A 72,089-nucleotide genomic window follows, 5' to 3' on the forward strand; every position below is an offset into this window, starting at 1 on the left:
TAAATTAAACCACAGAATGCTTACTCTGTATGCTAGCTGTTGAAGTATTTATCAGCATTCTAATTAGAGTCCTGTTTATGAGGCTGAAAGAGCTCAGGGCCAATTTCTCATGTAGCTCCTGTTGGTGGGCATAGTTTCCAGAAAAGCATGGCTACATCTGGCGTGTACCTTGTAGCGCAGGATTGATATTTTATTCATTTTATAGCTAGCAGCAATTTTGCAGGCAATATCTTTCTGAAACAGTGGATTCAGTACAAATAGCAATGTAGCTATGATATGGTTGCTCTGTTTTATCAAGTGGAAAACTTTAAAAGGAAAACCTGTGTGATTTGAATATCCCTGTAAACTGTGTTTAATGCACCTTTAAATGAAAGGAGAGGAGTTGGTCACAGAAACAAAAGCACTCAGTACATCTCTCTCCCCAATCTGATGCAAAGCAAGACTCATGTGATATCAGGAGAATGAAAGTCATCATCATAGGGCCATTTCAGGAACCACGGAACCCAGAAGAACATTTTGACAAATGGGAAAAAAAAGGCAATGCCTTCTCCACTCTGATTTAGTTTGTCAGTCAGGCAGTCTGCCAACAACAAACTTATTTGTTTTGCCCAGCATAATTGCTAATTTGAGGATGAGTGTATTTTCTTTTTCCTTCAGTCCATCTATTCTTATATTTAAGCTGGGATTTAAAACAGGGGTTATTAAGATCATACATTCCTCACAATAAAAGATGACTAGTTTTTATTGTCCATAAGGCGAGATGCAACTGTAGCTGATGACCAATTTCATTCATGTATTTAGAAAGATGAATGGCTCTGGCTGGATTTTAAAATCCTTAAAGGGACAATGCTATTTATCCAGATAATTACTCTATGAAAGGTACAACGGAAACTTATAACAGTATCTTGCCCACAGCTATCAATACTGTGGTCCCCAAATGACCCTTCCCATTACATCTTCTGCAGAGTTCACAGTGATTTACATGAAGGATGAAAGAAGATTTGAGAAGCCTGAAGCGATCCTCTCAATGTTGCCTAATTGGTAGATGTGGTAAACACTGATAATCCTGCACGTTGGTGGTGTTGAAGGCCAAAAAAGTATTTTCTAACTGCATCTTTCAATCTTCTCACAAACGTCTCGCACGAAAACGCAGTTTGGGGCTAAACAGAACCACAAAATATTGGGGTAGAGATAGGATGCACAAAATGAGGAGAATGGCCATTGATAAAATGCTGTGTTGTTCTGTGATGAATTTTCACCTTACTCTGAACACCAAACTGACCAGGTCAGGCTAATACAAGTCATCATCAAATGGCAAAAAAAAATTCAGAGTTATAGAGGTGCTTTTTGTTGTTGCTATATGATGGTGAGGATGGTCATAGGTCTTAGTAAAACACTTCCGAACAAAGACTCAGTCCACAGTTGAACTTTGGTTTTGGGAGAAACTTTGTTCTCCCTCCATCTTTCATCCATGACCTTCACCCACCATTTTTATCCTAGTGAATTTCAGTTAAAATAAATATCAAAAGAATGTACAGCCTAAGAGGAGTACATGGAAAAAGAGAAGGAAGCATCAAAGCCAATCTCTCTATCCGCTGCGGGTTTGGGGGATTTTTTTTAAATTCAGCTGCTGCTCTATCTTTTGTTACTCTATTCCTTTACTACAACTTAGTATTAGCAAATACATCTATAGAGAAAAAGACAATACTTTTTCTCCTGATTTAGCACCTTCCCTGTGAAAGATGTTCCACAAGGCATTGTGGAGGGTTGAGGGAAAATAGCAACCCAGTCCTTGCCCTCCAGACTTCTCAGATTAAGTTGTAAATGGCAAACTAAGATAAAAGGGTGAACATGAATACAGTCTAGAAAATGGAGAACAGGTTAGGGAGAGGTTGATTCCCACCTGGGAGATCCAAGAAAGCTAAATTAAAAAAACAACAACAACAAATTTTAAGTAGAGCCTCAGAGGACAGGAATTTAAGTAGTCAAAAGAGTAACAGACCATTCAATACAGAGAGAAAGTATGCAAACATTTTTTAACCAATATTTATCCAATTAAAGAATTAACTAGTATGTATATAATGGAATGTAAATTGGTGCAGCCACTATGGAAAACAGCATGGAGGTTCCTTAAAAAATTTTAAATGTAATTACCATATGATCCAGCTATTCCACTTCTGGGTATTTATTGAAAGAAAATGGAAACACTAACTCAAAAAGATATATGCACCCCCATGTTCACTGAAGCATTATTTACAATAGCCAAGATATGGAAACAACCTAAGTATTCACCAATGAATATAATGTTATATCTCAATTATACCTCAATAAATGTAAATCTTTAAAAATAATTAACTTAATAAAAGTTAACTATTCACATAAGGCAATGTTGGAACAAATTTAGAGGAGGACATCTTCTGAAGTGCTGGAGAGCAGAGTATTAGTAGCATTTTAGGGGAAATGTCTGAAGACAAGGTTATAAAGAGAGACAATGACCCACTTTGGTAGATTGTTGTCCATCACGCCTACGGGTGATAGAAAGTATTTGAGGAAGGGAGTGATCTAAAAAGAAATGCTTTAAAATGTACCTACAGCAGCACTGTTAAGAATGGATTAGAATGTGTAGTGAATTATACCAGTTAATAAATTACTTTAGTTCTGGTAAGTTTCAGTAAAATATTAAAAATAACCAATAATTCTTTAGTGTGTTAGAATTTACAAAGTTCTTTCACTCTCGCATACATTCTCGTTTGAATACAGGCTGATATAGGGCAGAAAGGTAGGACTAAAAATAAAGCACAGATACAAGACAGAGGTTGAACTGAAGGATCTGACTGCTGCCTGAATATGGACAATGGGAAAACTATCAAAGGACTTCGGTCTGAGTTGAGAGCTATTCACCACCATCACCACCAACAATGTATTGAGGACATCCTAAGTCTTAGATCCTGTGCTAAAAATTTATATTAGATGATCTCATTTAATTCTCACAGCTATATGTGGTCACCCCATTTCATAGATGAGAAAGCTGAGGTTTAGGGAATATTAAGAAGTTTGTCCATCACATAGCTGGCAAGTGGCAGAGCCAAGACTTGTCTGAATCCAAAGCTGTCAACCACTTTAGCTTGTAGTAACTTCCATAATACTGGTCAGTGACAGGCAAAGAAGCAAACTGTTTATATCCGTATAACCTATGTAAGATATGCAGATCTTATAAAGAACTTAATTTGACTTTTTTTAGGTTATTCATTATTTGATTCAAGAATAAACAGTACTTTCTTTTAAAAATGAGCTGGGAGCCTTGTCAGAATCGATTATAATGGCAACAGATCCCATTTAAAGAAATTGGCAATCTCTTGCCACACTAGATTTTAATTAAAAGGGTGTACAAAAAGTGGGAAGCTTTCTGCCAAAATGCTGTAGCATCATAATAGAGTCACCTTCACTTCTGGACGTTGTTACATGGAAAATCCTCAAGTGTCAAGGAAAGAAAACTATTTTCCTTTAACCACCTATTCACATATGACAGTATCTGTATTCCCAAAGTTATTATATGCAGTCACAAAGTAATTTCCAACATGCTCGACTTTCAGCACTCTTGTACAAACTATTGTGGGGGTTTCTTCTGGAGCCTAACCTAAATCTTTCTGGCCAGTGGGACAACTCAGAAGGTTACTGCTTTAATCCACTAAGTGGCCCTTGATGGCATGAAGCAATTAATGACTTGTCCAGAAGTACCTGGTGATAGCATCAAAAATAAGAATGAAACTTTCTATTGTTACATCTTTTACAATGTGATTTTTATATAAGTGTACATGTGTACACTTCAGATGGATTCTCTATGATTTTATTCTATGCTGTGCTTGAAATCATAGGCCAGTAAGTAAGGATTTATTCTTCTCTATGTATTTCATTTAATTACACAATTACATTCTCTAGAGAGAGGCTGTATTTGAAATGACCTAGGCAAAGGAAGGTTTAAAGGTGGAGAGTCATATTATTATGAGCGCTTACAGTTCCTAGTTAAAATGACAAATCCACTCAGTTACATATATTAAAGAAATGATGAGCATCTTTTTTCACAAAGTAAATATTATCATGTTTCTCATCTTGTCTTTCCTTTGTATGGCGTGTTACTTATTTTATACATAAATTTGTCCTGGAGTAAGAGAGGAAATAAACAACAGTATGCGTTAAAACGCTTTCTTTCCACAGAAAGAAAGCACTAGCAGCAGGGAAAAGCCTCTTTAAAGAGTATTGTCATTTTGGTTGAGCAGGAAATGAATCTGCCACAAAGGGTTGGAACCCACTCTGATAGAATTGAAGGTAATTAAAATCTAATGGTAGAATCTAACCATTTAAATTGCAATTTAAATTGATCAAATAGGATTGAAATCAGAATACTTGACAACCTTAAAATGGGACTAAAAGAGATTCACTGTGTGCATGTGAAATGTTTGCTTACTCTGGATTGAAATGAACATAGCATGGATGAAATGAAATAGTCTCTAAATTTATAAGACTTTTCAATAGTAGAAAAAGATGGTTGTGAGGATTTGCATCTTACAATATATAATGACGACAACTGGCATAAAATTAAAAGCTTTCAATTACAAACAAAAGATGATTAGGTATTTGCTATTTATGAGATCTTATTATTCTAGCATGTATATGTTATTCCATAAAGTCTGAAGATGGGAGTTTTAAAATACCAAATTACATTTATTGCTGGCTTAACCTAAGTCTTCATGGTTAGGCTTAACAGTTGCTCTCTCCAAGCACAGACAACTTAAAGTTGCAATGCATATGTTTCCACATGTAATTATACTATTTTTATTAAAATGTTAATATATTAAAGTAGTTTGATGCATGAAGCAGAAAAAATGCCAGTTGCATTTCTTACAGGAAATTAATAAAGCACAGTACGGAATCTAATAGAAGTTTAGAGAGATTATGATTTGCCAAAGTGAATGTCAGTCTCCCAGCTTCTTGTTCAACTTTCTTTCTAACATAAAACCAATTCTTACTGCTTTGCATATTACCTGAGACCCTGGGTACAACTTACTTTGTTATCGACCACCAGATGTTCAGTGTTGTTGAGGATATTATGCACTGCAGCTGCATCTGTCAGATTCCATCTTGTTCCAGATGACCAGGAAGAGGGTTTTCAGGCCTCACTGGCCATATAAAATCTAGGTCTCTGAACAAGGCTGTGAATTAAAATACACTGAGAGAATAAGTACTAACAATAAAAGACAGATATGGGTTAAATCAACTTTTATTTTCTATTTCAAAAGCCTTCTTTTAAATTGAAATTGTTTTCTAATTAAGGATTCTTTTCTTGGTTGTATTACATTTATATGTACAGCCCCCCCCACCCCCACCCCCACACACTTACATGCATTTTTAAGAACTTTAGTTTCCTGAGAATTTTGTGACTCAAGGAAATGAATGCTTCACTCATAGTAAAAGGCTCAACCACCACATAGCATAATCACATGACCTGAAGGGAAATCATTGTACCAAAGGAAAAAAAGTTCCAACAGAAAGAAGAAAACCTAGGTCTCTGTGCATTAGGTTTACTGAAATTACAGACAAGCAAATGTTCATGAAAGACAGTGTATTTATGTATTTTTCCCAGAGAAATAATGTTGAAATTGAGAGCTGTGTTCTTGGAAAGAGACTTGGCATAAAAGCAAGGCTAGCTTAGGCCAATGATATCATAAAAAAAAGCATAAAATTCTTCCATATATTTAATACTAAAATTCTGCTGAGAGTCCAATAAAATGAGCATAAATATCCTATACACACTGATTATACAAGAGGGCACTCTACTCTATAAAGGCTACATGCTGCACATAAATAAAATTGTGCTATAATACAAATTAAAACTACTTAAAATTAATATGCTAGTTATAATAAAGATTAAACATTTAATTAACAATATTTTTGCTTGCCTTCTTAGAAATTTTATGATTTGAATGGACTGGGTCACTTAAATTGCTGTCTAGGGAAGTTTGAAATGACTCTTTTTCTCCTCAATAGATTCCCTGTCTTGACGCACATGATCCCGGCTGTAAGATTCTGAGACTGCTCAGCAGACTATAGCGTAAGAGAAGTAAGCACGGTTAAGAATCCACATGCACTGGCTCCCCTGGAGGAGGTCAACCATCTAAAATTAAAAATCAAACCTGGGTCAGACTTAGACGTGATCTGGGCTGGTGTAAAATTCCATGGGGGAGAAGAGACCCCAAAGAGGAATCTTCCAATACTGGTGACATCTTTGGTCAGGAGCACTGCAGCTCACAATTCTAGTTTATAGCAGGACAGGACCTGGTAGCAACTGATAGGAGTAGAGGCAGAGAAAAGCGCTGTGCAGGCTGTCAGGAAAGTGACGAACAAGTCAGGGATTAGAACTGAAGTCCAGTCATGAGAGGTGACAAATAACAGGAGAGAGTGCAGCCTGATGGACACACAGATGTCCAGGGAGTTCCCAGAGGTCCAGAGGCAATGAGTCTGAGAAGTAGCAAGACAAACTTAAGACCCTATCATCACAACCCTGATGGAGAAGGGGCCCCTATTACTGCCAGGTTCCTTGGCTCCAAAATGGATCTGTAGTAACCTGCAGTTCAGCAGCCTGAACCTCTAATATCATTCAGTGCTCAAAAATCGAGTTCTTGTTTTCAGAGTGTAATCTTGGTGGTAGATAAACATTCTTTCCAACAAATAAATTTGGTAATATACAACACATTTACAGTAGTGTCTAGAGCTTTAAGTTTTTGAAAAAGAGGAAAACCTTCTGAACTTGGTCCTTCTACTTATTTATTTCATACTTGTTAAATAGTTTGTTCTTCTCACTCATCTCATCCTACTAAGAGCATGAAGGCTGCTAAAGAAAATACAAATAAGAAGCTGGGGGATGTGTTTGGAAAGGAGGAGCAGTAGTTGTACTCCTCTACCTTGACTCTATGCTATTTGGGAAGGTGTTTATGGTTTGATTATATGTGTAAGGTCTTGAGGCTTCTCATTTCAGTTTTTAGAATCTCATTTACTATCTCATTTTATTTACAACACTCTAACATGGATACAGAAAGAATTATTATTATCCCTGTTTTACAGATTAGGAAACTAACTTGGAGTAGAAGTGGTAAATGAAATGTCTTCAAAAACCTGAGGCAGAGATCTACCCATGCTCAAGTCCTTTCACATAGTAGATCTTCAAAAATATTTGCTGAATGAATGGGTGAGTAGATGATTTTTTTCCACTAAAGTACTATTTTTAGGGCACAAGTAGGATAAGGAAGAAAAGTGAAGTTACAACAGGGCTGAGGAATGAGGTTAACAGTAACAGCTAACATTAATGGCATGCTTACTCTCTGTCAGTCATTTGAGAAGCACCTTATACTCATTTATTCCTTAGAACAACTTGTGAAGGTAAGTAGTAGTATTTTTCACATTGAACACATGAGGAAAACACAAAATATATTTCAGAGCTGGGATTCAAACCCAGGTATGCTGACCCACAGTCCATGCTCTTAACCTCCCACCACACTATGTAGAAACAAAATTAAGTCAGAAATCACAATAACGGCCAAGAACAGGTGCAACAGTGAGGAAATCAGGATAAGTGGAAGCTCTAATATCTACCAAGTGCCAGGCCTTTCCACAGATTATCCCTAGTCCTCAAATTAACCCCAAAAGTTGGTATGAGAATCTTCACTTCATAGATAAGGAAGCTGAAGTTCAAAGAAGCTAAATGACTTCCTCAAGGTCATACACCTAACAAGTGACAACTGATTCAAATCAAGTCTTTTTGATTCCAAAAGCACAGGGTTTTTCTATATAGAATATTTCTAGAGACCAAATCTACACAATCTAGACCACAGAAATCTTCCATGTCCTGGAGCATTCTCTGTCTTTAAGGAATATAGTACAGAGGAATTCAGGGATGTTCATGTCTTTGACCAAAGAACCATCTTTCTTGATCTGGAACGTTCATCCCTTCACTAAGCATATAAAATACTAAACATAGATAATAAACAAGGAGAAATGAGGGAGAAAGTACACCACTGCCCAGCCAGGTCTGGTGAATCAGCCCTGGTGATCATAAATGATGGGTAAGTGTAACCATTTGGGTCAAAATGCTATACATAATAGAGGATTTCATAATAGAGGTGTATTTCCAGCTCTAGACACTAGGTAGTATGGCTCCTTCTTTCTGTTTGGGGATATACAGATACTTCCATATATCTATGGTGATCTCTTTTCAGCTTTCTGGAATTGCCTTCAGTCTTATTCCAGAGCAGTGGTTCTCAAACTTTAGCATGCAGCAGAATCAACTGGAGGGCCTGCTAAACAGAAAAAAGGGGACTCCACCCCCACAGTTTCTGATTGAGTAGATCTGGACTGGGTTCTGAGAAACTGCATTTCTAACAAGTTACTGGGTAAGACTGATGGTGAGGGTCAGGGGATCATACATCCAGGACTAGGGTTCTAGAGTTATTGTAAGTTTCCAATTTATTTCTCTTTACTCCAAACCAACGCCGGCCATAATATATCAGCTCGCAGGAATGAGCAACCTGTTTTACAAGCAATGTGCTCAAATTCCTTGACTTCAAGGCCCCCAGGAAGCTCTAGGTACTGATTTGCAGAGCTTCTGCATTTCATAGTCAGTTCCACATTTTCCCAGAGCATAGAAAGCACAAATAAAGATGATATCTAAGATAAAAGTTAAAAACAATAATGCCTATACCTTTGCAATTTATGCACAGGTCCTCAAAACTCAATTTCGTCCTACGTGGTTTAGATTCCCTGGGCTAGCCCTGCATAATCAATATAATCTAGAAAGCGTCACCTAATCAATACTGTAGAACTTGTTCATTTATCTGCCAATATCAGATAGAAATAAGGTTTTGCTCATGTTTTGCAAATGAGTTTTTTAAAAAATTATTTTCATAACTTCACTGTGAGCCTTAGACTTTTCTAGTTGTCAGAGCTCAGCTAGGGAAAGCTATAACTGACTGTTTCATTTGACAGTTCCTTTGGAACAATTATTTAATGTGAGCATTATTTAAATGTGAGAGGAGAATGCATATATCTTGGTGTGGTTTTAAAATTTACCCTCAACATCTTATCTTCCATTTACATTTAAAACAGCACATTATTCTTTGCTTCTTGGCTTCCATTTAGAGTTAGCACAGAGTTCAGATATTGGGAGAAGTCATTTAAACTGAAGAGCGAAACATGATAACACATTTTTCTTTCTTCAGATGGGATTAAGAGAATAACCTCTCTTTTTTTTCTTTTTTGGACACCCAAATATCTTTTAAGGGGGGGGAAAGGGCAGTGGGGGGAGGGTCTCTCACTGCACATCTTGTTCATTGGGGCTGCTTCCTGAGTCCTGCGGCTTCATCACATGCAGCAGCTCGGGTGGGTTGGAGAAGGGCTCGATGCGCAGGGCCTCAAATGCTTCATCTGCTCGGAAGGCTAGTCCCACAGTGGCTGGGGCCTGAGGCCCTGCTGTCTGGCTGGTGAAGCCACACTCGCCCAATGTCTTACCGTCGTCCAGAAGCTTGTCGTCCTTGTACAGCCGCTCGCTGCTCGTCCAGCGACCGCCCGAGGATGTCCTCGACGATGCGCTTCAGCTCCAACACGGTGCTTGACTCCTTGGCGTCCGTGAACATGGCATTCTCGTGAGGAACCCGTCCCTCAAGGCTGCTACTTCTCCCTCTAGACGCTCCAGAACAGCCGCGCTCCGCCCCCTTCCCAGCAACCCGGGCGCTGGTCCCAGCATGCCCCACGCCAGGGCGGCCCCACCCTGCGCCCGCAGGGCTCAGTGATTCTCTTAATCCTATTTAAAGAAAGAAAAGTGTTGGTCTTAAGCTGAGGCAAAATGTGATCCCTTTGAACTCTATAGTTGACAATTTAGGAAAAACCACACAGTCCTCAAGGCATTATTTCAAACCCTCTGGGTATATACAAAGTTACTTACACTGGTTGCCATTTTGAGGAAAGATCCCTTTTTGAGGAAAAAATGTAACTCGAAAGAGTTCATGGGGGTTTCCCTGGTGGCGCAGTGGTTGAGAATCTGCCTGCTAATGCAGGGCACACGGGTTCAAGCCCTGGTCTGGGAAGATCCCACATGCCGCCGAGCAACTAGGCCCGTGAGCCACAACTACTGAGCCTGCGCGTCTGGAGCTTGTGCTCCGCAACAAGAGAGGCCTCGATAGTGAGAGGCCCGCGCATCGCGATGAAGAGTGACCCCCGCTCACCGCAACTAGAGAAAGCCCTCGCACAGAAACGAAGACCCAACACAGCCAAAAAAAAAAAAAAAAAAAAAAAAGTTCATGAATTAGCGCAGGAAAGCTGCTACAACCTTTCTCCTCAAACCTGGAGGAATTCGGACCTTATAGCTGTATTTCCAATGGAGTCCTGACCACCCTTTCCAAGGGATACTGAGTAGGGCATGGAGGGAATACCAAGAGTCTCCAAAGCAATTATCACTGTTCTGATGAGGTGATGGGGTGAGGCGAAAATGCACAGGAAGTGGTTATTTGTTTACTTCAAAATATGAGTAGTGTTCAACTAAAGGGGCTGATCTGGAGAATTTCTGTATCTGTTTCATATGCCAGGCAGTGACATTATACTTATTCTGGAGATTGCCTTTATGTACAAATAGCATTCATTACATGCAGCTTTTGTCAACTCTAAAGGGCAAAGGAAAAACAGATTATTAGTAAAATAAAAAAAAAAATAACACTGGTATGTATTTTTTTTCCTCAGGGTGAGAGGGAAAATGCCTAGATGTTGTTTTCAAACATTCCAGCCATCAACTCCAGAGAGCATGGACGAACATAATTTTCCCCGATGACAATAATGAAGATGATAATGCTTTTCAGCATTTCCCAGAGCATAAACTCGGTTTGAGTGTGAGCCTGGCTGTGTGACTATAACGAATGCTAGTGATATGGGAAAAACAAATGCACAAATGAAAAACAGTGAGTCAGATAGCTCATTCGTTGCTGTCAATAGAATCCAGAGTTCCCCAAATCTGCTTAGTGTCTGCCATTGTATAATCTTAAGTGCATTGCAGACCATTTGCATGTTGAATAAAATGTTAGAATTGCTTTGGAATAAATAAAGCAGTTGCATTTCCACTGTCTCTCAGAAAGGTTTGGATTTTTGTTTTCTTCCTACATGCTCATTAGATTAAGTGCAAAGAATTTTTTTTTCAGTAGATGAAATAAAGTTGAGAATTGATGCAATTATGTCAATAATATAGACAAAACACTTTCCTCAACTTCCAAATTACCAGACCACTAAAATTACTTTCTCATTTAAATTATCTGGATACTTTCTCAAAACAAAAAAAAAAAGGAAAAGAAAAAAGAAAAGAAAACATTCTAGAGAGTAGTAGTATAAGAAGATTAATATCAAAACCAATTATTCTTCCTAACTGACCATAGTTAACTTTTCTATCAGTTTCCTTCGTGTCTTTTTTCTGTGTGAGCTCATATTATATATACAGTTCTGTATTCTGCTTTTTTCTTTTCATGTTATAGCATAAGCATTTTCCATTTGGGTAAAGGCTTTTTATAACTCACTTTAGTGTTTACATATCATTATAGCACAGCAAAGGACCATAATACATCTAAGAATTCTGTATTTGGAAACATTTAAGTGGCATCTAATATTTTTTATTAAAAATAATAGTGATAAACATCCTTGTACAGAAATCAATGTATCTCATGTTTCAAAGCTGTGAGTAAATGATGACATGACTTGAGTAACATAGGTTTGTCAGATCCTCTGATGATAGCTGGGCATATGGACACCCACAGTACATTTCTGAGACACCTGTGCTGGTAGTGTGATGATGTGACTAAGTTCTGGCAAGTTAAAAATGAGAGAAAGTCTCCTGTGGCAGCTTCCAGGAAATTTCCTTAAACTATTGACGATGTGTGTATGTCCTTTGCCTCTGTTTTTGGACCTTTCTCCATTTTGGATCACAAGACAAGGGCTACAGACCAGGGATGGTGAAGTGTGAAATAAGAGAAATTCTCATTATGGATCCATTGACAAACTGGAAAGAAAGCATTAAAGTTTTGATAAATCTTTTAATGAGATAATGAATCACCCGTGTTCCATATTGCATTTTTGAGAGTGAGGGTGATGCAAAGACTAATTGTGATTTATCTTTATAGAATTTAAGAGAAATAACTGGGTTCAATTCTCTCTCAGTGGGCATTCTGCCATCTCATTTTATGAACAACAAAATATATGTTAGCAAAACAATAGCCTTTAAAATAAAATCAGTTCCAATCCCCAAGTGGTAAATAATTTCTAAAGTTAGAAAACTACAGACAAAGGGAGAAATGGCTTCAGGACCTGTATAACTTTGAGCCAGAGTTGCGTGAAATTGTCAAACCCAAACTCTCCCGGGATCTTCCAGTGTTAGTTGATTAGCCAAAGGAGCAGGATTATTCAGTAATAGATTGTGCTTTGGGCATTGCTAATACAGCTATGCTCCTGATGAAAACTAACCTCAACATTTGATCCAAGTTCCCTTTGACTAAACCTCCATATAATGATGTCACTTCTCTTTTCAACATAGAAAATGAAAGGGAAAATTGAGATAATTATGTTGGCAATTTAAGTAAAACAAAAAATATACAGATACTTGAGGCAAAAGGGAATTAGAGGTTTGAACTATGCAGATAACAATCTGAGTTCTCAATTTCACTTCACCAAGAATACAAAGCATTTTTAAATGTAGTTTATTGAACAGAGATTTCCAAATATTGTGTCTAATACCCAAACCAATTCTCTCCTTGCTATCTCAGCAAAAAGTGGTATTAATCAAGGCAATTTTAGTTCTCCTGTATTATTCAAATTTGTAAAGATCAGGCAAGATATTCTCACAAACATGAAAGTATAACTTATATTTATCCAGTTCCCACTTCCTTTGAGTCTCTGGAGGAGACAAGTCACCATCATGAGAAACATGGGTAACAGCTACCAGAGATTTGTTTTTGTCTTCTACCAGTGAACTCATGCCCTCTGAGAAGCTGCCTCTCCTCCCAGGGTTCAACACTTGCCTTGTTTCATTTGCCCCCTATTATCTCTGCTTTGCTGTTTTATGCTTTTCACTGCTTCTGGCCTGTTGTCACTGCTGATGACATCACTCACTCCGCTCCTTGGCCACCCGCCCCCTCAATACCAACCCTGCAGGATGTAGGTCCAGTCAGTACTTTGATGCCAGGCCTCCTTCTGCCCTGTTTCTCATGATAAGGAGAGATAATTCAGCATAATTTCCAAGCACATCACTGCCCACCCACTCATAGCCCTGTCTTTTCTCTGTTTGATCCATATTTTTAGCTAATATAAAAGAGGACCCTCTGCTCACAAGCCCTTACCTCCAGACATTAAATATTTCAAAGTAATTTCAAGAGGAGATTATCAAATTTTGTAATATTTTTATTTATTCATTCCCTTAATGTGGCTGGGTTCATTAGGACATTTTATATTTTAGTAGTGTGACACATAATAATGGTGTGTTTGCAAGTTTACCAGCTGTGATGGTTCATTTTGTGTCAACTTGACTGGGCCACGGGTTGCCCAGACATTTGTTCAAACATTATTCTGGGTGTGTCTGTAGGATGTTTCTGGATGAGACCTAACATTTGAATACATGAGTAAAGCAGATTGCCCTCTCTAATGTGAGTGGACCCTATTTATTCAGTTGAAAATCAGAATAGAACAAAAAGTCTAACTCTCCCATGACTACGAGAAATTCCTCCTGCCTGACTGCCTTTCCAACTGGGACACTGGTTTAGTCCTTCCTTTGGACTAGAACTGAAATAAGAGCTCTTCTGGGGCTTGCGCCTGCTGGCTCTCCGTCTGGAAACACATCACCAGCTCTCCTGTGTCTCCAGCTTGCCCACTGCAGATCTTGGGACTTGTCAGCCTCCATAATAATGAAAGCTAATTCCTTAAAATAAATCTCTTTATATGCATACATCCTATTAGTTCTTTTTCTCTGGGGAACCCTAAGACGCCAGCCAATCCTGGTACTTATTTTGTTTACTACCCAAGTATATACTTTTCTAAACTACAAATTTGGATTGTTTTGTATTAAATGTCTCCCTGCTTGTAAATAATTGAGGAACTTCATTTTCAAAAGCAATTGATCTATGGTCAGCTTGCTGTTTTCCTTATAAATATAAAATGAAAGCAAATGTGTGCTAGCCTAATAGCCTCTATCATCTTGACAGAAGGTTCTCCATCCTGTTACAGTTCTCTCCTGCCAAGTGCTCTGAGAATCCTTCAAACTACACCTTGTGTGTGTTCACAAACGTCTCCCATATACTTCTTCTCCTGCTCTTTTCTCACTTCTAGAAGTTCACTGCCTTACATTTTCCACAGCTAACAACACCCCTTCGTGGATCATCATGTCTGTCATGCTCCCAAAGCTAAGTGCCAATACTTGAGGACCCAGACTAGTACTCAGTTCTGGAAGATTGGATTCTCCCTGAGTGAGGAAAAGGATTTTTCCTCAACTCTTTGTCATATTCCAAAACAAGGGGTGGCAGCCAGATCCTGACGGAACTGTCATGAGAGACTATGCAACTCTGGGCAGAAGCTGAGCTCCTGTCTTTCCAGTTTTTACTTTCCCCTCAAAGTTTTAAAAATTGTAGGCTCAGTTTTAGTCAGAGCTCAGATGCAAGGTAAAGTACTTCTTTACCCTCAGCCGATCTCATGAATATGCTCCCAACACAGGGCTGCGGAAGTTCAGCGTGGAGAGGGCAGTCTTCATCTAGCCTAGAGCTACTGCCCTTCCCTGTTGCATTAGGCAGCTTATTTTAAGTTTAACCTTTCTTAATGTTTGTGAAAGTAGGAACAGAATGGTGAGAGAAGGATGGAGATATATCTTAAAAACAAAAAAAATAAAAAACAAACAAAAAAATCACTGTTTTAAAGATATCACTTAATTATTTTATTGAACAATCATCTTTTACATGTCATCAGACCTTACCCCTGAAGTGCAAAAAACAGTTTGAGGTATTAAAACTGAAGGAACATTTGCACATATTTTGTAAGGTTTTCACACTATAGTAACTGGAATATTCAGTATAACTAAACACTACATATAACTGCAGGTTTACAAGAACAACGCTATTTAAAGCAAACCTGGTTTGTCTCATTATAGCTTTGGACATCCCACTTATGTTATAAAGGTGGCAAAAAATAATATGAGATTTAAGTTGCTTGCAAACTGATATGTGCATTATTCAGTTTTAGAAAATGGTGTATAGAATTTAACGGGTTAATAGCTGAAACAGTAACTATCCCCAAAGCACAAAAATCAAACTGACAAACCAGTTTCAATGATATAATGTCCTATTCACAGGATTTAATCCTTGGATCAATGGCAATTCACTTAAAGTATCTGAAATAGATTTACCAGAATATTTCAATACTATCCCTGTACATGGAGGGTCACATAAGTAGCATGGTCCATATTTTTTTCTGTAAGATTTCCCCCTTTAAATTAGTAAATAAATTGCTAACACTGATAAAGTTCAGAATGGTCACTTCAAAGTTATTTTGAAGTAACATGAGGAAGAGGAGATTGGCTTTTTAAGTATTTGTTAGACTCTGTTATATTGAAGAAATTATCAGGAGACTTTTCAGATCCCATTTCCCTCTGACTGTGTCTATACCTTGAAAGAGAAAGTTGAAGCAATTATATAGCTAATTAGAGTAATATAAATACTTTCTTCTGAACTATTCAGGCAAATTAGAGAAAAGGTATTTTTTTGATTTGATGATTGATTTAATTATTAACATCAGAGCATAGACACTTCATTTGAAACAAATCTAAGCTTGCATAGTGATTTGCATGTAGTGTAGTAAAATTAAGTCCTGAATAATAGGTCACAAATGTTGAATAACAATTAGTCTCTACAGCAATTTCTACAGTTATAAACAGCACTTCTAGTAGCTGCACATGCTAGGTTCTGGTGTTTGTCATTGAATTGTTTTATTTGTTCCATTGTGTAGATAGATTGAACAAAGGGAAGCTTGATTTTTTGGTAAGAATATAGGCTTAAAACTTGGCTTTTTAAAATTTTTTGCAAAACTGATAAAAAATAAAATGCTTCTTGCAGTTTACTATTAGAGGAAAATACTGTTTCTTCCATGGCATTCATGACGCCTTAAAGGAGACACCTGCAAAAGTAGGCCTCCTCCAGACTATATGTTTTGTCTACATCAGAAATTTGTAAGGAAAGCGACATTTTTTTTCGTGGAGACTCCAGCAAAATTCTGCAAAAACATTTAACCTGTTTCCTCTTTGTTCTAGGAAAAAAAACGGAACTTAGGTTTTTAAAAAACCCCATAGGAATGCTATGCTTGTGTGTGGGGACAATGTCCTCTCCCACAACTACTGTTTGTTTTCTCACGTATTTGTTCCTGAATTAAGAATAATCTTTGCAGTCTGGAAGCACAGCTGCAACAGCAGCTGAGTGGTTTACTTGGGGGCAGAGGGAACACGAGTTGATGTTCTCACTTGAATCAGGAGAAAACGCATCACAGATTCTTCTGTCAAATGAATAACGACCTAGTGTCAGTATCCTTTAGAGGTTAACGACTATTTTTAGTGTTTGCTACACAAATGGATGCTCCCTCCAGGTTAGGATACAATACCCAAGAGTTGTATTTTTTTTTTTTCAAATGAATGTTTTCAGACACGGAAATCAGCCAAAAACACAGGAGGTCATAGAATGAGAAATTAAATCTCAGGTGTCCAAATTGGCTGGTCCAATTAAAACCTATCCCCAAGCTGCAATTATCTGGAACAAAACAAAAAGCAACTTTCATTTCAGGACCACATATGCAAATCTAAGGGCCATCACAATGGCTTTTAATGCTTAGGGGATAAAATGCAACAAATTTATTTTTTTTCCTATGGTCACCTTTTATCTATAAAACCAATAACCAAAAGAAAATTGAAATGAAATGAAATAATGACAGATCCTATAAGATCTAAGACCTGAATATTGTTTGCTTATTCTCAGTATACCCATGGGTGTCATACAAACAGGGCTGACCACAAACGTAAGTGACAAGAGCAATATTATCAAAATTCTCTCACTAATGTCATGCTAACAAGCTACACTGAAATCTATCAAACCTACAAATATCAAATGCTGGCTGGCATTCAATTCAGATAGAACACTGACTGCAGTCACACACTGCAGAGTCAGTGAAGCCTTCTCCCGAGAGCAGGAGCCTGTGACAGTCAGTCAAAGACTGGGTTTCGTATGCCATTCAATACCAGACTGCTGGGTGCCTTCCTGTGTAGAAGGGCCAGTGAGCACAGGAGGAGGGAAAAGCTCACGACTCCCAGAATGACCGTTCCTGATATCAGTGCGCTGGTGATGGCGTTCAGCTGGAAATGAGGTTCGTTTGGAGAACCTGAAAGTAATAAACACGCACAGTGGGAAGGTCCAGCATCAGATTTAACTCACCTTATCCCAATTTAAACCTGCAAAGCATCTGTCATCAGTATCTTGTAGAATAACAGCATGAGACAATTATGCTACAATTTATTTGACTATAATTCAATTCAATACCCAAAGGATTGTATGGTTTAGAGGACTGGTATCCCCCCGGCAGCCAAAAACAGTCACCTATAAAATGCTCTAAAAATTGACCAACAGGTTGCATATGAGTTCAGAAATCCTCAGTGAACTGTTATTTAAAATATAACAAGCTTGTTAAACCAGAGCTCATTATTTTTAGTTGATTACAGTCTTGTAACTAATCACCAAAAAATACTTACCATTTAAAAAAATTATACTTTAATTTTCAATATATGTTAATTATCTTACCAAGCTGTGAATTGTTGGTTGGAGTCTCATCTGGGGGGAAGAAAAGAAAAAGAAAAGCAATATTGTGTCTCCAAATATTTATCTATGTCTGTTATAGTTCTATAATTACTTTTTACCTATATGTCCCCTCACCTTCACCCACAGGCTCCCTGGGAAAGGCAATAACGAAAGTCCCGCTAAACCGTCTGCTTTCTCATTTCCTGTTCCATGTGTCCAAGATTTCATCATCTATCTATTCCTCCAAGCCCACACCCCGCCACTGCCCTGGGCATACAAATAAAATCGTAAAACATACTGCTCTGTATTCTTTCCTGCTGACTTTGCTTCATCATTATCTCTCCAGTCAGGTTAGTGGGGGCAGTAATTGTTAACAGCTATTACATTTTTTAAAGCCCTATAACCTGCCATTTATTATTCTTTTATAGAGAAACATTCATTATTTAGTGCCACTCTATTTTAAGTGATGCCAATTTGTCCATTATAATCTGCAAAAGACATCAAGTTCCAAGAAAATAAATTCGTACTTAATAACTAAATGAAAAGAAAAATCATTCCTGAACTTGAGTTGCAGTTTTATTTGCATCTGTTAAGTAAAAGACTGAAGCCATTGATTTTTCACTTTTCCCTGACAAACATAATAGATGCAATGAACACATTCACTTGGTTTCCCAGTTTTTGTTACCCATTTTGTAATCATATAGCAATTAACCCTTGAACATGCACAATGAGTGGATTTTATATTTGTGTTTAAATACATGGGTGTATATGTGCCTGTGAGTGTTTGTTATTTGAACCATAAAATGTGTGCAGTTGGCTGTTTGATTCTGGAGTATAAATACTATTACAATTAATATGTGTGTAATTTCATACAGTTTACAAAGTGCTATCTCATATGTTATCACATTTAATTCTCATAATTGCCATATGGTTTAGATATTATTGCTGCTCCCATTTTACAGATGAAGAAACTTTCATCTGTCACAGCCTCCATGATAAAGTAAACATAAGCTTAAATAAAAGATCAGTTTCAGAGTCCCTTTTCTAAAATAATATAAACTAGCAAGTGTGGAAATATTTTTAGTAAAAGAGATAAATATCTCAAACTATAAAACTCCAGGATTAGTATTTGAAATAATTGATGGGAGAACCTGGTGAGATATTTATAAAACACCTGATGCCATTTCTTTTCAGACATATGAGTCTTGGCAGAAATGATGGTTCTGCTGTTTGATCCTGAAGTACAATGTCCAAAATAAATAGAGCACTCATTCATAGGATTCTTTAGAATGGTGCAATGCATTGCTATAGGACAAAAAGAAAAAAAAATACAAATTTTCATTATAAGACGCCCTTAGGAAAATCCTAACCTCCAACCAGTATCATCCTACAAGGACAATAGCTTCTCATGGAAATAGACAGGATGTATGCACTGTGATTAATTCATCCAAAAGATCTGAGTGCCCCTTTCCCAAAACAAGCTGCCTCACTGGAACATGGAAGAGAATATATAATGCTATAAAATTCCTTTTTAAAAGTTATTCTTTGTTTAGGAATTACATTTATTTGCTCTTAAAAAAAAAGGCTTCTATTAAAGAATAGAAAGTTTCCTCCTATGTATCCCAAATTAAGCAAAAGTTCTATGATTGTATGCCCCCACTATTTTCTGCAATTTCAGGTTAACAAAAGAAGTCAGAATATCCACTCCTCTCTTACATTACCAAAGCACTTTTGTAAGAACAGCATCCCAGCTGTCATCTACAAGGACTTGGCTGTGGACAAAATCTCTGTGTGGGGACAAAGATGCCAAATGGGCCACATCAGCTGCAGGCTCCAGGACTCTGAAAAACTGAAAGCATCCTACCTTTGGTAGATGGCTGAAATCAGAGTGTGTAATATTTGAATATTGTTTGGAATTGTACTCGATACTGAATAAGCTTAGCGAGAATAAATTTATCTGTTATCTTCTGTTTCTGGTGTCCTGCAATGTTAGGATCATTGCAATTAAAAGAAAATCAAAGAACTGTCTAGAAAAGGGAGGTAGAGATTTTTCAGGAGCTTTTTGTCACCACACACTTCTATTTTTCTCTCGCACCAATTTGGTCTTATACACATGTACACTAAAAGAAACCGTATGGAATTCAGACAGATTGGAATTCTAAACTTGGTGAGCTCTTCAAAAAACATATAGCTAGTTGAGGACCCACAGGAGGAAAGTGATAGCAGCAATACCACAGCTGTTTAAAAGCCAGAAGTGGAAGATAAATTGTCATTCTCTGCTTTTCTCTCAGATAAGTAGCTGAAATAAATGGAAAAAGTGAACATCAGTGCAAAGATATATGCAGAATGAATATTTTTCCTTTCTAAGCACAAACTATTTTTTTAAGTCTTCAATTTACCTATGTGGTAAAATGAACCACATATTTCAGGTTGAGAGCTTCAAAACTTTTTACTCTCCACTGGGTCATGTTCGTTAATAGTCTATCTCTACATTTGAATTCTAAGATTCCCCAAGGGCAAAGACTATGGCCTGTTCTCTATTTTATTCCCAGTTCCTAGCAGAGTGGCTGTCCCTGTAGGGGCTAAATAAATATGCTAGAATGAATTATTCAATGAAACTCAATGACACTAGTTGGACAAGAGTTTGGCTTGAACTCCTCCATATGAATTTTTGTAAAAAAAAAAAAAAATCAGGTACTACTATTTTCCAGTGATTATACCTTTAAATTTCCAGGATTGTACCCCATGATAAGCATTTCCCTACCGAATAGTTTTAGCATTTCAGAGCTTAAAATAAGAACATTTCATGAATTTTGAGGATTTTGAATTCTGAGGATATGAATATTTTCCTAAGTCAACTAAAAAAAGGATTAACAATGTTGGGTAAAAATAACCACAACGGATTTGACTTCATTAAAGTAAAACAAAACAAAACAGGAGTTCTGAGGTTTAACAACTTATTAAACCTGATCCAAGACAGATGTCTAGGGGAAGGCGTGGTTCAGTGAGTAAACAGAGCAAAAATTCCAAGTATCAGAGAGCTTTGAAGAGAACAAATCAAGCCTGAAACTGGACTTGTCTATGAAAATCAGCCACAGGATCTGCAGAGATAAATTCTAGCTGAATTAAGGTAAAAAATAAAGTAAAACTAAGAGAAGAAGGTAGACCTGGTCATTAAGCTGGACATTAAATTTACATAGAATTTGCCTGTGAATGGCTATAGCTTGATTTCTGAGTTGTATTTGTATGGAATTTAAAATTAAAAAATTTTAAGGATATTATAGTATTATAATGAAATCATTGTTACACATGGTCCTCTAGGCAGTGAGGCCACCATGATATCCAAAAATAAGGACCATCCTACTGCTATTTATCAAAGTTACAAAAAAAAAAAAATCCACAGAGAGAGAGAGAAATGAAGGAAGGTTAACCATTATCCTTTGGGGGCTTTACCGGTGGAGAGACCAAGATGACTAGGTGACTAGTGCATTGGGAAATAAATGTCATCTTTGAGGTGGAAACAAGTCGAAATTGGAAAGGAAGAAATCCAGGCATGACATCAGAGGTATTGTTATCAAAGGCATTAGCTCTTTGAGGTTTTAACATAGATATTTCGGATGACTAGACGTGATGTGGAAGAAACCTATAAACCTGGATAGCTGGTGAGCTACAGTAGGATTAGAAACTGCTGCTTGGTAATCTTTACTGGGATTTGGAGATCTTAATAATTTTGGTCTGTTTTAAAATTATATTACAGTAGTAAATTATTTAAAATTTGTAATATTTAAATTTGATTTCGTCCAGGTAAGAAGGAAGCAAAGAAGTTAATAAGGAGGAAGAGTCATCTACTCAACATGGACAGAGAAATGTCACTTTCAAGGTTCTTTTCTTATGGCAAACTGACTCCAGATACGCTCCATAGAAATAAGAATATTTTTTATTGTGCCTACCCAAAAGCATTCCTAATTATTGGCAGCAAGAGCTGAGTTTCCATGCAGTGTAATTCTATGAGCTATTTCCGACAGCTAGATAGAGATAAGGATTGGGCCTCTGACAAACCACAAACCAGTCATTTTCAAACCATTCAAAACATACCAAACCCTCAGGGAGTACAGACTAAGTTTGAAATTTTATATTTAATAAATTTCTGCATTATTTAAAGGGCCTCTTAGGCTTTTAAAAAAAATACTAATATGTGTACACAAACACGAAGGAGTGACTAATTAAAGCAATTGTCTGGATTTTTCAGGCCCAAATGACTTTTGCTTAATTACCTCTTTCAGACAAAACTTTCTTTTCATTGTGGGACAGGAGGCCCACAATTGAAACATAATAATAGCCTATGGCTATTATAAAATAGAGAAAAATTATTAGCATATAGTCCAAATCAGGATTCTGCTTTCCCTTTTTAGACAAATTTAGAACCATAGAGTTAGAAAGAATCTGAAAGCCTACTTTTTCAAACCCTTTATTTTAAAAAGAAAGAAAGAAATGTTTGCCCAGAGAAGTGGAGGAAAATCCCAAGTTCCACAGCTTATTAGGACAGAAGCTGGAACTAGAACCAGCTTTTCAGACTTCAGTGTGTGTTGTTTACAATGCATATCTGTTTTATCCAACTGATTCTGGATATCTCCAGGTTCACGCTTGTAAAGCAGTATCCCTTTGGAGAGTGTGTGTGTATGTGTATATGTATGTGTATGCACATGCATATACAAATATTTGTATACATGAAAATGTATTGTATAAACAATTGTGTCCATTAGAGTCATGAGCACAAATGAGTGCACTGGTGGGCGTATTTACATACTATTACAATTCAGGATCCTGGGAGGAAGCAAATGGTATTCAAACTAGCAATTTAAGGAGATTTAATAGGACTATTTTTAAAGATGGAGGGAATTCACAAGAGAAAGTCAAGTTACCTGGGCTATGGGTTAAAGGGAGAGTTTCCAGAACTCTGAGAGTAGTTGAATGGAGAGAGTTGTCTGGTGGGAGCTGTGTGGACTTCACACCCAACCTCTGACAGCGCCACCTATTGGCCAAGTCCAACCAGAAACTACTTGGCAAGGCAGCCAGAGAGGGGCTGGGAAGGGCAGAGTGGATCCGGATGGGCAAATGAAACATGTCCAGCACCGTATACTTTGTGTGTGTGTGTGTGTGTGTGTGTGTGTGTGTGTGTGTGTGTGTGAAGGGAAATGTGGTAAAGACAATATTTCCCTTAGTAAGTTGAATAAACAGGAAACTACCATGAAATTAAAGTTGTCTAGCAGTTTATCTTGTCTCACAGTTAATTAGTGCTCTTTAAGAATCACTTTGAGTTCTCCTTAGAAGCCAAGGAACAAGCCATTTTGGAACCGTCTATTACTACACACAGAAGGAGGAGCGCTCTTACCACTCCGAGTAATGATGGGCCCTGCAGAAAGGACAGCATTTCCAGAAGTGCTCTGGGGGCTCCAGGTGGTCCTCCTCCCCGCATCTCGCCTTTCTCTGTGGTCGCAAATCTAAGGAGTTAAGAAAACAAATGAAATTCCACACCGGCACAAAATTGTTTCTTTATGACCATTTGGAAAGCAGATTCTTTTAGAAGAGATACCACATGTTTAATTTTATTCATTTACTTCTGTGCATTTATTTAATTACTTTGCATATAACTGCTACAGTATTTCTTATCCTGGCTTGGGCCGCATTTCTTATTTCCTCCCGTTGTAATTGTGCATTGCCTCATTAATTTACATAGCTCAATGGCTCCCCTGAAAAAGGGCTGTGTTTATCAAACTTTTCTACTTTCATTTCTCTCAAGGCTTTAATAAATCTTTCCCTGAAATGTTGGTCAGCACAGAGCCAAGGAAATGTGCACAGAGCCAAGGAAATGTGGAATCTCCATTTAACCCCAACTGATATAGCTACTTAGGACTAAAGCAATTAATGATTGTGAAGAAATGCATGAATTAGAGCACACATATAAACACATTAAAGCTATCTCAAATCAAAAAACATGACTGCATTTTTCTCAGGTTAATATTGCTGTAACACTAGGGGGCCTACTGTCTAGATATTCTACTCTGCTCCATAGCCCTACTGAAGGATTGGAAGTTCCCTGGTTACTCTGTTTCATGTGTCTGTGACTTTGACCATCCTTTGGCATGGAGTGTCTCTTATACTCTTGATTTTGCCTCTTTGGGGTTCATCTGTCTTCAAAGTCATATCTCTTCCACTGAGCCTCCCAGCCTCTCCTGTTTCATCTCTCTCACAATGATGAATAATGCCTTTTACTACAGCCCATATATATGTCTGCCTTTGCACCATAACATTTTGTCATATTTTATTCCATGATTATCTCATGATCCTAAAGGATAAGCTAACTGAATTCAGAACTCATTCATGCATCTCTGTATTCCCAGTATAATGCTTGGCACAAAGCGGCATTCAATAGATCTTTCCTGGATGAATGAAAAAATTGTACTTCAAACTATTTGACCTGATGCATATCCACTTTCTATGTAGAAATTAGTTCCTAACACTTGATAACTTTCAGCTTAGATCAATTCAACAGTTCAGAATAAAGTTGCTAAAAACATACTGGCATAAGGAAGGGGCAGTCATCAGCTCTGCAGAGCTTGGTAACACAGTGCAGGAAGACAGTGGACATTTTCTGATTCTTGTGTTTCACAAATCGGAACACTTCAAAGGAAAAGCGGCCCTGCTGGCTCCTGCCGTTTTCAATGACGGTTGTTTGAGGATCTTTGTCACAGCTACACGTTAAAGAATGTGAAAACGATATTACTGGAAAGTACCAACCCACCGTGACTTGTAAATTAATTTCTGCAGTATTAAGAGTACCCCATTACATTAAGAGATAACAAAATTATGTCATGTTATAGATACTTAATAGGAGAATAAACTAACTCAACAGATATGTAAGTGACCTAGATCACAATATTTAAGCAGATCAGTTTCTGATTATAATATTATTATCAAATTTTAGAGGAATTATACTTTCATATGGTTCAAAAATCCAAGCAGTATAAAATATATATAGTAAAAAGTCTCTCCCCACATCTCTGCCCTTGTCCATGCTCTCCCATGTCCATACACAAACCTGCCCGTGGTGACCTCACATGTTACTGCAACCTCACAGGGCATATGCAAATAGAAGCAGAAGCAATATATTCTCAATGTTCCCCCCTTCTTAAACAAATGATAGCACACTCTCTATATTGTTTTGTACCTTGCCTTTTTTTAAATTTAACAATGTATCTTAGAGGTCTTTCCATATCAATATTTAGAGAGCCTCCTTCATCTTTTTCCACAGTTGTACACTATTTCATCATGCACACGTCACAGTTTATTTAACCTGTGCCCTATTTATGTACACTTGCATTGTTTTGAATCTTTTGCATTTTTACAAAGTAATAATGGTCTTACAATACATCATTTTGAACATGTGCAGGGTTATCTATATATCTGTAGGATCATTCATCAGATTTTGCCACATCGCCCTCTATAAATATTGTTGCATTTTGTACTGCCCCAGTAATGTATAAAAAATACTTATTTCCCTCAGAGCTACATCAACAAAGTATATGTATGAAATTTTGGATTATTCCCTATTTGGTAGGAACAATAAACCGTCACCATATAATATCAATTCACCTTTATCTTAGTGTGAATGGATGTGTGCATTTTTCATATATATTAGAGCCATTTGTGTTTCTTTATCTGAAAATTTTTTATGTTCCTTGCTCAAATTTTTATTGTACTGTTGGCCTTTTCCTTAAGATTCCTATAAATTCTTGGTTTTTAGGAAGAGTGGTTCCTTGTTTGTTACGTAAGTTGTAAATTGTTTTAACTTTGTTGTTTGGCTTTGGACATTCCTCCCAGTGTGTGTGTGTGTGTGTGTGTGTGTTTGAGCACAGAAATTTTATTTTTACATAATTTAATTTTAAATATTTTATTTTATGGCTTCTAGTATGTGGGTTAAACAGGATTTTCCTTACTCCAAATTTCTAAAGATATTTTGCATGTTTTCTTCCATCACTTTTAAAGCTCTGTTCTTGTAGGTATGCATTTCTCCTGACTGTTTCTGGGATCTATGGCACTGGGACCCCTCAGCAATCACTTTTCTTCCCTGCTTCTCCTGCCACTTCTTCCCACTCTGCTTCCTGCCAGCCTTTTCCTGCTCTGTTTTGTCTTGATCTTAACTGTTTTTATCAACACTAACACATATTTTGGAATTTCTAGGTTTTCTTTTCCTCCTAATCTCACTGAAAATGGCATTTAGGGGACTTTTTTTAGTTATCCATTTCAGTCTCTATAGTTTCCAAGAAGAAAACTGAAAGAATTAAGCTGAAGCCATAGTCATACCAGAAGTCTGATGATCTTATTCTAGATTATCAATACGTAATCATTATAGAAATTTTGGAAAATAAGAAAAATGTCAAAACAAAATGATCCACAATCTCACTGTGCATAAATAACAAAGGTGAACCTTTTGATGTATTTCCTTATAGTCTTTTCTATCATGTATTATATAAATGAGGTCAATTGTACAATCGTGTATGCCAATTCTTTCACTTCATATTTTAATACATTTAAATTTTAAAGAACCACATATTTCTAAAGATAGAAATATCAAGAAGACAGAAGGGGAAGAGATAAAATAGAACCAACTATTTTTTTCTATTTTATAAATAATTTTATATGATTATTGTGTCTGTGTGAGCTCTCAACTTACTGGTTCTCCATAATTCACCTACCCATTTCCTTACTGCTGAACATGCAGTCGATTCTCATGTTTTACTATTTTAAATAGCACTGATAGACAAGAAAGTCATAAATATTTTAGAATATGCTTCCCAGTTCACAAAAGTAGAATCAAAGGATATGAAATCTTTTAAGGTTTTTTGATACATACTGATATTTTTTCCCAAAAATGTTAACCAAATTAACACTTCCAGCAATAGAATATGAGTGTCAGTTTGATCATACCCTCTGAGTATCATCTTAACATTGATTAGCCAGTAAAACTTATTCTTTTGGTTTCCCATCATATTACTCCCATCATGTGTCAATAAGTGGCAGTGATCAGAGCCAACTGCATTTTATAAGCATAATTAGAAGCCATTGCTTGACTCTCAAGTCTGTTCTCCTGTCAGATAAAGATGCTGAAAAGGAACTGAGATGATTGAATGTTTTTATGATCAATGTCCCCTTTCCCCAAATGTAGATTACATTCACTCTATCACTGTCTATTGGGGAATGAAGTTGAAGTTATTGGCTCTGATAAAAAAGGAGTGGTAGACTGTATTACACTTTCATATTAAATACTGATAAATGAAGAAAAGCATTTTGAGGTCTAAATTATCTAGCCCATTACTTTAATTTTATTCTCCTTTTGATATACCATGAGACAGTCTAGTTTTGGAAAAATAGTACCCTCTCACTGCCTTTCTCATATTGTCCATAGTACCCTAGCCATGCTTTTCCTAAGACAGTGAAATATTCCCACATGACCTAAACATGAATAAAACATCTTTGATGGAGCAAACTTACTTGTAACTGTCATTCAACAACAGCCTTATCAGCATTTCATGTTGAAAATTTTTCTCCACTTTTATAGTTCCAACTATATAAGGACTAAAAGTTCAAAATGTAAAACTTTAAATTTAAAAGCTATAAAAGTACCCTATAATTTGTTTATCTGACTTAGCTTTTCTATTTTAATTATCTACAGTAGGATTATTGCTATCAATACAAGACTTAGACACTTACCTAAGGAAGAGATCATATCGAATATCATCATTTGGGTTCCCTGATGGGGTCGTGTAGCAATAATCCATTAAGACATTCCATCTGCAGGAAGAGGTAAGAATAATCTAGAGTCAGAATCTCCTTTTGGATGTTAGTTACTAATCCAAGGGAAGTAGATATTGACAAACATCTTATCCCAGGGAACATAGTTTTATATTATTTGCAGAGACTTCTTGTTTATTAAAATTTTCTCCTAAACTCAAACTATTTAAAAGTCTGCAACAAATTGCTGTCACACATCAAGAATCACATACAACCAAGAATAAAAATGCCAAGAAGACAAAAAGGGAGAAGGTAAAGTAGAACCAGATTTCTAGAGTGTGCTAATCTCTTCAGGATGCAATGTTTAAATAATAATATATGAGAAACCCGAAATAAACTATTTACATGCTACAATTTTTTTACTAGGGCAGAAATGGATCTTTACTTTTGAATTTCCTTTCAATTCTGATCATTCTGGATTTTCTAAGTGTCAGATGAAACTTGATTGATTTTGTTATTTTGCAGAGATGTTTCTAGAGATAGTTTTATATAATTTTGGCCCAGATTCTTACGGGGAGAGTTCTTTTGTTTTTTAATAAACTTTTATTGAATAGTAACACACATAGAAAATACATGAATCATAAGTGTTCACAAAATGACTGCATCTGATTAATCACCTTTCAGATGACAAACATAGAACATTCTGGTATCCCAAAAGCTCTCCCCATGCCCTCTTCCAGTCACTACCCCTCCTTCTTTATGGGAAGAATTGCTATTTTCCAATTAATGACATAAAGTGGGTGTCACCCTTTAATCCTTGTAATTTGGTTTTTTTTAAAGATAAATTTATGTATTTATTTATTTTTGGCTGCATTGGGTCTTCATTGCTGCACATGGACTTTCTTTAGTTCTGGGAATCGGGGGCTCCTCTTCGTTGTGGTGCACGGGCTTCTCATTGCGGTGGCTTCTCTTGCTGAGGAGCACGGGATCTAGGCGCACGGGCTTCAGTAGTTGTGACACGTGGGCTCCAGAGTGCCGGATCAGTAATTGTGGAGCACGGGCCCATTTGCTCCACGGCATGTGGGATCTTCCTGGACCAGTGCTCGAACCCACGACCCCTGCACCAGCAGGTGGATTCTTAACCACTGCTCCACCAGGGAAGCCCCCTTGTAATATGTTATTTCTACTTATTAGCATTTCTTTTTTGTTTTAATTTAGGCAAATATGTAAAATATATGTATTTTTACATATAGGCAAACTAAAAAATATAGGCATTACCTTCTAAACCAAAAATTGGGGTACATGATTTGATATACAGTTTGACAGGAGGCAGAATATTTGAAATCATCCCTCTCTTGGAGAATCTGAGGTCTATGGCTTCAGAAGGTGTGGCGATTGTGGGTGGGCGGCCATTCAGGTGGGAAGAGTAATGTGAACAAAGGTGTGAAAGAACAGAAGGAGGGCTTCCCTGGTGGTGCAGTGGTTAAGAATCCGCCTGCCAATGCAGGGGGCACGGGTTCATGCCCTGGTCCGGGAAGATCCCACATGCGGCAGAGCAACTAAGCCCGTGTGCCGCAACTACTGAGCCTGCTCTCTAGAGCCCACGAGCCACAACTACTGAGCCCACATGCCTAGAGCCCGTGCTCCACAACAAGAGAAGCTACCACAATGAGAAGCCCGCGCACCGCAGCTAGAGAAAGCCCGCGCACAGCAAAAAAGACCCAACGCAGCCAAAAATAAATAAATAAATATTTTAAATAAAAAGAAAAAAAAAACCAGAAGGGACTAGGAAGGTCCTGGGGTTCATGGGGAGCATCAGGTGGGAGGGCTGAGATGCGAGCAGCACGGAGACACTGGAAAATCTGGAAAGGGGTCTTAGGTGCTGACATTTTTTAGAGAGAAGCAGCAGGATGAAGGAAGGTCACAATCCCCATTCTGGCAGGGATGTTTTGGGGTGCTAGAGAGTGCAGGAGGTGTTTTGAGATGCTGACAGCTGGACCAGAGGGTGGCTGCATGGGTGGAAGAATAATAGACATAATAGGAGAGGCACGTGGGAAGGAAAACTGAAGAATAAGATGGGGTGAATTCCTGAGAAGTTTTTTGGACATTTAAGGTGAGGTTATGTCACCTTAATGTAGGGTCGAGTTTCCCATTTTGGAAACTGGGAGAACAGTGGTTCCACTGATATTCTTCTGTTCCTTTAAATACGTGTCTTTTCCCTTGATTAATCTCACCCCATTCTGACTGCTCTCTTGTTTGGAGTGATAAGGATAGATATCAGACAGAGATGACACTAGATCAGGGCCAGGAACACTGGGTAGGATTTGAGCTGGCAGAAATAAAATGGAAGGGTGTGTGTGAGGGAAGAAGTTGGTGGTGGAGATAGAATCTGGTCAGAGGCAATGGCATAAGCCTTGCTATGTTTGGCAAAAATGTGTAGCCATGGATGGCGAGAGCAAAATGTCTGTACCTGGTTAGGGCAGGAGCTGTATTAAAATCCCTAGGGGAGTGGCCTCAGGCCTATGCCCCTAACTACTTTTTTTTTCTTTTAATTAATTTATTTTGGCTGCTTTGGGTCTTCATTGCTGTGCGTGGGCTTTCTCTAGTTGCGGCAAGCTGGGCTACTCTTCGTTGCTGTGCGCAGGCTTCTCACTGTGGTGGCTTCTCTTGTTGCAGAGCACGGGCTCTAGGCGTGTGGGCTTCAGTAATTGTGGCTCACGGGCTCTAGAGCACAGGCTCTGTAGTTGTGGCACACGGGCTTAGTTGCTCCGTGCCACATGGGATCTTCCCAGACCAGGGCTCGAACCCATGTCCCTGCACTGGTGGGCGGATTCACAACCACTGCGCCACCAGGGAAGTCCCCCTTGACTACTTCTTTAAGAGCCATTGTTTAGCATTTCTAAATGGAATGGCAATGGCAATATTTTTTTTAAAGTGAATGAGCTAACTTTATGATTCATGAGGCTTTAGGCAGCCAAAATGTTTTAACCAACAAAAGATAAGGATTTGAAAATACCTGCCATCCAGATTAGTGGCTTGTACAGCTGCAAATACTTTGGTTTTCAAAGGTAATCCTATACTCGGGATAATTAACTGCTGACTGTAGGTTGAATCCTAATGATGAAAAAAATAAGCAATTAATCTATCATTGCCTTCCCAACAGCACATCTACTTAAGACAATAATGTCCTATAAAAGAAAAGGGATCGAATCAACATCAATTTACAGAACTAACTCCAAAAAGGACCTAATTAATCCTCTAGTTTTTGGCAGAACTGTTCTTAAATCATATCCAAGTAACAAATTCATGCATAAATCTTTTTGTGTCCATAGTTTACCATTTATGATGATTAATGTTCAGTGTATTTAAATTATATGCAATGGTTACTAGTCAGAGGTTAGTATTTATTTTGTCTAATATTCAACTATCAATATTCAGTTTATTTAAATTCATATTCCAGTATTTAAATTATATTAGTGGCTAATATTCAGTTTATTTAAATTATATCTGCTTCAGTTTAAGCCCTTTGCCATTGGAGTTGTAAGTCTTTACACTTTAAATAATGTCTCATTTACCCAGAGTCACTTATCTGGCAATTTGAAATTACCAAAACTTAATAAAAAACCTAAAAAGAGACCAGTATGGTCTCTGAGTTGCCAAAATGCATGCCCTGGAATTCCTGTACTAGATTACATGGTAAAGACTTATAGAAGGGTGTCTTAGGACTTCATTTCTACCTTTTACCCTAAGTTTAGACCAATTCTGGAGAGTTTATTTATATCACTTCCCAATCTACAGTAGATTAAAGCAGCAAATTAGAAATTGAGAAGTGACAGCTTTAATTTGATAGTAAAGAAGAACAGAAAAAAATGTAGACTAAAGAAAAAACTTCTCAAAATCTAAGCTGTCAAATCATTTAGCATGGAGGCAAATTGTTTCCCCCAAATTCAGTAACTCTGAAGATAATGCTATTTTGCAGCAAAGGGGAATTTTTAATGTTCATTATGAAATCTCAACATCATCAAGCAAAGGCAAAATACAGAGCATACTCTATTTAAGAAGGTTGGGAAGAAAACAACAGATATTGAATTTTTAAAATTAAAACAATAATAATTCGGATGCTTCACTTTTGAAAAAGTTGCATTCATGTGGAATATTTCATTCTCAAATAAAGCCTGATAAATGAGGGATTATATGCTGTATTTATTTTCTATATTTCTGTGATAAATGATAATAGCTCCTCTAACCATTTCTGATAGGTAGTATTTTTATTTCATTATCTTTCTGGCTCCCTTTTCCAACTTCTCCAAGTTATCCACATGTCATTAACTATAGTTCTTTCATCTTGTATTTGCATCAATATTCTCCAGAAGAATGTTTACTGTTTTTTACAAGTATTATACTATAAAGTCATTTGCAAGTGATATGACTCAGCTGTGGTTTAATCATGACTTATCAAATTTATTCTTCTAAAAGGTGATCTTTTGATTTTATTTTGTTTAGTTGCCTTTACTCCTGTTAGCACAATATTGTCCCTAAAACCAATTATATTTATTTTAAATTTTTTCTTCAACTTAAAAAATAATTCACAATTAACATAACCCAGTTTTAGATTTACTCTGTTTCTTTATCTGCTCAGAAGACACTATTACTTAGGTACAATTCAAATTCACAAGGTCATCCTCACTTTCAGTTTCCACAGAGGAGAAAACTGATCTATTTATACCATGCAAAAATAAGGTCATAGTTCAACTTGAAGTAAACTCCATATATTAAAATCACACAGTCAATAAATGTCATTATTTATTATAAGTAAAATTTTCCTAAGTACATTCACTGAATCCCAGAACACATAGAAATAAAGAATTGCACTTTTCCCCAAGTAACTAACCATAGAATAAGAGCAGTAGGTATGTAATATAATTTTCATCATTCCTAAGGGTTAGAAATCATAAACTTTGCATGTAAAATAGGAAAATATGGCCCCCAATGGTTGTAAAATAATACGTAGTTTGAAATACTGCAATGAAATTACATTTGGGTAGCTAAATGTTAGTGTTCCAAACAAATAATAAATATGGTTTTGGATCAATTCGTCAAAGTATACAAAAATTTTTTCAGTATAAATTACAATTTTTTTAATGTCCTGTAAGATGGCAAACTACTACAATGGTGCCATGTTAAGAACCTAGTTTGGGGCAGTGAAGCTCTCCTGTATGATACAGTAATAATGGATGCATGTCATATATATTTGTCAAAACTCATAGAATATATAACGTGAAGTATTAACCTAAATGTAAACTATGGACCTTACTTAATAATATGTCAGTATTGGTTCATCAATTGTAACAAATATGCCATATGACCCATAATACAAGGTGCAGATAATAGAGGAAGTTGTATGCAGGCACTGGAGGTCTATAGGAACTCTCTGTACATTTTAGGTCAATTTTTCTGTAAATCTAAAACTGCTCTAAAAAAATTGTCTGTTAATTTTTAAAACACTAGTTTGTAGGGAAGTGGTTGAATTTTATTAAATAACTGGTTAGTAAATAACTTTTAAATTTTAATGTATTAATTCAACCATTAGTAATACTTTCATTGCAAATTGGTTAAAAATGAGAAGGATTTTGGCACTATGTATTTCATTTATATTCTGATATCAATTACTTACTATAGAATTAAAATCTTAAGGTTATCATCAAATTATAGACTTTTACTTGGCATTAAGATTCTAGAAACTCTTTGAAGGATTAGGTCTAGTTAGCAACAGGACTACGATACTATTTCTAATGATAAAGGAAAGAGCTTAATAGCAAAGCTCTCCTCAAATCCACAGTTCTAAGGTTTGATTTTCTGCTTTTCTGCTGAGAGAACAGTTTAAATTCACAGAAAATAGTGGTATCCTTAAATGTCATGTGAGTATGTTTTTCACTTTTTTAGGATCAGGAATTCTCATCTTTGTTTCACTCAATTATAACAAATAAGATTGAATCCAAATCATTCATCGCAATTCTATCTGAGGGACCTTACACGTATAAATTAACAGAAATGTTCCAATTTAAAAATATTGCTCACAACAATAATAAATATCTGGCCATACTGGGAATGAATACTGACCCATATTTGCTGAGTATTGTAAAACCAAGTATCTTGGCAGCTTCTCCTTACAGAAGAAAGTTTAGAAATGACAGAAAGGCAATCTCCATTCCAACACATTTTAATTTGTTGTTTAGAACTCTGTGGTGTCAGACTACAAACTTATAAACATGACTTTTTAAAATGCCTTTGGAAAATGTCTTACTACAATATTTATAACACGTTATATTCAAAGTATAATGCAATGACTTTTAAATCAGTTGCATGAATTATAACTCAGTGCCATGATGACATGAATAATAATGTAAAAATCAGATTCATAATTTACAAAAATGTTGGTTGATAGATTGAAAATTGATATTTAAATCAGGCATTTAACATGTATGAATAAAAATTTTTAATCAACATGAAAATATCATTGTGAGATTAATGTTAGTTATAATTAGAAATTCATGTATTTTTCACATTTTTGCTGCCACTGTCGATATTTAAATGACAAAAGTTTATACAATACTGTGCAGTCAACCCAAATTATTTCAGATGTGACAGAATTGACATCAGCCAAAACCCACATTGAAAATATTAACACATTCATCACCAAGCATCGTGCTTTCAAGTCAAGTATCATTTGGACTTTTCCTATCTTTTCATCACAAATATATTATTTCCAAAATCTTGACCCTGACTATGGCTACACACACACACATACACACATAAATAAATATATATGTATAAATGTAGATAGACACCTGGAGTAACTATGCAGAATCACATTTATAAAATAAAGTTTAAATCAAACACCAACTTCTAGGAAAAAATGGAGTTTTTAGTATACTTTTATCACTAAGATATATGAAAATGGTGGTAAAGATGAATAAGTGTTACCAAAGTATAACAAGGTTAATGTGGCTTTTGGTAGATTTTTATATAAAAGCCATTCTCATAAATGGCTCCTCAGAACAGTGAAAGAGGAGATAACATCCTTAGCCCATCAACTTACGTTATAAAGGAGCAGGTTCAAAGTGCTGACAAATGTACCATTGTTCTCCCTCACAGAAATAGCAGCTGAGGACCTAAAACAGATTGCGGAAAAGGAAGGCATTGATGAGATTTTTAAAGTTTCAGTTATACCTTAATGTTAGATTTAAGGCAAAAAACTCTTGAGTAATCCTGACATACTTTTAACTAGGTCTGGAGTGTGCATACTGTTTAAATTACTGAACAGATAAATAATCAAAAAGCAAGAGGGACTAAGTAAAGACAAACCGTTCTTTATGATCTTTTTATTTATAAAGGAAGCTTTTTTACATTTGTTATTACTTACATGAAACTTTTGCAGAAAAACGTCATTCCAAAAAAAATTGAATCTGATGCAAATACATTTTCATCAATTCCACTTCAATAGAAGTTTCATGAGATCAGGGACTTTGTTTTACTTTGTTCACTGCTGGAACATTGCATGGCACGTAGTAGGTGTATAATATTTATTGAATAAATGAATACATTTCCATGTGCATTGAAGTTCAGGAGTGTATTTAGTGGGAAAGTTGAGGGGAGCAGAGTGAAAGACTATGACCTCCTTCCCTCTGCACCTGTATCCTTTTGACTCAAGGCCTTTCTTTTCATTTTTTCCACATCAAAATCTTGCTTTTGACCAAGTTGTTTGTCATCATTGTGCCATTAAATCATCTATGAATATTTTTTACCCGAAGCAAAATGTGTCCTCCACGTTCCCTGTGACTAAGATTAAACAATAACTTTACTTTTGTGATAGAAAACCCTAGAACTGGAGAGGGAAAGTTCTTATTCAATCACCCCATCTTGTCAAAAATATTTCACAAATCCATATGGTTATATTGTAATGTGGATGTATAACTGTCTTGGAGTATGCGCTTTGGGAGTAATGAATGAATACATGACTATAAACAAAAGGCAATGACCTCAGTCCATGTCTGAGGCTCTTTGGCTCTGGGTGACACCACCTTTCCTGGGAAGCATCAGCAACTGTGCAGGTGACACCTCAGCAGGAGGCATGGAGACCTCAGATTCTGGGCAGCAGAGTCCACCAGTGAGAGATACGGCAGAGAATGAAGCCAAACAGGACCCAACAATGCAGTGACCGAATGTTCTACACACTGGAAACAGGACAGGCCCTTCTGGACTGCATAAGCACCCAGGGTTCTTGGGTTCTTGGGCAGTTAGTTCTGAAGGGAGCTAGGAGAACCCAAGGCTGACTAGTTTGAGCCAATTTTAATTGGAGGGGGGGAGGATTAAAACTGAGCTGTTGATATGCATCATAACAATAACACTCACAGATGGATAGAGAGGTAGATAGGTAGGTAAATAGATAGATAGATAAGACCTTATATGGTTTCCATTAGATTGAGTTTAGCTATTCTCAACAAATCCTGCTATCTTTATAAGTCCCTCAAGGGTAAAAATGACTCAAACCAAAAGACAATATGAGAAAGCAAGAATAAAATGCGACTTACGAAGCAAGCTGGGTATTATTAACCAGGTATTCCAATGGATAACTACAACTAAATTTGTAAAGAAGTCCAGGTAGATAGCTGATGATTGTTGATGGGTCTGGAGTATCAATATATCCTGAAATATTTCCTATTTGTACTGAAGTTGCATTTCCATAAGCACTGACTCCAGGAATTGTGGATACCTGTTAGAATGGTAGATCAAGCTCAGTTATTAAATAGTTACATGTAAATCTAGGCATTTCATATGCAAAATAAAACATTAGACAGATCATTTCTAGGGTCTGTTGCAACTATAACATGGCATGGTTTTGAAATTATACACATATAATGCTACTTATAAGTAATCATACGTCTTTTTTTTCTTCTTCTCATAAAGAGGGCGATTTTATTCGTTTTTAATTAGTTTTTATTGGAGTAGAGTTGATTTACAATGTTGTGTTAGCTTCAGGTGTACAGCAAAGTGAATCAGTTATACATATACATATATCCACTCTTCTTTAGGTTCTATTCCCATGTAGGTCATTACAGAGTATTGAGTAGAGTTCCCTGTGCTATACAGTAGGTTCTTATTAGTTATCTATTTTATATATAGTAGTGTGTATATGTCAACCCCAATCTCCCAATTTATCCCCCCCCGTTCCCTCCGGTAACCATAAGTTTGTTTTCTACATCTGTGACTCTATTTCTATTTTGTAAATAAGTTCATTTGTAGCATTTTTTTAGATTCCACATACAAGCGATATCATATGGTATTTCTTTCTCTGTCTGACTCATATGTGTCTTTTAACTAAATAAAACTTCATATAACCAAAGACACTATACTCATATTTCATAAATAAGAAAGTAGAGAGACTATATGTTAGTCGTTGTGCTATAGCAAGTAATTTGAAAACGCTCATGGGTAAAGTCCAAATTCCGTGGCATGGCCTAAAAGACCCCTGTTAATCTGATCTTGTTTTCCATGTTAGCTTCACATCTCCAGGCTCCCACTCTTGGTTAATAATGTCCCAGCCCCAAGGCCCTTGTTGCTCTGGCCTTTGTGCATATCCCTCCTGCCTCCACTCTCCCCTCCTCACCACGACATATCCCACTCCTCCCCTGGATCTCATCTTCCCTGGAAACTTCTCCTGATAGCCCCACAGCTTCTATTCATGCAATCACAGTGCATGAGCAGTCTGACTCAGCACACCCCCATCCATAATCAGAGCTCTTTGTGGGCAGGGGACCCTCCTGGTCTTGTTTGCCTTTGTCCCTTCAGCATAGCTCAGTGACACCAGCATCTTGGGGTCCTCGAGATAAATTCTGAACAAATGAATTAAGGTCACACATTTTCTTAGGGTCGATCTTCTCAGGGTCTTCCTCTGTGGTACATGGAGATTCTCATCCCCTTCCAGGACAATAGTTCATAGGTGGGTTGCAGAGGGATCATGAACTCCTAGAATTTATATAAAAATATTGTCCATGTGTATATGTCCCTGGGACTGATTAGCTTTCATTTCTCCAATCCCACTAAAATTTAAGAACCAGCATTTCAGGAATAATCAATAATGTTCTTGACCTTCATAATACAATTGAGCTTCTCCCACCATGTCAAATACAATATGATGCTCAATTAATATTTTTAGCAGATATTATGGAGACCTGTAACATTTAATTTTCAACAATAGAATATACTTTATACATGAACCTAGGAGCACATGGGCAAAGCTGAAGCAATTATCTAGCTGACTCATGAAGAGAACCAAAATCATTATGAATGAAAACATTTTGATTCTAATCCAGATGACTTAGTAGTCTACTTAATTTTTCCCATACAGGACTATCCTTGGAGCAGACTCCAAAGGTGGTGACATCTAAGACAAAAATAAAAAAGTAAGTGATTCTTCCTGTCTACACATTGCTTGCCTGACTGGCTAGCTAAACATGCAAATTCTGTCTATGAAAAAAAATTATATACATATATTTATATATATACACATAATATATATCTCAATTTTTATACCAGAGTAATTCAGCTCTAAAAAAAAAAAAAAAGAAGGTACACACATGAACACGTACACACACACACACACACGCACACACTCACACACACACACAGGCTTTGTCTGGCATTTCTCCCAAATTGTTTTTCCAGCAGCAGGGTAAGACTGAAGTCAAGAGTAGAAAGCTCCTTGAAGAAGAGGCCTTGGGCTACCGTGGGAGGAGGGGCAGAGCTGCTGCTCTCCACATGGGCTCCCTCCCTCCACACGGAACCTTGGATGTGTAATAATCAACCTGCATCACTCTCCCTCTCTCCCTTAGGCCCACTTCATAACCTCTCTGCACACAACCCAGAGAGATGAATAAACATTTTTAATAAAAAGAGTCAAGAATACTCAAGCTGTAGACTTGGAAATGGTCATGGGCACAATATTCTAACTGCCCTCCAGGAAAAGATAAAGGAGATTCAAAGAAATCTCTTTTTCCTGTCTCCTATCTTCCACCACGTCTTAAAAGCCCTGCCCTTAGAATAATCAAGCTTTCCCCCTTAATCCCAAACAATAATTTATCAAGAGGAAAAACTGATCTCTCCTTCTTCACTGGGCTGAGTCGTCATGCTCATTGAATCCTCTTTTTGTCTTTGCTAGGATTAACCAATAAGACTCTATTTAAACAAGCAAAAGAAAAAATAGTGCTAAATGAATTTTAGTGTAACACTCCCCAAATCACAATATTTTTACTTCAATTAATTTTAATTCCCAGGAGAGTGAATGCCTCTTTCAATTCTATTTTTGGTGTTCAATGCATGCATAAATAAATGAATAGTGTAGACTAGTGGTTCTCATTCAAGGTGGAAATATTTGAAGTGGTGTTTTGATTTTCACAATGACTGGAGAGAGCGTGCTACTGGGATTTCATAGGTAAGACTGGGTATGATAACATTTTGAAACTCAAAGGACAGTCCCACAGGATGAAGAATTTCACACTGGAAATGCTAACAGCCCTCTTTTACAGAACAGTGGTGTGGATCATTCAATGGTAAACATGATACCTAGAAGATTCTAAGTTTCTCATTCTATATTTCATCTTTATTCCTGAATGAGGTCACTAAGAAACAATAGGCCAAGTGATCCACTGCCAAACTCACTAGAATATAAAAGATACTTCCATAAAAAGCATGAGGAACATAGCTAATGATAAACTGTAGAGACATATTCCTCAGTGTTACTCACACAAAATAATGTTGGTTAGAGTAGCACAGTTAATCTCAGGTCCCTCAACCACCAGCTACAATAAACAGAACCACTATTGGAAAATAAAATTGTATGATTGGGAGCAGAAGCCTCAAACAGGCAAAGGAAAGCTATTTGTTCAGTTTTATTGGAATTTTTTCTCGAAAGATAGATTGGGCTTCTGATTATTTCATGAAACTGGGAGTTTTTTTAGTTATGATCCCCAAACCTAGCACACAATTTCACACTAATCTTACCACTAAATTGTTTCCACAGCCCTCCAAGGTGCTGAGATTGATGATGAAAATGACCACCGCAGGAAAGGTGTTGTTATTGATGAACCCCCTGCAGTGGGAATCCCCATGCCTTCCGTTCAGTGCCAGGTCTGTTTCAGAATAACCAGAGAAAAGTACTGTGCAAAAATTAATCTTCATTGTAATGGCCTGGACCCCACAGTAGACATTGATGTCTCTTTCAGCTGAAATAAAAAATATAAAAAAACAAACAAGTCACGAAAGCACAGCATGGGGTCCAAGAATAACTTTAACATCCCCTGAGATATTTTCATCCCCTTGGTCTGTTTAACTCATTCCTATACTTGAGTACACCATAATCCAACGTGAAAGTATTAGGAAAAATAGTCTTTGATTTAGTTATTTCAGGAGAGATCTTTGAGTGTAGAGATTATAGTTCATCTCTGTTTCCTTTTGCCTGGTACACAGTGGATGTGCATTAAATGTTGATCGGGTAGTGTAAAATGATTGGAGAATTGAGTGGAAAAAATTAGGCCACTTAGGAAGTTCAGAAGAGAGTAACTGAATTATTTAGATCACCTGTCTAGAGTAGTGAGACTCACTACAAATGATGCATTTTCTCAAGTGTAAGGAAGAAGCAGTTAAAATCCATCCTAAGCCAAATTGCTGAGCACTTCGGTGTTTTGTAACCCATCTCATCCAGGATGTATAAACAAAAGCCATCCATGCAGATTCCATTTTATTTTATTAAATTATGCTAGAGAGGAAGAGAATGAAAACTTATCTGTTGATATTACTGTCAGATATGCAGTCTACCCTAAGAAAAATTTGCCAATGACTATGCCTGAATAAAAGCAATTAACTAGGCATGAAAATGTAAATTCACAATTTGCAGTTTTCCATGATTCCATGAGTTATCAGTGATGGGGTCCATTCCAGGTCTATAGAGGTGAGCAGGCACACACACACACACACACACACAGCCCACACACAAAATTTTCATGTCTCTATTTAGTTATTTTTCTGCATGTAATGAGGAAAATATATGTAGAAAATGGAGAATTCGGCTGCTGCTAGGTAATTCCCCAGTGTCAGAAGCTTTTAGTTTTATTGGTTTTGGCAACTGTTACAGATTGAATTGTTTCCCTCCCTCCAGAAAAAAAAAAAAAAAAAATACATTGACTCTTAACCCCCAGTACCTCAGAATGTGACCTTATTTGGACATCGGGTTATTGAAGAGGTAATTAGTTTAGATGAGGTCATACTGGAGTAGGGCGGGTCTCTAATCCAATACTACTTGTGTTCTAAAAGGAATATCATGTGAAGAGACAGAGACACAGGAAGAATGTCATGTGAAGACAGAGAATTGGAGTGACACACCTACAAGCCAAAGAACAGCAAAGGCTGTCAGCAAACCACCAGAAGCTGGGAAGAGGCCAGGAAGGATTCTGTCCAGAGTCTCAGATGGAGTTTAGCCCTACTGATACCTTGATTTTGAACTTCCAGCCTCCGGAATTGCGAGAAAATATATTTCTGTTGTTTGAAGTCACTCTGTTTATGCCACATGGTTACAGCAGACTTAGGAAATTAATACAGTAAGCTTACCACTCTTTAACACTCTTATTTTTTACCACTGAGATAAAGAATCTGAAACATACATCTGGTTTGCAAAGTGTGAAAACAAACAAATAAAAATGGATTAAGCTGTTTGGAGAAATCACCTTTATTGTTCAAAAAAGGAAAAACAAGCAAAATAAAATATTTTTTTGGTAAATGATCTAATATGTAAATGTCATTCATGACTTTTTGGCATAAAGTTAATTTGCTTAAATATATCATTTCTAATCTATGGGTAACAGTGTTCAACAGCATATTTCTTTGGAGTGTTTATTCTGCATACTGGCTTTTTGTTGGTAAAGTGAATCATATTTTGAGGATACGAATCAATCAAAATGGAAATTTCTATGTTTGATTATGATTTTAAACTCAATACAAAAAAGAAAAATTGTTTTCATAGCAAAAGATAGAAAGATGGAAAATCTTTTTCATGGCCAAAAGGCAAATATTAGGCTACTTAGTATGGAAAACTCCAAGCAATATTCCCTTTGTAGGTGGAAAATAAAATGATATTCCACAGATGAAGTATACTGTGCCAACACAGAAAATAATAAATACCACTTAAAATTGGGAGAATATGTCTATTAGCTTTCAACAACATTAGCTGTTCAAATGCAAATATAATTTTTAAATGATGCTCTTATTAAAATAATGAGTTCATTTAAACAAATGTTTGAGTGTTTCAAACATTCAAACTTCAAATTACATCTTAAATCTGTTGATTTTTCTCCATCTTTATGCTATTCCTTGGTCTATGCCATAATTATATTTTCCCCTAGAATATTACATTAACCTCCTAACTGGTTCCTTTATTTCTACTCTTAATGCCCTCTAATTAGTACAGCTGTTAAAACGTAAATCCAATCATGTTACCTCTTTGTGAAGATCTTCAACAGCTATTCATTTCACTCAGGCCAAAAGTCCAAATCTTGACCCAGGTCCTCAAGAGTCTCTGTGATCCACCACCTGTCTACCTCTGCATTCTTATCTCCTCTCTACTATCTCGCTTGCTCCCTACATCTGTTTCATAGAATTCTTTTCAGTTCTTTAAAAGTATCACACTGAATCATAGAGGCCAGATTAGTGGTTACCTCTGAAGGAAAACTGCCTAGAATAAGGGAAACAAGGAAAATTTGGAGGGTGATAAAATGGTTCTCTATCAATCTGGGTGGTGATAACATGAGTGTATACATATGTTAAAATTTCAAGCCACACCCTTAAAATTGCTGCATCTTATTTTATATGTTAATCCTCAATAAAATACCGTATTTTAAAAAGCCTAATATAGGTTACACAAGACCTTCAATCAGTTTTCTTTCCCCTCTGTAGGATGCTTCTCCTATTCCCAATCTTTGTCTGAGGAACTCCTACTCATCCCTCAGGTCTCGAATTTCATTGTCTTTTTCCCAAAGACTTTCCTGATCCCAAATCTAAATTATGCTACTCTGCTTATGATGTCAGATCGACTTGGAATCACATATGTATTTGTATAATTGTCTTCTCAATAAATTGGAAGTCCCAGAAGGCAGGAAGCTATGATATTCATTGATGTACTCCAGTGAGTTATTAATTAATTACTCACATAAAGTATGGGGCAATAGACTGCACTAAGGATGTACAAAGTAGTGGTCCTTTTTCTTAGGTAGATCACTGTCCATAAGAGGAGATAGATGTGGCCCACATTTACAGAAAGATTGGACAGAGAACCATGGGGTGGCATAGAAAGAGAACCTTACCCAGACCAGTTGACTAGGAACAACTTCCTGGAGAAGATGGCATTGAACTGAGTTTTGAAGTATCGGTAGGAGTTAGCTACAAAAAGTAGTGGGAAACTTACAGCACAAAGGGGACAGCATGAATGATGACAGAAGTATGAAATAAATATGCTCAGGATGGTTAGGAGCTGGACAGTTCCATTTTCATTTGAATTTAAAAAGCAAGGAGGGGGACTTCCCTGGTGGTGCAGTGGTTAAGAATCCGCCTGCCAATGCAGGGGACACGGGTTAGAGCCCTGGTCCGGGAAGATCCCACATGCCGTGGAGCAACTAAGCCCATGCGCCACAACTACTGAGCACACATGCCACAACTACTGAAGCCTACGCCCCTAGAGCCTGTGCTCCACAACAGGAGAAGCCACTGCAATGAGAAGCCTGCGCACAGAAACAAAGACCCAACGCAGCCAAAAATAAATAAATTAAAGAAAAAAAAAAAAAAAAAGCAAGGAGGAAATGGTAGGCAATAAGGCCAAGTAGCAAGCACACAGGCAAGATCACAGGAAACCTTCACATACAAAATGGTCTCTGTAAGGTAGCAAAATGTCTACTTAAATGTGAAATCAAATTCTCAACTACCAGAGCATGCACTAAGAACTCTTTATGCCTGGCGAAATAGAGAATGAGTATCATTGCATTACTTGGCATACCATAAATGTATGGAAGTTAATACATATCATTAAATATGTTACAAAAGAGGTATCACTCCCTTAACTTAAACCAACTAAAGATTTTAGCTTCCTCACCTTTGTTCGAGAATTAATTGATACCTATGCTAGCTTAACAATGGCAGTGATTGCTTTGTCCAGACGTAGTGCTCTCTTCCCTTTTCTGCTTTATAACTGGAGACTTGTAACCCCTGCAGTGGAATTGAATTTGCTACAAGCTGATCTCACTTGGAGGAATGATAACAAACTAAAGACTTTACAGTGTAAGAAAGGATCTGTTCAAATCCATCCTAACCTAGCTTTCTAAAGACTTTTCACTGTCCCTACCAAGGAACACATTTTTCCCTGGTTGTAGATACTAAAGACATCTATTCAGCACAACTTTTCCATTTGTGAGGCTTTGAGGGAAACAAAAATGCTACTTCAAGTTGCCAAAGAGCAATTTCTGCCAAAAGTAGAGAAATTGTTTTCAGTTACTGAATAACAGTTGCTCTCAACAACTAAATTTTTTTAGCCTTTTTATTGTCCAATCCCTGGCCTGAATTGTAATATCCCTTTGAACAACACTGCAGTATTAAACAATCCAATGAATACAAGCTAACGACAAAAAATAATCAAGGAATAAACATCTTTAGATGTTTGGTTTCTAGTGTTTTCTGTCTAAAGATACTAAGTATGTCTAAAATGGTAGGCCTGCATACAGAGTTTATGTGCAGTTATGCTGCCAAAAGGGTGATTTTTCCCCTGATATTTAACCAAGCTAAGTTCTTCATAGGAAATTTTAAAATGCAGTATTCAATTGAATTCAGATAAAAATAAAGAGATGTTCTGCACTCCTCTTACCTACCAATCAGGCAATGAGTTTGTCTCAGATTTTCTAAAATTATGCAAATTTAAATATCCTGTCACACTAAATATCCTGTCACCATCTATCTCACCATGTACAAAAACATAGCCTGATATGGGGTTCATAGAATATGGTTACCATATAAATGGAGTAAAAAGGGAATGGATCCAATTCTATATATGTGAATAAAAACATCACTCTACCTATTTATCTCCAAGAAAGTTCCATTCCTAGAACACCTAATATACTTTTCCCTTTAGACATAATTAATGACAATATATTCTCAGCATATGATTCACATATTTAACAAACATATCTATTTTCTTTTTCTCAACGATTCCATACTCAACTGGCTTACATCCAATGGCATCCAGATGAGGCTCATGATTCCTAGTTTTTGATACATGGAATGATTTTTATCTCATCTCAATACTATTAAGTTTGAGACCTACATTTCCTTTCAGTAGTGTCAGAATATTTAACATGTTCTAATTATTACCTGGATTAATAAGGGCACAGATCAATGCAAGTATTCAAATAATTTGCACACATATATTCTGCAACACAAACACCCTAGAATTGAACTGAACTCAGCACTGCAGTGCAGCGGCTCAAAATGTTCCTTCACTATTGACTTGAAAAGGTAAAAATTTGTATGAAAAGCAATTCTGGGTGTCAGTGTAGAATGTAAAAAAAGGTTAGGGTGCACAGGAGTTGAACACAAAAAATCAGTACCATCAGTTTTACACAAGCTAGAGGCTATTTGGTCCTATTTATTTTCAAGATCTAAACTACATGCCACTTCATGTTAACAAAGTATCCAAAAAAAGCATTTGTTTATATACAGTATGTTAGTTTCTGTGCTAAACTCTGAGGATAAAGACATTAACAGGACTCCTTCACTTCCAGGACTCACGGTTGGGTAAAGGACACAGAGAAAAAAACAGACAATTGCAATGCAGTCGATAATGATATGATAGAGGGTTGAATACCACGTTATATATAACCATGTCTTGGTAGGGCACAGCTGTTTGGAAGGGATTGTTGGGAAGAAATGAAACAGTTCCAACTGGCTAAATTTTATAAGAAATTGATTAGATGATGGCATGAAGAGAAGGGGATGTCAAACTTATGCTCAAGTTTCTAGCGTTAGTGACTGGGTGGATTATTCCCTGAGATAAGGAATACAGGAAGGAAAAAGATGATGAGCTCAGTTTTTGAGAGGCTGAGGTACATATGGGAGATTCAAGCAGAGATATACAGCAGATAGTTGGAAATAAGAGTCTAATATTTAGAGGATAGAAAAGAGTAAGAATTATAAATTTGATAATCACCAATACTTAGTATATCAATTATAAACAATAATAATAGATGAAATACCCATTGAGAGCACTCAGGTAAGAGAAATGGGCTGAGAACAGAAAAACAATTTCTAAGGCTTCCTTTCATAAGACTTCATTTTTCCAATGATATATAGTCATTCTCTTCTGCTCTATCCCACATCACGTTAACTATGAGTCTACAATATCACCTACATTATACCTGGGAGTGGATATTTTCTTTCTGACTAGATTATGAACTCATTGAAAGCTCTGGGTTTTCCCAGCATGCCTAACAAACACTCAGCAAGTGTTTATTAAAATATGTTTAATTAAACTCTTTCACAAACAGCATGCACGGTTTCTAACTTTTTAGTATCAACTTTCAAGATTCACAAAGAAAATATGTGCTCAATGTTATAGGTTCATCTTGACTGTTCATCCAGAACTCATATTTCCTATCTGTACTCTGCCAACTGCCTGAGATGATTCCTGTTTTCAGACTTTTAGATGAACATCAAAATTCTCTATGTCAGATATTTTCTAATTCAACACACTAAATAATATGAAATTAATGGATTTTTGCTATTTGTTTAGGTATTTAGCTTTTTTAAGTGCATTAGTCTGGCAATTAATTATCTTGCTTTATTATTAATAATAAATTTTTAAAATCATTTCCCCTTAACAGCAAGGGATTTGCTAATCCCTATTGTCATTAATAGCAAGCAAGTGCGTGACAGCCAGTTGGGGTTGGCATAAACACTGTGGTATGTAACAACATAAAGCTGGCAAGACATCATGAGTACCACGCTCCAATCAGCACTTCTTATGAATATGCATTACAGAGAATCTTATTAAAATGCAGATTCTGATTCAGTAGATCTGGGATGGTGCCTGATTTTTACATTTCTCACAAGCTCCCAGGTGATGCCAATGTTGCAAGTGAAGGGGAGCAGAATATGCCACCCCAAAATATGCCTCTTTGGCATAAGGATTACCTTAAATTGATTATTTTTAAGAAACAGCAGGGATTTCCCTGGTGGCACACAGGTTAAGACTCCACACTCCCAATGCAGGGGGCCCAGGTTCAATCCCTAGTCAGGGAAATAGATCCCACATGCATTCTGCAACTAAGAGTTTGCATGTCACAGCTAAGGATCCCATGTGCCACAACTAAGACCCAATGCAACTAAATAAATAAATAAATATTTTTTTTAAAAAGAAAGAAGAAATGGCAGACATAGGAGAATCCCTGAAAACAAATGGAAGTTACTCTTCTGAAAGAGACATTTACATTTATAAGGGAAATCTCCATTTGTAAGTGCATCTCCTTCTCTGTACCAGGAAGGAAGAGGGGAACAACTAAACCTCCAGAAACTCTTACAAATGGACGCTACAGACCTAAATCTGCATAACAACTGTACTCCTGTTTACTGTGATTTACCTGATGACCTCCCATAACTGGCTTCCCCACCACCATCTCTTTTGTCTTTAGCTTGAGATGGTATTTAAGGTGGTGGCTTGGGCCATTTCAGGGAGTTACTCAGTTTTCCTGGGTATCACCCATGAATATAGGAGGTTTACATGTTATTAAACTTCTATTTGTTTTTTTTCTATTAATCTGTCTTTTATTATAGGGGGCTTCATCTAAGAACCTAGAAGGGTAGAGGGAAAATTATCTTTCCTCCCCTAAACAAGTCTCTTAACCAACTGAGTTACTTAATCATAACTATACATTTTGATTGGGCAGGAATTAATCCTTAGGTGGGTTCTATCAGGTGGGATTAAGCACTCCCACCAAACTGTATGATTTATAGGCTTACAAGAGGGAGAGGTTTGGATGAAAAAGGGACAGGAAAGAGAGAGAAACAAATTGTAAAGAGGATGGGTGTGTGTCTGAGTCCCTTCCTTTTTGAGGAACTAACTGGTTTGAATTACAATGAATTGAAAGAGGGTTGTGAAAGACTTTGTGAGACTGAACACAAATGAGTCTACTTTAGTGCTCAGGTGGCAATGTGTGAAATAAAATTGGGAAGAAGGTCAGTCTTCTCCTTCCCCACCTCTACCCCATGTTACAAACCATAGCAGTTTAATAACCAGAGGAGCAGGACAGTTACCTCAAATGGCAACTATGCCCTGGGCACTCTTCGAAACAATTGAAGGAGACGTGTGAGCCTGGGTGAGTCTGTTGTGAGCAACTGACGGCTCTGTGCAGTTCAGATGCAGGTATTCCCGTGAATATGATTGCACCTGGATCCATGGGCTGGTTTATACACACTTAAAGGTAACATTGGTTTAAAACTGATTGTATAAACAAAACCTATTCAGTATAACAGGAGGAGTCTTTTCTGTAGGCTGAAGACTGCGCTGCTTTGTAGTACCACAGAAATCTCACCTGGAAATACAGGACACTCATCCCTCAGTATCCATGGGGGATTGATTCCAGGACCACCCTTGGATACCAAAATTTAAAAGAAATCCATGGATGCTCAAATCCTTTACATAAAATGGCATATGCAGTATTTGCATATAACCTATGCACATCTTCCTACATATTTTAAATCATCTTTAGATTACTTGTAATACCTAATATAATGTAAATGTTATGTAAATAGCTGTAAATACAATGTAAATGCTATATAAATGTTTGCTGGCATGTAGCAAATTCAAGTTTTGCTTTTTGGAACTTTCTGGAATTTTTTTTCTGAATATTTTCAATTTGAGGTTGGTTGCATCCACAGATGTGGAACTCATGGATATGGAAGGTCAACTCTAATTTATTTCCTGGACTCCAAGAGATATTCCAAGACTATATATTCTTAGCAGATTATAAAAGTAATTTATATATCATTTCTACTTCTATCTCTATAAAATGAGAGTAGCAATATGTGGCACTACATAAACTTAAAATTGCTTAGAAAACAGATATTTGTTGTTTTAACACAATTTTTAAAGTTAATTCTCCTCAAGTTTTTATACAATATTGAGCAAGAAGTTTAAAAGGCGAATTGATATTTCATCTACCCAAAATACCAGCAGCTGATGAAGAATTTAAAGTGGATTAGGAATTCAGGTTTCCCCTCTGTATTGAAGGTGGTGGTTGCTCACCACCTCAGTTTTCCCCTTCTGTTTCTCATTAGCAAATGCAAGCTGTTGTCTGCAGGGCTGAAAGAAATGCATACGCAGTCCTCGATAAACTTTGCAGGCTTCTATTCACACTTGCTAGAACTAGAAGAGTTTGGTCATCTTTTTCAAGCAGAAGAAAGCATATAGGTTTTACTTATACAAGTAGAGGAAATGAAAAATCCATGCAATAAAGAACTTTGTTATTAAAATAAAGAAGAACAATTCAGAACTCTGAATTGTTCAGTCACTGAACTTGCTGACTAATTCCTCTTCTCTCCACTGCACTTTATCACTGAAGGTTAATCAGGATGTGATCTGCAGTCACTGCCTCGATCAGTTCTTCTGCCTCATCTGGTGTAGTAATTGCAGTCACAGCTGCAAAGCGAAAGCAGGCATCCTCTTCACAGCTTGGAGACCAAAACACTACTACTATGTAAGAAGGCAGCAGAATTGGCCTTTCTTACCTACAGAGAGAGCCAGAACGTATTCCCTGGGATAATTATTCCATAATCACTCTTACTTTGTCTTTGGGCACAGAACAGTGCAATGGTTAAGCAAAGCCTAACACAAAATCAGGCAGCTCATTTTACTTGACCTGCCCATGAAGTCTATCACTGAAATAGGTGATTCTCTATTTTATTTCCTGGGGAACACTGGCACTCATTGAAATATTAATAAATATTATCAGAGAAAAAATTTCCTTAGTCAAGCTGGTCCTGAAAAAGCTAAACAAATTTTCCTACCATATGATTTTTCAAATTCTTTAATGTGTCAGTTTCCATTGTGATTCTCCATTTACACATAATTTTAAAATTTTAGTTTTATTGATATAATTGACATACGGCATTATATAAGTTTAAGGTGACAGCATAATGACTTGACTTACACTTATTGTGAAATGATTAGCACAATAAGTTTAATTAATATCCATCATTCATATAGACACACAAAAAAGGAAAAAAATGCTTTTTTCCTTGTCATGAGAACTTTGAGGATCTACTCTCTTAGCAACTTTTAATATATCTTAAATATAGCATACATCAGTGTTAACTATAATCATCATGTTGTACATTACATCCCGTGTTTATTTATCTTATAGTGTGAACTTTGCACCTTCTGACTACTTTGATCCATTCTCCTGTGCCCCCACCCCTGCATCTGGTAAGCACAAATCTCTTCTCATTTTCTATGAGTTTTGTTTTTGTTTTTTAGATTCCACATATAAATGAGATCGTATAGTATTTGTCTTTCTCTGTATGACATTTCACTTAGCATAATAACATTTGCAGTCCATCCATGTTGTCACAAATGGCAGGATTTCCTTTTTTTATAGTTGAATAGTATTCCACTGTGTGTGTGTGTGTGTGTGTGTGTGTGTGTGTGTATCTCACAACTTTATCCATTCATCTGTTGATAAACACTTTGGTTGTTTCCATGTCTCAGCTATTGTAAATAATGCTGCAATGAACATAGGGTACAGATGTCTTTTTGACATAATGATTTTGTTTCCTTCAGATATATACCCAGAAATGGAATTGCTGGATCATATGGTAGTTCATTTTTATTTTTTGAGAAATCTTTAAACTGTTTTCCATAATTGTTGCACCAATTTACATTTCTACCAGCAGTGCACAAGGGTTCCCTTTTCCCACATTCTCACCAGCATTTATCTGTTGTCTTTTTAATGATAGCCATTCTGACAGGTGTAAGGTGATATCTCATCGTGGTTTTTTTTTTTTTTTTTTTTATAGCTACTTTATTTATTTATTTATTTATTTATTTATTTATTTATTTATTTTTTTATTTTTGGCTGTGCTGGGTCTTCGGTTCGTGCGAGGGCTTTCTCTAGCTGTGGCAAGTGGGGGCCACTCTTCATCGCGGCGCGGGGACCGCTCTTCATCGCGGTGCGCGGGCCTTTCACTATCGCGGCCCCTCCCGCTGCGGGGCGCAGGCTCCAGACGCGCAGGCTCAGTAGTTGTGGCTCACGGGCCCAGCTGCTCCGCGGCATGTGGGATCTTCCCAGACCAGGGCTCGAACCCGTGTCCCCTGCATTAGCAGGCAGATTCTCAACCACTGCGCCACCAGGGAAGCCCTCTCATCGTGGTTTTAATTTGCATTTCCTTGAGGATTAGTGATATTGAGCACCTTTTCATGTGCCTACTGTCCATCTGTACGTCTTCTTTGGAAAAATGTCTATTCATTTGTTTGCCCATTTGTAATTGGATTATTTGCTTTTTGGTATAAATCATTTTTTAAACTTAGTATTCAAGATTCACTTTAAGGCATCATAGTTTGATGGAAAGAGCTCTAGTGTTATATCTCTGACAATTGCTAGCTTTGCAGTATTAGACAAATTCTAATCCTCAATCTCCATATCATAAAGTAAAAATTAAAAAGTTTTGTAGGTTTATTGTAAGAAATAAAAGAGAGAATTACATAATGTGCCTAGCATTCTATACATGGAATTTATTCCTTCTTAACACTATTTCAAATAGAATACAAAATGACAAGTTATAAAACATTGACTTACGTTCAGTTTCCCATGACTGGTTAGTTCACCATAAAACAATGTCAGGCCACAAAGTTTCTGGTGTCATTAACCTAATCTCTCCTTGATTGTGCCTTTATCATTAAAGACTTCTTTAGAGGCTTGAAAGTTTAGGCCGACCCTTACATATACCATCTTCTAAAAGAGGGGCTAGTTCCAGAAGGTATCCATTAGTTGCAGAGGCCAAATGCATTTATCTGTATGTTTCACTTTGGCCAAATAATTCTTTGGTACTCTAAAAGTCAACTATGGATTGCATTTTATTCTTGGAAGAGCATAATCATAATGTCAGTTGGGCATGAGTCTATTCCCTGCTACTAGCTTGGATAGGCAAGAGTTAACTACCTTTAATATTAAATGGTATCCCTTTAAATTTAAAATGAATTAGACCATGTTGGTTCCCTTGGCTCAAGGATAAATGGCATGGAAATTAAAGAAAATAGTTCTAATGTCATGAAACAGCAAAGGTCAGATAGGGTGAGATGATTACTCATCATTATTAACATTACTTTGCATTTAGATAACTCCTCTCCTTTGCCAGACTCATTCTCATTCTAGCCCATTGCTTAGTATCTGAGCAGCTTGTGGAGCTCCTAATGACATCAAGGGTGATCCTGATGTGGAAGAGAAGCCACAAGTCAAGAGGGGAGTGAGCAATTAACCTTCAGGCTTTATTTGCTCACTCTAGTCTTCTTTTGCTAACAACCTGCAAAAATGGGCTTACTTGAAAAGACTACCCATATAAACTTAAAGCCTCTCATGAAACTTTTGATTTATCTGAATTTTAGATTTTTTTTAATATAAATTTTAAATTGCAACAATGTGTGTGTGTGTGTGTGTGTGTGTACAAATTTGGAAAGTTTGGATATTTGTTGTCTAAGCCCAAAAGTACTAAAAGTGCTAACATGTGTAAGGACAAATACTAATTAAAAAGAAGAGGTTTAATTCTCCCTGTTGAAAATAAAGGAAGAGACCATTTATATCAGAAAACTTGTATGTACTTTCTCTTCTCCTTGAAATGTATATAAATCCTTTTGAAAATTAGATAGGACTTTTGTCAGCTTTATGATGCAGGGACGTCTTTCTCAAGGACTTGGGAACCATCTCTTAGAAATGTAAACATCAAGGAAAATAGTATCCTTATCTCACAGTCTGGGGAGGGTGGGAGCCTTGTTCCAAATCACAAAAGTACCTCCTTTCATAAAGATAGGAGAATTTTATCTTCCCTCTGGAGAAAGCTAATACACTAACACAGATGGTCACCTCAATTACCAGATAAATTCAGGATGAACTATACGTGACAAATGGTGCTGTCAAGTCCTCTTACTTGAGGACTAATTATTATTTATTTTGAAACCATGTATGCAATGGGTTGCCTCTGCTTGACTATGTAAAAGAGTGAGATTCCTTTCTGTCTTTGCAAACTTTTAATGAATTGCCTGTGTTGAGCATCACATTCTGGTTTAATGCTTATTCGGTGATAAATGTGTTCTCATCTCTACTATCTTTGTGGAAAGAATTTTTGGGTTGGGAGAAGATTTTGTTTTTAGTTATATTTCCCCAAACATGACTGTGCTTTTAACTGGAATAATGGATTCAAGAAAATAATAGAATACAGTCATCTGTTCTCAATCATAATGCATATGAGACTCATCTGCAGGGTTTAAAATACAAATTCCCAGCACCATATTCAGAGATTCTGACACTACATATCTGGGGGAAAGCAGTGAAGTCCACACTGAACGACTATCTCAGGTGATTTTGATGCTGATGGTCAGTGGGCACCATTGTAAATGGAAGTTTTAACATAATTTTTAAATTTTACCATATGAAAAATACTTCCTTTTGCTGTCCTAGTCACTTCTTGGCTTATTTACAGGTTTTATTTACCTTTACAAGTATAATACATCATCAGCTAGTTCCTCTCTGCCGAGCAATCTTTTTACATTCTGGCCTTCTTTTTTATCCATAACAGGGTAAGACTTAACTACCCTTCCCAGGCCCCAGCCAGGCCTCTGGCCCCTCACTCTCTGAGGGTCTCTGCCTTCCACTTCAACCAAGAAGATGAACATAATTAGCATCTCTCAACTTCTCTGCCTCTGTCTTTTATTTCTCTTCTCTCCTAAATCAAACAAACAGCTGCCACTTTTCCAAGGTTAACTCCTCCACCTGTACCTTTGATCTCTTCCATATTTTCTTTCCTCATTACGTCAATTATTTCTTTGTTAGTATTCCTAGTCTCTGAATACTTTCTCTTTGCTCATGTAGACTCAGGTGTCTCTAGTCCTCTAATCCAAAAATCTCTTTTCTCATTTAAACTGCTGGCTCAGTTTACTCCTCCCTTTCTTTCACCACCAGGGTTATTTAAATAGTAGTCTGTTTCCACAACTTTCCTTTTCCTACCCCTCATTCATTGCTCACTCACTGCACAGGGATTCAATTCTCACACAGCTATTTTCGGTTTCAACCTCTCTCCTCGGACCCAGGTCCAGATTTCCTACTTCTGAGTAGAGGCTGCCTCTACTTTCTAAGAGCACTTCAAAGTCATTATTTTCGAACCCAAACTTCCTTTCTAAAACATGCAAATGCCTTATACTTTTGGCATCAGTTAACAGTACCGACATCCAGTTATCTAAGTTCAAAACAGCCTCTAGCCTTCTCTTTCTCTCACTTCCCAAGTCAAATCAGTTCTCAGGTTCTGGCGGGTCCACCACAAAATACTGCATCTCTTAATAACTGTCTCCTTCTACTGCTTCCACTGCCACTGCCTTCGTGACATTTCTCTCTGCCTCTAGTTCTTCTAACTTGATTCTGTCCTTCACACTTTCCCCAACGTCTGCTTTCTGAAACAAAATGTGACCACATCAAATCCTTAAAAAGGTATGTTTGAAAAGATGCAATGGCTCTTCATTGCTTACAAAATGAAGACAAAACACTTTTATTAAACAAATAATACAAAAAGTATCCTTGCCAAAACAATTGAACCTGAATTTATTCAAACCTCTAGCTCTCATTAGTTGACAGGTTATACAGGAAAAGAGGAGCGTATTAAATGACACATGAGTTACAGTCAACCAGATCCAGAGTGTTGGAATTCTAAGAAACAAATTACCAAATGATTTAAAGAGATAAATGGCATTTTAGAAAAGCAAGGGACTTCTATAAATTAAGACAGACTTAAGAAACACGTCAACAAATGCACCATGTGGATTTAGAGGCAAATTGGCTGAGAATAAGATGATATTGAGTAATTATTGTTAAGTTTATTAGATATATAAGTGTAATGACTTTTTAAAGTTCTTTTCACTTATATATATAATGAAACATGAATAATGAATGTATTTTAAAATATTTCAGAGATGGAGGTAGTAGAAGGAGAGATAAACAAAATTTATACATGTTGACAACTGATGAAGCTGTATGATTACTATGAGCACTTTTTTACTAATTTCTACTTTTGCATATGTTTGAAATTTTCCATAGTAAAAAAAAAAAAAAACCTATCATTTTTGGTGTTCAAAATCATTAAGAACCCTGCCTTAACTTACCCTTGTAAACTTGCCTTTGGACATTCCCCATCCTGACCTCCTTATTTTACTTAACCAGTCAAGTACTTTCATACTAGGTCTGGGCTCATGAAGCCATTCTTACATACTTTTGTCTTTATTCTGGAGCAAGCCAGATTACCTCTCCTCAAATAAATTAGAAACTTCACATTAACTACCTAACTACCTACTGATTGCTCTGTGCAGGTGTGTTGTTACTCTGGCATGCTCCAAACACAGGAGCATGTAAAACATTGCAGAAGGTATTTCAGTTTGCAATACATAAGTAGAAAAGTAGTTTCAGATCATCTAATTCTTATTTTGTAACTATTGAACTGTGGTTCTATAACGTTAGCTGATATAAAAAGATGACTTAAGTGAAACCTTAAATTACCCCTAAAAAGTGCAGATTTTAGGAACCTGTGGGACACGTCCATCAATATGGTCAAAATCTCATGTCTGTCATAATATTGACGGGTTGCTATGAAATGCATTCTGAAGCTGGCGTGTGTACTTTGGTGGTGACCAACATTTCATTGAAATAGTATTTTTTTGAGTATTGCATAATATTTCACAGCCATTTTCTGAGTATTCCTCCTAAATAAATTTATCAGCATAAAAGGGCAATTTTTAAAGTCTGAATTAATTTATGAGAAAAAATCCCTCAATTAGACAAATTTTGAATGACATTAGCCTCTCCCAATTTTATCAACCATTAGCCAATGTTTTTCACATCTGTGAGCAGTCACTATAATAATATAAACTACAATGAACACTGTATGTTAATGTGGTTATAAATTACAACTTCAGAAAAATGTCTTTTGTCATTTGCCATTTGCTAACATCCACTTAATATAGACAGATATCCCCCTCATTTTCCATATGTATTTAAATGATTTACTATTCAAACATAATCGCTCTTTCCAGATACAATTAGAGAAAAGACTGGGTTCAGACTTACCAGGAAATCTACTGTGGAGGTTGGTGTCACAATTGTAGCCATTGAACTGAGCAGACCCTGGAAGCACTCTAATTATTAGAAGCAAGAGCAACCATATCTGTTCCATTGCAAAACCTAGAAAAGAGTTACTTTTCATGTGGACATCACCAGCCTTCACTCTCACTTGCTGGGAAGACTGAGGCTGATCTCAACTCACTGTTGGATAGGCAGGCTGTCTACATCCATGCAGGCAAAGCTCATTAAAGACCTAAGGATTATCAGAAATAATTATCAACAATGAGGCAGAGATTTTGGCTACAATATTTCACAATTATTTTTATTCTTTGACTCCAGTTTGCAAGCGTGACAAAGCTAGGCTTTTGTAGTAGAAGAACTAAGATATAAATCATAACATTTGCAAAAGAAAGATTTTTATTATAAATAGGAAGAACTCAAACCAAGTATTTAGCAGGTTAGAACAGCATAGCTAGGCAGACTGACCGATTTGGAGGCAATGCTACACTTTAAAGTACCAATATCCATAGTCAGAGGGATTTAACATTCAATAGTTGATTTTCAGAGAATTCTCAATGACCAGATAATGTCAAGAAAAATTTCCTCTCAACAAAGGAATTCCAGGATACTACTACTTCTCAAAATCAATGGTTTGTATATCATTTTCCTAGGAAACACAGGAATAAAGCAAAAGGGAGAACAGAAAAATACTACATGTAGAATGACATCCTGGTTTCTCCAATGTCTGCTCATTGGTGGTTGATAATTGATACAAAAGCATGAAAACCTTGAATTCTTAGGAGAGTGTAATGGAAATTGTCAATGTGTGTTGAACAAATAAATATAAATTGACTTTAATACTTAAACTCCAGTCAGTCTGGTATTTTTTTTTTTTCCTATATGGCCTTTTATTGTCCTGATAAAGTTAAAATATCTTCCAGAAGTGGCCAACTTATTCTCAGAGCATAGTTTGTACACTGGAAAAAAATCTTTTGGGTTGGTGGTTTTGGTCTATGTATAAAAAACAAAAAGAAAATAAAACTGCAAATGACTTATTCAAATAATTTATTGTATTTTTAAAGCTTTGGGCTCGGGGGAAAAAAAATGATGTTTTAGCTGTCCTTGAAGATCTTCCCTTAGATGATCAATTACGTCTTTAGCAAAAGGAAGGAAATACGTCTTGCTTTTGAATCGTCATTTTAATATAACATGTTTATGGTGAACAAAGTCACTTTGGTGAGGATGTGGGAAAGGAAAGCATGAGTTTACTCCCCAAAATAGACACAAAATCTATTAATTAAACAGGAGCTTCCTTCCTTAGGCACTATAACATACCATTCAGGCACAAACCTAGTCACTTTAGGAAGAACAGCCACATGTCTGGTTAGTTCTGATCTGCTAGGACACTCCGGAAACAGAAGACTCACACAAATGGCTGACCCAGACCCTGGGGTCTCTTGGCCTTTCCTATGCCTTCAACGTCTAGCTCCTCAGGACACTCCAAATAGACGAAGACAGCCTTGCTCTTTTGGAGTCTTTGAAAAACTTTTAGGAAAGACAGCAGCTTGTGTCTGAACGGTACATCCCATCACACACACAGCGATGCAATGCCCCACTGCTTCCTTCTCATGATGGGTCCCATTAACTCCTAGAAGGCACTGGAGGCTCTAGACCCACACTGTTGTCTCTCAATCTAGAGAAGTCTCCCACCCCTAGGGATTCAGTCAGGAATTTTCAAGAGTGAGTTATTTTTATTATTCAAAAAGGCTTTCTAGCTTTTATATTGTCTCACAGGAGAAAAATAGTGGATGCTGTATACAAAGTAGGCAGTGTGTTGCCAGATCATTTACCTATAGTCTCTCATTCAAATCCTTATAAACACTGGATGATACTGGAATCACCACTCCACGTATAGAAAAGGAAAAATAAGTCTCAGGATGCTAAAGTGACATGGAAAACAAGTGGAGGGACTAGAATTCAACTCTAGATCTTTCTGATAAGAGCTTGCTGCACAAGCTACCTAAATATCATCTGTTATTAAATAAATTTCATGTTATTTTGGCTGCCATTTATCATCAGTTGTTTTCTTTAGCTTTTAAAATCGTGTACCCTTTATTAGATCTTTTCATATAAAAATAAATTCTTACATAGTGAATGCAATTTATTTAATAGATGTATTCAATAATATGGGCATTGTGAGGAAGAAAATTATTTTTTAAAAAGGGAGAGGAGGTCCTGATTGTGGAAACAGTGAGAATTATTACTACAGACTAAACTGGACACATCTATGTTTAGCGAAAATGGTTAAGAAACACGTGCTACTTGAAACGGACCACTAATAGCATAGTAAAGTCTTTGCTTTACAACATTAGATCTGAGGTTGTCCAAAAGACATATCTCTACACTTTGAATAAGACTTAGAGCTCTGTCATGGAGATTAAAACTCTTAATAAATATTTTTTGACAAGAAGAAGGTAGAGGTAGAAGGCAGCTTGCTTTAACAGAAAATCCATTGATTTTGATATCAGCAGATACAGATTCAAATTCCCCCTCAGGCATTCTCTAGATTTAGCATTTGAAAACCAAGATGATGATCATAAGACTTTATAAACTACAAACACATTAAGAACATAGCACAGTCTGGACATACAGAAGGCACTCTCAATCCCGTGGAGAGGGATGGTGACAGGGTCTGTGCTCCTTTGACTAAGCCACATGCTCTGGAGCTAGACTGCACAATACAAAGGTGTCCCATGGGCTAGTAACAGCCCTGATTAGTTGCATCACATTATTATATTTATAATGTTATTTGTATTGGTCTCTGTGTTTCAATATTATGGTACATTAAGCAGGGGAATTTTGAAGGACACCACAACTTTTGTATAGGCAGTATCCACATTCTGATCCCTATAACATTGGCAGTGTTCATGGCATTTTCAAGACTTTGGGAGTTAATGAACTGTTTTCTTGTACACTCCCCATCCTCAATCCTATCTCCATCATTTGCTCTCTACATAGAAAACTTGAGTATCAACTCAAAGTAGTAGCAAGCTTGGAGACGTTACTTGCCACAGTTTCTAAAATTATTTTCTGAAATGGGAGTGCTTGGGGTTTGGAGACTGTGTTGAGATTCTTTACACTCATTAAAGCATAATGTCTTGTTTGCTCAGACTCCCCTGCTCCTGGGCATGTGCAATTCTAGACATGTGTACTCCAGTCTCGATCTGGCTTAAAAAACTTAGTTGAGCTTCATGTCACAAGGTAGAACCCAGTGTCTGTGGTTTACCCTGGGATGACCTGAAATGCTTGCTGTCCCATTGTGGCTCCAGCAAACTCTGATTAGAGAACCTGAGCAGAAGCATTTCCCATCTTCTCCACCATCACTAAGTGCAGCATCCAATGACCCTACTTTGGTACTTAACAATGTTGTACAAGACTGTCTGACATGGTCAATATTACAAAACATTAGTAACACATTCTTAGATAACAATGACCTTGAAGACATGTATCACAAGGTTTTTGTACATCTTTCTTAACTCAGTACCTCCGTAAATTTAAATTGATTGGGATAGGGGAGGGAGAGGATTGTATGTATAACATTGAATTTTAAGGAATTCAGAAGTGTTGATTTTAAAGAGACACTTGCATCTCTTAAACTGGTATTAAGAGGCTCTGTGTTTTATACTTAGCGATACAAAGGAAGTCATATGCTGAGTGACTTGCTATCAAATGTCAATATTTCTCATATTAAGTTCTCGTTTTAAAATAACTTCTAAAATATGAATTTCTAATTTATTTGCTTAAGATTGAACTTGGAGTCGGAAAAACATAATTTCACTTTTAATTCTCACTCAGTTTTATATAAATTGAGATAGTTCTGTCACAAACACTGTTCTCTAGATTTTATACATTTGATAATCTTTTTTTGAACCTCCTTTTATTAAGATCTGTTATGTGCCAGATTCTGTGCTACGTTTAATATTCTACTACTAGCATAGATTTAATTTTCGCCCATATTAACAAATGTGGAAACTGAAGCCAAGGATTTTAATTGACTTGCCCAGGGTCACAGACCTAGTAAATGACAGAGAAGAATTCAAAACTAAGCTTGATCTTTGGAATTATTGTAATATTCCGTTTGACTTAATTGGAGTTTGTCAAATAAATAAAATTAATGTCTTGTTAATTTTCAGAAAGTAAATTATATTAATAATGAATTCTTAAAATATGCTTTGAGCTAAATGCTTCAGATGATTGAGGCAAAATATTTTTAATATCTACATAATTGTCATGACTTTATTTCACTTAGGCAGAGTGCATAAAAAATATTATTATTTTCACAAATTGATTTAATGATACTGCCAGTGACTGTTAAGGGCTGATTATGCGCCAGAATTTTTTTTTTTTAATTTATTTATTTATTTTCATTTTTGGCTGTGTTGGGTCTTCGTTTCTGTGCGAGGGCTTTCTCTAGTTGCGGCAAGCGGGGGCCACTCTTCATCGCAGTGCGCGGGCCTCTCACTATCGCGGCCTCTCTTGTTGCAGAGCACAGGCTCCAGACGTGCAGGCTCAGTAGTTGTGGCTCACGGGCCTAGTCGCCCCGCGGCATGTGGGATCTTCCCAGACCAGGGCTCGAACCCGTGTCCCCTGCATTGGCAGGCAGATTCTCAACCACTGCGCCACCAGGGAAGCCCCAGAATGTTTTTTTAAGCACTTTTCTAACCATATTTTCTAAGTATATTTTCTAACCATGATACAGGTAAATTATTCTCCTTATTCTGAGGATGAAAAAACTGAGGCACAGAAATGTTAGGGAATTTGCCCAAGGTTAAACAGATGACCAGTATGAGAATCAAGATTCAATGTACATGCCATATGATCCAGAAATCCCACTCCTGGGCATATACCCAGAGAAAACCATAATTCAAAGAGATACATGCGCCCCAGTGTTCATTGCAGCACTATGTACAATAGCCAGGTCATGGAAACAACCTAAATGCCCATCGACAGATGAATGGATAAAGAAGATGTGGTACATATATACAATGGAATATTACTCGGCCATAAGAAGGAACAAAATTGTGCCATTTGCAGAGACATGGATGGACCTAGAGACTGTCATACAGAGTGAAGTAAGTCAGAAAGAGAAAGACAAATATTGTATATTAATGCAAATGTGTGGAATCTAGAAAAATGCTACAGATGAACCTATTTGCAAAGCAGAAGTAGAGACACAGCCATAGAGAACAAATGTGTGGACACCAAGGGCGGAAAGGGGGGTGTGGGATGAATTGGGAGATTGGAATTGACATATATACACTACTATGTATAAAATAAATAACTAATGAGAACCTACTGTATAGCACAGGGAACTCTACTCAGTGCTTTGTGGTGACCTAAATGGGAAGGAAATCCAAAAAAGAGGGGGTATAAGTATACGTATAGCTGATTCACTTTGCTGTACAGCGGAAACTAACACAACATTATAAAGCAACTATACTCCAATAAAAATTAAAAAAAAAAAAAAAAAAGATTCAACACACAATGACTCCAGAAACCACCCTCAACTATTATATGGCATTGCCTTCCAGAAAATGATCCTTACAACAGTACATCAAATGGAAATTTGGCGATTATTTGGTAAATTTAATCAATATTGATTTATTCCTACATTCATTTATCAAATATTATTGAATGCTTACACATGCCTGGTAGTGTCCAGGAGAGCTGAGGTAATGAAGTCAGAAAAAATTGTTTGCATAGAACTTACATTCTAGTGAGGGAAGTCAGAAGAAAATGAAATCTATAAGTGGAATACAGAGTATATTTACAATTAGTGCTATGGAGAAAAAGTAAAAGGAATGACAGGAAATTCTGGGGCAGAGGAGAGGGAGTTTTGAAATTTTAAATGGTCAGGGATATAAATCAGTCCATATAAATGAAGCTTGGGGGAAAAAGAACAACTTCATTTATGAACTACCACATCTACCTGTGTTTAATTTGTACTGCACTTTTTTTTTCTCTTTAGGCATTTCCCAAATAAAACAGATTTTCAGTGCATAAATTATTCTCTGGGAATAACTTGGACACTTTGAACAGCCGCATTAACCTTTTCAGATGAATAAAGTTGGCTCTTAGTACCCAAGAAAAGTAATTTATTAAACAGCACCCCTGTGACCTGAGAAAAAGTGAATCTGTTCAAAAGTGCTTTTACCTACTCTTGAGAAATAACTCTTGCAGAAACAATTCATCAAAATTTCATATTTCTTTAATTTTATTACCTTCATATGGGCCACGGTGTATGATACTCTTCTAGTTGGGAAGAAAAATAGAAAATTCAAACCAAAAATCATTTCTTCAAATATTTAATTGTCAATCTAAGACATGCATTTTTTTTTTAGTAAACTAAAGCAAATTGTTTAATCATACAGATTTGCAAAAATATGGAATGGGCTGTTAGGCATCAGTGATCATCTTAATCCTCTCATTCTCAGCCCTCCTGTGCATTTACTGACCTGCTACTTTGCACAGACTTGCTGTCCCCTACGGGGGCTCAACCTCTTTCCTGGCGCTTCTGTATGACCCACTCAAGCCTGCTTCTCAGAAGAGTTCAGAAACAGTTCATTAAGCTTTAAATGACTGCAAATAGTTTGAAGAGTTCCCAGGAAAGGGGAGGAGAAGAAATGTACGTATTTTAATAGTGATCAAAATTTAAGTTAAAAGAATAAAGCCCTACTTCAGCCTTCAAAGGAACCAATAGGACCCAGATAAGATCTGGGGCAAAAAAGGCACTGAAGTCGTACAGGTAGGCAGCTGTCTTGCTCAGTCAAGTCTCACGGCGTTACATGGTCTTGCCTCTAGAAAAAGGACATATTAGCTCACCCTCCAAAATCACCAGTTTTACCATGCTGGAGACAATGACTATTTAATGAAGAAATCTGTTTTTTGATCGGGTGTCTAGACTGAAGCTCTGTGTTCTTTATTTCTGTGTTTGCACTGGGACATTAGAGGCAAATATATATTAAAAGGAAAATGAAAATATAAAATTTTCATCAGCAATAGCCATTATTATGTACATATACATTCTTTAACATAGAATGTCCTTGTCTTGCTAAACAAAGAATAAAACACACTGTGTACTTTCAGAATAATGCCTCAAACAGAGAAGGAAACAGGTTTAGTCATGAAGAAGACATTCAGAAATTTTATGACTCTAAAGATACTGATGTATGCTGTGAGAAAATATGAATGCTAAAGGTTGTTTCTAAGAGTAAAACCTAATCCAATTTTCTCTGACACGAAGTGAGTGCTCATTTATTTCCCTTTCCCCGCATTTCTCACCTGTCTTTCTGTTGAGGGTTTTCTCAAGTAATCTATAGCATTTAAATGATCTACAGTGTTTAGTTTAGAACATTTATTCTAGCACCTTAGTTTTTGGGGTACTGACAGATTGAACTAAGTCACTCTAAAAGCTTTTTAAAGTAATTTACCACATTCATTTTCAAGATACGTGTACATTTTATTCTTCTGAAGTATCTTTGAAGATATATTAGTATATTGACTTCCTTCATCCTTTCATGAAGTACAGTGATAACAAATCAATAATAAAGTGATAATTTATTTATCTTAAATGCCCATTTCCCTCTAATTAATTAAACAATTGACTATTAGTGTGATCATTTCAGAATGAAAATATTTCTCAATAGAGATGACGTACAAAATACGTATGAGCAGGCATAGCACAGGAATCAGCCAATCAAAAGAGACACCATGCTGATATATTCTGGCTGGATATCAACCCACCTCCAAAAAATCAAAGGTTTTTGCATGGGTACCAATAACAATAAAGATAACTTCATACTTTGGTCAACTCTTACCTAAGAACACAAGAGCCCCTTTCTATTAGTACTCCACTATTTGATATTCCTTGGTTAATTCATTCATTTATTTATTCATTCCACAAATTTTTATGAGCAATTTCTAAGTATGAGACTCAGGGGACTCGGAATCAATCCAGTGATGAGCAAAACAAACATGGTCCTTACCCTCACGGAGTTTAAAAACTAGAGAGAGGAAAAGTCATTAATAACGGCATACATTAAAATATACTTAAATATATATTTGGTAAGTGCTATGAAAGAAAATAAAGAGTGCCTCAGGAAAGTATAATATGTATTGACAGGAGGATGTTTCTAACACATTCAGAGAGATAGCATTCTATTGAGCAGTTAGGATCTATAGCTAGCTCATATAGTCAAAATTACCCTGGAAATTCCCTAAATTGCCCATCTTTATGTGGGATTCCTGAGTAATATAACAATATTTTGAATGAGTTTCCTCCTGATCACTTCTGTTGTCCCACAGCTCTTGATCCTTTTAAGAAGATGAGAATAGAACCTATATTAAAAGAAAAATATCGCCTAATTCTGACTTCCAAACAGCCTTATTTTAACTCAAAGTAGAGAAAATTGCATAAAGATCCATGGTTTTTTTTTTAAATTAATTAATTTATTTATTTTTGGCTGTGTTGGGTTTTCGTTTCCGTGCGAGGGCTTTCTCTAGTTGTGGCAGGCGGGGGCCACTCTTCATCACGGTGCGCGGGCCTCTCATTGTCGCGGCCTCTCTTGTTGCGGAGCACAGGCTCCAGACGCGCAGACTCAGTAGTTGTGGCTCACGGGCCTAGTTGCTCCGTGGTATGTGGGATCTTCCCAGACCAGGGCTCGAACCCGTGTCCCCTGCATTAGCAGGCAGATTCTCAACCACTGCGCCACCAGGGAAGCCCCGATCCATGGTTTTTGACTACTAGAGACCAAGAAGATTTTGGTTCTTAAACATCTGGACTTTAATTTTAAGAGCCAGAGTTGGAAGACTGAAGAGTTTGGAAGCCTAGAGTTTGTACTAAAGTCCACAGAGAAGGTGTGAGGTATGACAGCCATGGTGGACACAGCAAGGGCAGTGATGCTACCTAAAGACCAAACAGATGAGAATTCCCTACTAAGGCCAATTAGGACCACATGATGGTAAATGGACTAAATACCCTCACCAATGCCAGGGCAATAAGTATTTTTTAAGTAGCTAATGTATAGAATAATTACTACTTTTTATTTTATTTACATAATTTTTCCTTTTTTTTTCTTTAGTTATTCCAACATCTTAATAGACTGATTCACCCATGTGGCCTATGGGAATGTGGAAAAAGTGCAACGTCCCCTTGCTTAAGGCCTGGGTGGAGGTTGCAGCATCACATCAAGGGAACTGTGCTTAAAGGTTCTAGGTAGTTATAACAGGTAAAAGGGATAATTGGAGAAATGGAAGCCAAGGCCATAACCTAGAATATTTGAGACATTTCCTATTCCAAAATTCTACAAAGAGATAATCGAAGGCTAGGTGGTTAGAACTGACACCTGTCATACAATTCAAGTTTTCCTTTTATTTGGCTACTTCCCCTCCCCTATAATCTCCTTCTCAAACTACAAAGGTATTGCCGTACTGCTCTTCTCTTTACTTTGAAACTTGTTTCAAAGATTAGTATATTCTAACGCTCTAGCTCATTAACTTTCATCCACTCTCCCCTTAGGATTTTGCTTTTTTCCTGTCTTTCTACTGAAATTACTCTTCTATTTGTACTAGGAATCCTCTAATGACCAAATCCAACAACCTCTTTTTTTCTCACACTACTGAAAATCTTTGTAACATTTGCAATGCTATTTACACACCCTGTGAAATGCTTTCCTGTCCTAGTGTTCATGCCCTGCATAGTCCTGTTTCTCCTTCAGTTATTTAAAAAAAATTTTTTTAACATCTCTATTGGAGTATAATTGCTTTACAACGGTGTGCTAGTTTCTGCTGTATAACAAAGTGAATCAGCTATACATAAACATATATCCCCATATCTCCTCCCTCTTGCGTCTCCCTCCCACCCTCCCTATCCCATCCCTCTAGGTGGTCACAAAGCACCGAGCTGATCTCCCTGTGCTATGTGGCTGCTTCCCACTAGCTATCTGTTTTACATTTGGTAGTGTACATATGTCCATGCCACTCTCTCACTTCGTCCCAGCGAACCCTCCCCGTGTCCTCAAGTCCATTCTCTATGTCTGCATCTTTATTCCTGTCCTGCCCCTAGGTTCTTCAGAAACATTTTTTTTTTTTTTAGATTCCATATATATGTGTTAGCATACAGTATTTATTTTTCTCTTTCTGACTTACTTCACTCTGTATGACAGACTCTAGGTCCATCCACCTCACTACAAATAACTCAATTTCATTTCTTTTTATGGCTGAGTAATATTCCATTGTATATATGTGTCACATCTTCTTTATCCATTCATCTGTCAATGGACACTTAGGTTGCTTCCATGTCCTGGCTACTGTAAATAGAGCTGCAATGAACATTGTGGTACATGACTCTTTTTGAATTATGGTTTTCTCAGGGTATATGCCGGGTAGTGGGATTGCTGGGTCATATGGTAGTTCTATTTTTAGTTTTTTAAGGAACCTCCATACTGTTCTCCATAGTGGCTGTATCCATTTACATTCCCACCAACAGTGCAAGAGGGTTCCCTTTTCTCCACACCCTCTCCAGCATTTATTGTTTGTAGATTTTTTGATGATGGCCATTCTGAACAGTGTGAGGTGATACCTCATTGTAGTTTTGATTTTCATTTCTCTAATGATTAGTGATGCTGAGCATTCTTTCATGTGTTTGTTGGCCATCTGTATATCTTCTTTGGAGAAACGTCTATTTAGGTCTTCTGCCCATTTTTGGATTGAAGACAAAAAGACAACCCTCAGAATGGGAGAAAATATTTGTAAATGAAGCAACTGACAAAGGATTAATCTCCAAAATATACAGGCAGCTCATGCAGCTCAATATCAAAAAAGCAAACAACCCAATCTCCTTCATTTATGATTGCTCATTTCCTACCACTCTGATCACGCTCTTCATCTTTCTATCCTTGAAACTTCCCAACTTCATACAAATTTAAAGTTCCAGTCCCTATACTTCTCTTGTCATCAGATTTTCAGCTCTTCTCTCTCTCCTCACATCCAGACCTGTATTTCCAGCCTAAGTATTCCATATCGAAGTCCTATGTGTGTATCTGATGCAATACACACAAACCTTAACTTTTCACCCAATCACATTTTTCTCCTGTATTTTTAGCCCTCTGTTTCACTCAGTAACTCCAACTAGAGTTTTAATAGTTATTTGCAGCTCTACTGATGCTACCTCTCACATAGATACCAAAGGCTTCACTCCTGTTATTTGCAACCTTACTGGCATCTTTATTTAAGTTCCTCATCAATTCCTCAATCTGACTCCAAACATTCCCTATTAGTTTACTTTACCTCTTCCTTATCCACCCCCACCTCACACAATACGTGGTCTAGCATACGCTCTTATCACAACTTCCAGAACATGTCATGCTTTTGTTTGTTTTCTTTTTCTCATATGCAATCTCCTCTGCTCAAATGCTCTTTTTCTCCAGGAATATGTCTCCTTTGTGGAGACTTTTCTGATTCTGGCTCCCTCCTAAATTATTTCTACTTCCAAGTTGCTTCAAACAAATTTGGCAGCCTGCTAAGTATTTACAATTTGCTGCCGTCTGTATTTTGACACTGGCACCAGGTTTAAACTAAAGTCAAGCACATCTTTTGCTCCAGAGCTGCTAATAATCCATGACATAGACTGCTCTCTTTGATTTTTTCAGTTGAAGAGACTGATTCTCCTTGGTTTTTATTTTTCCCCAACTCTAACACTGACCCCTTACCATTCTAGTAGAAAGCATTTTTTTGTTTGTTTGTTTTAATTTTGTGGTTGGAACTCAGGCCTACTTGAAATATGATAACTGTGCCCACTAAGATCAGGAGAATGGCAAACCTGAATGAGCCAATGGAGTCGTATGAGGCCCCATGGGGTAGGCTGGAGCCCCCTGGATTTATTTCTACCCATTCAAACATCTGCTTGTATTATGATAGCTGGTTTTTAGGAGATCAAAGGAGCTGGTGTGGAAATGGTGTTTCTATGACTGTGCAACACACAAACATTATTTAAATGTTCCCTCAACATGCATATATATCCAAAGCCATTGGAGCATCAGATGGCAATAGGAACTGGTACCATGCCCACATTGTTAGCCTTGCTCCATTATGATGGAAATAACCGGCAAGACAGAGACAGATAGTAAGGAAAGAGGTGGGGTGTACTGTGGCATGGAGACACAGTGCCTGTAACATATTTGAATTTCCAATTTTGCTTGAAAAAGCAAATCAATCTGACCATGGCTCTACAATCTCCATGGCTGCAGGTGATTTGTAAAAAAGCTTCTCTTCTATCTCTATGGAGATAGAGGTCTATGGCCACATGAGATCTTAGCATTAAGATTAATCCCCCATGTGTGGAAGGCAGAGATGGGTAAAATAATCAATGTGCATGGCTGAGCAGGTTGAATGCCGGAGGCCAAAGGGTAAATGATGCCAGCAAGCAGCGATGCTTTTGGTCATTCTCCTCCCAGGATCCTGTTCCTGAAAACATATTGTGAGTGTACTTCATGCGATGATTTTTGTAACATTCATTTATCAAATATTTTATACTGTTCAAAGGACTTTGATATTTATCCATTTATTTAGAACTTACATCTCTCCTGTAACGTCATAAAGCATTAGAACTGGAAAATTCCTTAGAGGTCATTTCTCCAACATCTGCATTTACTAAAACCCAAAGAGATCTTAGATTGCCTAAAATCCTATGAGTAGTTAGTAATACTGGATCCTACACCTGCTGATTTTTCAATCTGTAGCTTCTCCCATAACTCTAAGGAGCCACCTAGGCAAGAATTTGTTCATCAGATACTTTATCAATTTTTATCATTTATTTGTTTATATAATTACTATTGATAACCATTATTTAATAGTTATTAAACATTATTTACCAATATTACCTTTAAATTCTCACTGCAAACTTATAAGTACTATAATTGTTCCCATTTTACAGGTGAAGAAATTGCAGCACAGGATAGTTAGATAGCTTACTTTAGGTCACTCACCTAGGAGGTGGTAGAGATGGCACCTGAACGCAGGTTATCTGGCTACAGAATCTGTGCTCTTAAACCTGCACTATACTATCTCCCTACCATTCCTTTCCATACATGAAACATGAGGAGTTAGGAGAAGGGGGATGAAGAGAATATTAACTATGACTGAAGAGTTAACACCAAAGAAACTAAATTTTAAACCAGAGTTATCTTGAAATGGCAAGATAAAGTGTTTCCTGCCATGGACAAAAATCAGTCTCTTGGATAATTTGAGTTCACTTAAAGAGAAAGAACAAATCTTCATTTGAATGTATCCCAGATGCAAACTAATTTTAGATACAAAACCCTGTACGGGGATATACATTATCCATGAGCTGTTCATAGCCAGGTTTTCTTCTCACAATTGAATAGATTAGTATCTTTGGAGATGAGCTCTATATTATCAAGGTTACATTCTCAGATGCTGAGGCCACCATGGACTCGAACACAGTCTTGAGATGTGACGGGTCCATGTAGATATTATTTTCTCATAGTTTTGTTTTACTTTCTCTCTCCATCCATCCATCTATCTGTTGTGGTGGTGATGGTGATTGTTGAATCATTTGGTATTAAGTTTCAGACATTTTGGCCCTTAATATTTCAGCACACATCTCATAAGAAAAAATGGACCATCTCTACATAACCACAATACCATTACCAAACTTAAGAAAATTACAATTAACTCATAATAACATCCAATATCAATTCAATATTCAATTTTCCCCAATTCACCAAAAGTATATTTTATACCTGTTTTTTTTCCTTAATCTGGGATCCAAAAAAAGAGACCAAAAAGTTAATACAACTAAATGCAAAGGTGTATGCTTTGCATTTAAGGTGTAATAGCCCTTTAGTCTCTTGTAATACAGAAAATCTGAGCACTTTACGTTGGTAAGAATCTATGGTCCCACCAGACCAAAAGAATGTGAGAAAATGCAAGATTCTGTCAAAATCAGAAATATTTAAAGCTAGATGAAATTCATTCAAATATCTTGAGTCCATAAATTCAAAATTTAATCAAATATTAAGAGTTGCATGACTGAGATTGCAGAGAGAAAAACTGAGTTAACATGTAACATGAATCTAAAGAACATTAGAAATGCGGATTATATGGTCTGGAAAAGTCATGTGGGCTATAACAATTCTTCTCTAATTTATCAAGTCCTTGTATAGGCTGTAAATAAAGTTATGTTGCATGATGATTACTAATAAGAATCTACCCATTGTCCCAGTCAAAACCTCTGGCTAATAAGCAATTGGAGTTAGCTTAGAAGATAAGTGCTTTCCATCTATCAGCATCTATTAACCCCAGGACTATGTAGGCATAGAAGTGTTAAAGATAATCAAAAACTAGAGAATCATTTTTCATGTTACAGAATCTATGCATGTTGGTATCCTTAGTATTTCAAATGTGTTAGAGAATTTGACCTACTTAACTAACAGTTTTGTCCTTTTATTTTGATTTGAGATGTGGAACTGAGTAAACAATTTAGACTTTTAAGGTAAAATTGACATGATTATATATAAGATTATATATATTATTGAGATAGTTAAGAAAATGTAAGATTGAACAAATCTTTAAATCTATTTTTAAGCACTAGTTAAATAATTTATAGATGGATTATTATAGCAGATAATTAAACTCCTTCAAACATATTAAATTGCCTTTTATAAAAATTTATTATATTCAATTTCCTATTCTGTACATCAGTTAACTACTTGCATATAAAATCAAATATTTCTCAAAAACCTGTTAAAAAATGACTATCAAAGTCTGCTTAGACTTACAGATAAATAGAATTTGAGCTTAAAATCTTCAAGAATAGCTAGGTTTGGTCATTTATAGTTTTAATGTAATGTTCATCCTTAAAAAATTCAGAAGATATATTTCAATTACTCAAAACAGAACATCAGGAAAACCTCACACTAAACACAGAGTAAATGGTTGTTTTGCTTCAGAAGCCATAATAAAAGCTGAGATAGAATCACACCTTTAAATGCTAAAATCATATACCACACTTTGAGATGTTTACACTCAGAGTTACAGGGGAACTAAGATCAACTGTAGGATATCAGTTTGATGTTGTCTATCTCACGCTTACATAAAGTCATAAATAAATTCATTGACTGGAATAATAGGAAGACTGAACATGCTATTTAAATTAATTGTTTCTCTTTTTTCTCCAAGATTACGTAGTTGAATTTGTTGATGATAAATGCCAGTTTGATGTAACTTCACTAAATGCACAGAATATGCATTTCTGAATATGTGTTTCTGCCCTCCAAAAGTTTTTAATCAAAAGGCAAACACTTCAGCTTTATAATTACATTATCAACATTAAAACTTCTAGAGGTTAATTTATGTAGAATATATTTATGACCTTGGGATAATGAAAGATTTCTTAGGAAAAAACATTGTTGTATCATCATAAATTACAGTCTGGGCCTCCCAACAACTTCCTTCTAGAGGCTTACTGAGATATTTTTGTTTTCATGTTGCCCATTAATTCATATAATGTGACATTTATGCAACACACACTAACATACCTTTGAATAAATATAACCATAGGCTTGGGCTCTGGTTCCCATTTCAGCACTAATTGTCTGTGGTCTTGGGGACATTTATGCAACACACACTAACATTTATGTGACGTTTATGCAACACACACTCACATACCTTTGAATAAATATAACCATAGGCTTGGGCTCTGGTTCCCATTTCAGCACTAATTGTCTGTGGTCTTGGGGAAGTCACATAATGTGCCTTACCCTCAGTTACCTCATGTGTGAAATGAAATGTTTGGCTAGAAATGACTGAGATGACTTCCAGTTATAAAGAGCCAATGAATGCATGATGTTTTAACAACTGTAGGAGAAATAGT

The 72,089-nt window shown here is 36.7% G+C and overlaps 1 protein-coding gene and 1 pseudogene across 1 annotated transcript; both read right to left on the reverse strand.

Moving 5' to 3' along the window:
* Positions 1–9,361: 9,361 nt before the first annotated feature.
* On the reverse strand, positions 9,362–16,211 carry LOC103012408 (elongin-B-like; annotated as a pseudogene).
* A 228-nt stretch (positions 16,212–16,439) lies between these two features.
* ZPLD1 (zona pellucida like domain containing 1) lies at positions 16,440–56,249 on the reverse strand. Its single transcript, XM_007163992.2, has 10 exons — positions 56,144–56,249; positions 39,744–39,964; positions 36,275–36,456; positions 34,783–34,855; positions 30,700–30,797; positions 27,663–27,743; positions 24,472–24,643; positions 23,284–23,392; positions 17,895–17,924; positions 16,440–17,478 (listed from the first exon to the last, which is right to left on the reverse strand). Exons 1-10 carry the CDS (start codon positions 56,247–56,249, stop codon positions 17,303–17,305), a joined length of 1,248 nt encoding a protein of 415 aa, XP_007164054.2. The 3' UTR covers positions 16,440–17,302.
* Positions 56,250–72,089: the final 15,840 nt, after the last annotated feature.

The sequence above is a fragment of the Balaenoptera acutorostrata genome, chromosome 4 (assembly GCF_949987535.1).
Source record: "Balaenoptera acutorostrata chromosome 4, mBalAcu1.1, whole genome shotgun sequence".
Lineage (NCBI taxonomy): Eukaryota > Metazoa > Chordata > Mammalia > Artiodactyla > Balaenopteridae > Balaenoptera > Balaenoptera acutorostrata.

What these genes read in the sequence shown, in the direction of transcription:
- ZPLD1 (XM_007163992.2), bottom strand. Translation starts at nt 56,249, where the DNA reads ATGGAACAGATATGGTTGCTCTTGCTTCTAATAATTAGAGTGCTTCCA. An exon ending in TGAACCTGCTCCTTTATAAC is followed by an intron (nt 30,798 to 34,782) that starts GTAAGTTGATGG and finishes TTTCATCATTAG; the next exon opens with GATTCAACCTACAGTCAGCA. An exon ending in ACTGCCCCTTCCTTATGCCA is followed by an intron (nt 23,393 to 24,471) that starts GTATGTTTTTAG and finishes TTAACTCCTTAG; the next exon opens with ATTTGCGACCACAGAGAAAG.